The sequence below is a fragment of the Juglans microcarpa x Juglans regia genome, chromosome 5D (assembly GCF_004785595.1).
Source record: "Juglans microcarpa x Juglans regia isolate MS1-56 chromosome 5D, Jm3101_v1.0, whole genome shotgun sequence".
In the NCBI taxonomy this organism is placed as follows: Eukaryota; Viridiplantae; Streptophyta; class Magnoliopsida; order Fagales; family Juglandaceae; genus Juglans; species Juglans microcarpa x Juglans regia.
In genome coordinates this window covers 29,265,311-29,337,399 of record NC_054602.1, presented here as the reverse complement: position 1 = coordinate 29,337,399, position 72,089 = coordinate 29,265,311, and the positions used below count along the sequence as shown (strand labels likewise).

The following is a 72,089-nucleotide window of genomic DNA, read 5'->3' as shown; positions in this document are numbered from 1 at the left end:
GAAGCTGAGATCTCAAGAGAAAGAGAGAATGAGTTGAAAAACAATTGTCAGGTTGAGAGTTCAAAAAAAGATGAAGCAAAAGAGAGTGACAGAAAAAAAAAAAAAAAAAAAGAAAAAAAAAAAAAGAGTGAAAAGCAAAAAGAGAGTGAAACAGAAAAAGAGAGTGAAAAAGAAAAATAGTGTGGAAAGAAAAGAGAGAGTAAACAAAGTGAGAGAAAAACAAAGAGAAAAGTGAGAGTAAGTTTTTATGTTAAGGCGAGTCTTAATACTAACGAACTTGACGTATCTTTGCCTAGTGTTGTTGTCTTTTTGTTGCAGGGATATGAGGTCATGTTTCTTAGAGATGTGTTTAGTTGATTGCCACCTATTAGGGAGATAGAGCATTACATTGATTTTGTGCCAGGTGCGACAATTCCTAACCGACCTTTTTTTGAAGAACATGAGTCATTGACATACTTTAAGGGACAAGGTAAGTCGTTGACTATAATGCATGCTAAGTGGGAGAACTGTATTGAGACTTTTCCTCATGAAATCAATTACACACAAGGTAAGAAAAATTTTGTAGTTGAAACTTTACCAAGAAGGTATGTCCTTGTCTACATTTTATATGCAAAATTATTGAGATTTGAATATGATAAGGATTTGCATGTTAATGATGATGATTTTGCTAGTGTATATGGAGCGTATGAGAAGGCGTCGTTTGGTAAGTGCTATAGACTAGATTGGTATTTGTTTAGAGAGAGTAAACTTTGTGAGCATATTAGTGTTATGCGTGAGATGCTAGTGCATGGATGTGGTTTGTTGGGTCATTATGGTGTAAAATGGATTCTAGACGAGGTGCATGAACATTTGTGGGAATATCATTTCCCATTCAATGACGTGTTGCATGAACGTTTGTGGAAGTATCATTTGTCATTCATTGATATTTTGCATGAACGTTTGTGAGAGTATCATTTGTCATTCAATGACGTGTTGCATGAACGTTTGTGGATGTATCATTTGTTAATCATTGATGTGTTGCATGAACGTTTGTGGGAATATCATTTGCCATTCATTGAAGCGTTGCATGAACGTTTGTGGAAATATCATTTGTCATTGATTAACGTGTTGCATGAACATTTGTGGGAGTATTGCTTGCCATTTATTGAGTTTGCATATAATTGGAATGGTTATTTTGGTGTAAGGAAAACTTTAGGTGTGTTTTATGAACGTTTGTGTGAGTATCATTTGCCATATATTGACTTGTTGCATGAACATTTGCGGGAGTATCATTTGTGTTTCATTGTGTTTGCATATAATTGGAGTGGTCATTTTGGTGTGAGGAAAGCTTTAGATATGTTCCATGAACATTTGTGGGAGTATTGTTTGCCATTCATTGAGTTTAAATATAATTGGAGTATTCATACTACTACTCAAACTTCACCTTTTGAAATTGTTTATAGACTTAATCAATTTACTACTTTAGATTTAACACCTTTACCTGTTGATTACAGGAGTAGCTTGGATGGACTTTTCCAAATTCTTGAACAAATTAATGATAATGCACATCTAATGGATCCTCCAGGTAAGTATCTTGTTTCTGCAATTTTCAATGTTACTAACCATTTTCCCTTTGATCCAGGTAAAGATTCGAGGTCGAATCCTTTTGAGGAGAGGGGAAATGATGGGAACCAAAGTGAGCCCAGATTAAAGATCTTTTACATGTTCCAGATTGGCTAATTACAATATTAAGAGCTAAGAAGATCAAAGAATCAATGCAAGGATTGGTGCAATCCACTTGAGACGAGTCTTGCAAGAGCCAAATATTCAAGATGGACTTGAAGGATGAAGACAAAGTTTTGATTTCATTTGATAAGCTGTGGAAGAGGGCAACAACTTGACTTAAAGGCCTTGGGCACTTGAAGGGTTTCAACTTGTTTGATTCATTTAAAGGACTTATTTTATTAGTTTAGAATAATTGAGTTTATTATGGAAATAACCTAAGCGGGGCCTATGCGAGGGCATGTTGGGAAAGTTATTATTTTATTGAACTAGGGTTAGGGTTTTACTGTAACAAGTACTGTAGCGCGCTACAATAGCCGCGACAATGTTCATCAGGGGCATTTTTGGAAAAAGTGGCTTTATTTTGACTAGGGTTTAATTAGGTTTTCCTTTAAATACTCTTTGTTGCCTCATTTTAAGAACTTTATGAAATTTGATGAATTTATTCATTGTGAGCTGAGTTTTACTCCTCTTGTTTTTAATAGAACTTTTGAACTTATCAATGGTAAATCACAACTTTTGTCGCATTCCTCCTTTATAATCTGGGTTCTTGAGACGGGTTCTTCAACGGGTCTAAATTTTAATATAATCTAGGTTCTTGAAATGAATTCTCCTCGGGTCTAGGTTCTCCTTCTGTTGACTTGATTTTGGCTTTCTTGGAGAGTTTTCAAATTGACAGTGGGTTCAAGACATTTCATTCCCGCGGGTTCATATCATTTGGGGAGAACCAAAGTAGGCCCAGACTTAAAAATCTTTTGCATGTTCCAGATAGGCTAATTACAAGATCAAGAGCTAAGAAGATCAAAGAAGTAATGCAAGGATTGGTGCAATCCACTTGAGACGAGTCTTGCAAGAGCCAAATATTCAAGATGGACTTGAAGGATGAAAACAAAGTTTTGATTCATTTGATAAGCTGTGGAAGAGGGCAACAACATGACTTAAAGGCCTTGGGCACTTGAAGGGTTTCAACTTGTTTGATTCATTTAAAGGACTTATTTTATTAGTTTAAAATAATTGAGTTTATTATGGGAATAACCTAAGGGAGGCCTATGCAAGGACATGTTGGGAAAGTTATTATTTTATTGAACTCGGGTTAGAGTTTTACTGTAGCAAGTACTGTAGCGCGCTACAGTAGCCGCGGGACTATTCATCAGGGTCATTTTTGGGAAAAGTTGCTTTATTTTGGCTAGGGTTTAATTAGGTTTTCCTTTAAATACTCTTTGTTGCCTCATTTTAAGAAATTTATGAAATTTGATGAATTTATTCATTGTGAGTTGAGTTTTACTCCTCTTGTTCTTAATTGAACTTTTGAATTTATCAAAGAAAAATCACAACTTTTGTGGCGTTCCTCCTTTGTAATCTGGGTTCTTGATACGGGTTCTTCTGTGGGTCTAGATTTTATTATAATTTAGGTTCTTGAAACGAATTCTCATCGGGTCTAGGTTCTCCATCCATTGACTTGATTTTGGTTTTCTTGGAGAGTTTTCAAATTGACTGTGGGTTCAAGAGATTTCATTCCCGCAGGTTCATATCACGTTAGCTCCAACGAACAGTTGAGCTCCAATGAACAGAAGGTTAAATAGGTAACTAACAATGTTATACTTCCCTGAAATCATTTCTCATCCTTTGACCCAGTTTTTTTATCAAGGAAATAACATAAAGTTTTGAAGTAACTTGCATTTGTATTCTTATGCAGGCAAGAGCATTTACTGAGCAAACAGAATTCAAAGAAGGTATGTTTATGAAGAATTTATATACAACGTAAATTCTATTATATCAGCAGTGGTACATCAAGTTCTACTTTTGTATTACTGTCAATGGAGTAAAATGGAAACATGGAGATGAGATGGTGCCTCTAGGTCAATTACATGTGTAGTTCTAGTTCCATTTTGTTTTCTGTTTTAAATTTCTTATTTATTTTTAAGTTCTTACAGTGTTTATATCTTGAAATTTCAATTACATTATAATAAAGGGGTATTTGTGGATATGGAACCATTGTTTTTGTTGCCAATTGATGATATTGATGATAAAGCAATAATGTGATAATGATAACAATGAGATGGTGAAGGTTTGGTGATGGCAGCAATGACGATGTCATTCATGTTGTTGCAAAGCAACCTGTATTGTGGAAATACCTTACTATTCATCAAAGCAAGGGTGTAAAAGAATGGAAAAGAAATCTGTTCAATTTTATGCTGTGGAGTTTATACTTCCTAACTGAAAAAAATTATAATGTGCCTTAATTTTTCTATGTGCAGTGGGGAATTGGGATCGTGCAGTCAAGGGAGAAAATGATGAAACGAAGGGCAGGTTTTTAATAATTAGTTCAAAATTGCCCCAGAAATAGTTGCACAATGGGGCTTGTTTCAGTTATTAATGTTTTCCATATATAGGCCATTCGATAAGGAGAATGAAAATACTGATTAATCAGTTATTTATATATGCACTTCATTAATTCTTGAGGTATAATCTTAACATTTCAATTTGATGGAAGAAGGTCAAGAGCTGCATGGGTATGTGCCCCGATTCATTCTTGAGGTAATAAGCCAACTGATATCATGATCACTGCTACTAAGAAGTCTTTATCAAAAAGGAATTCAACGGAAATCATTACAGCTTTACAGGAATTGGAATGATATCCAACTTCTGCGACTATTGACTACAAAAAGAGCTATTTTCGACGTCTTCTATTTATTTTTCATCTTATTCTTTTTGGCGATTTTAGCAATTAACTTTTACACTACATTATCGTAACACACAATAGTGAAAAACGACACCCAATAAATATATAGAAAATGTTCCATGAAATGAAATTTCACAAGTCCTCATTTGATGAACAAGTTACAATGTTTAAGATAGAGCTAAATAGCAACAAGGTGAAGAGGTGTCTAGATGTGTGTTTCATGGCATGAAGAGGGGTGGTACTACATGCTCCTAACAAAATTGTAACGACTCGATTCAATATTATTAGGGATAAATTAAGGATAATTTTATTAGGCCTAAATTAAATTTAATAAGCCAATTGGAATAGCCTATGAGCTATTAAGATTCTTTTTAAAGACATAGTTTTAGTGGCTTAAATTAGATTTGATTAGTGATATTACATTTAAATATTAATTATGGACCAAGAGAACCCAAATTAATTGGAATTTTACAAAAGAAGGTTTCTGAAAAGTCCAAAGCTAACTTTTAGACGAGTTAGACGCATCATAAAATTTAAGATCAGCCGTTAGAATTTTTAGTCACTTTAAAATCATCACTTATTGACGTAATCTCAGTCAATCCCAGTCTCAGGTCAATTGAACTGCTGGATTACTATCACGACGATTACTAACCAAGTCCAAATTGAACTCACCCTCCCTATCTTCTCGGTGACTAAGACCGATCTTCTCTTACGTTGGTCACAAATAGAGTTACAGTCCAACACTCAAACGCCACCATCCTGTCTTTAAATCCTCTCACTTCTGCAATCTTGCTACAACAATCTATTTCTCACAAATTCGAGATCCTCCGCGCCGCTGCACCACGTACCCAGAACAGCCCCTGCTATCACCCCGCTGCCAACGACGGGACCTCCATCACCTTGCTGAAACTACACGGTAAGTCTATCTCTCTTTTATTTAAATTTCTGCCTTCCTCACGTTAGTTCCTCTCTATCCCAACGTCAAAATACACCACCGTAGCACAGCCACCGTAAACCAGCGAAAACAACCTCTGCTGAGTTGGTTCACGTCGTTTACTCCACCCACAGCACCCTTCGCTTTTGGTGTTTCACAAACCATTTCCCTCAGCCCGTCGAGCAGACCACCCACATGGCACCACCCACCATCCCTTCCTCCTTCCCAGCCCACGGCCAAATCACTAGCAACACACGAACAGCCCAAGACACCACACCGCTACCGCGCAGCTGCACCAAGAACCACCAAGACGAAGCCCAGCTGTGACCCAGCCACCGATACGCGAACATGCCCTGTTCTTCACACCAAAAACAGAGCACTTGGAGACCACGCAAACCAGGCTCTTTCACCGTTGGACGCCGCTAGTTGACGTCCAAACCACGTCCAACAGCTCCTCCACGCCTCCTTCCTCAGCCGCAGATAACGAAAACCACCACCGTGCCGAGACTACCCCGTATGCCTCTCTTTCCATGTTATCTCTCTGCCTCTGTTAGGTTCTCTTCCTCCCAATTACGTCAAACACTCTTACTTTAGACTCTCAATCAATCTTTCGGTTTCTCTCTCTATCTCTCTCCCTCCAACCAGCGCCAAGCCTCCAGCCACTACCCACCTTCGCTAGGAGTTGACAACCAAGCTCCACTGGCCACTGCCTCTCTAAGCGAGGTCATCTCCTCCCTTCAATGTCTAAAATCCCCTACCTAGAAACACATAACAGGTGAGGGTGTAGGTTAAATTACAAAAATACCTATGCCTATTTAGGATTAATGGATGGGAATATTTTTAGGAAGATTTTATGGAGTATAGGCTATTTAAGTATTTTAGATTATAAATAAAATCACATGTTTAATTAGAAATTTATACAAATTACGTGTTTATTTTTTATAGGCGACCGATTACTTGCCGAAAATAATGGATTAGCGCTGCAAGATAAGGAGCATGATCATACCCATACACGTATGTACGGTAAACGACATGTCTTTTATAAAAATTATACATCTACGCCTTCCATTAGAAGCCCCTTTTTACGTATTTAAGTCATGATAAAATTATGAAAGTTCATGATTTTATATAGGGGTGGGCTCCGACTCCGACGGAGTCGGAGTTGTCATTTCCGACCTCCGACTCCGACAAAAGTCAGAGTCGGATTTTCCCTCCGACTCCGACTCCGAACATAGTCGGAGTCCGATTCCGATCGGAGGTCGGAGCCCCGAACTCCGATCGGAACTCCGAACGGAGGTCGGAGCCCCGAACTCCGATCGGAGTTCCGAACGGATGTCGGAGCTCCGACTTTGAATAAAATTTCCGAACTCCGAACAAAATTTTGTTCTTTTTTTTATTATTATTTAAATTTTATTGTTCAATTTCGTTTCAGATAGTGAGCAACATATATATTTTTTTTAAAAGTGAAACGATCTACAAATATTTGGTTTATTCAAGAGTTTTCAATAATTTAAATATTCGTTCTGATTTTGTTACTGAATTTTGATTATATCTTTAATTTGTTTTATGTCCGCCTGAAATTTAGCATTAAAAGTGCTCATGACTCATGAGTTGAAAATTACATAAATTTAAAATTTTATAAAAAAGAATGATGATACGAATTTCTATAATTCGATTAATTTCAGTTGGATAATAAACTCTAAACGTTTGAGAGAGGATGAATAAGTACTAATAGAAATTATAGAATAAAGAGTACTCATCTCACGTCTTTGCTCGGGATATAACTACATAAATAAAAATAGTTTAAAAAGTAAATAACATGTATGATGTAGCCATAAGTTATAACAGTCTCATTTATAACGTAATAACAATATGACTATAATTTGAAATATAACTACAATTTGATTAAACACGGATTTCAGTCAAATACTTTTTGTTCCAATGGTCATGCCTGAAATGAAGATAGAAAGTAGCAATCAATAGATGAAAAAAAATTGATAATAAAAAATTGAATACGGTAAAAGAATAATTTTATTCTTACCAAGAAAGGAGGTTCTCCCAACTCCATCCCAACTCTCAAGTAGCGTCCGTTCCAGACTCTCAATCATCGGTAATTATGTTAGGGTTCACAATTAGATCTATAAAATCATAAAAATTAGAAGTTAGAAACATTAAAAATAATTAAATCATCATTTAAAAGCATATAAACTTACCCGATTCAAGCCTATAGCTCTCGGCATCAACGCCAACAGTATCTAGTCCAATAGGCGTTTCACTTATCCAATTCTGTGTGCAAACGAGGGCCTCCACGGTTGACGGTGACAATGAACTCCGATAAGCATCCAACACGCGACCTCCAGTGCTAAATGCCGACTCTGAGGCAACTGTAGTGACAGGAATGGCTAGCACATCTCGGGCCACACGGGAAAGGACTGGATACTTGGTGGAATTAACTTTCCACCAAGTAAATAACTGAAATACATCACTAGGTGCCTCGACAGCTTCCATAAAATATCGTTCAACCTCAGATATACAATGCATAATATTCCTTGTTGACATGAGTTGATGATACTGCTGTATAATACGATTGCCTCTAACCCCTACAGATGGGTCAGTATCACCTGAGGAAACTGTCAATCCTGTCGGCCTCGAATGTGAGGAGCTACCAACTGCGGATGAAGGCTGAGCACTAGTACTGTAATGATGATATAAGTCATCAACATCACTTTTTAGCAATTTAATAAACTCTGCAGCCTTCACTGCCCCGAGGACGGAATTTACCCAAAATTCTAGAACGGCCAACTTAACTCGGTGGTCAAGGATCACAGCCACAAATAGCAATCTATTTATCTTCTCAATATTCCCCCAATATTTATCATATTTGATCTTCATCCTCGTAGCCATAGCAGATAACAATCCAGCAGAGTCAGTACAACTATTTTCCAACTGGAAGTGAAGCTCCGAGAGCTCGTTGAAAAATGAGTTCGCAGTCGTATATTTGGATCCAGATAGCCGCATGGTTATCTCATAAAAAGTTCTTAAAAATTCAACAAAATAACTCACACTGGTCCAATCATGTGCGTTCGTCGCACCGAGCCCCTGTCCTGCTGGCTCCAACAAAGCATACCTCAGACCCCCATCCTCGACCTCCATCCGCTCGAATGCTTTTTGGTACTTCTGTGCCACATCCAACATCATGTATGTAGAATTCCATCGAGTCGGAACGTCCAAGCACAACATACTAGAACATTCAATCTTCAGATCTTCTGCTATTGCCTTAAACTTGGCAAGCCTTTGAGGGGAACCCCTCACATATCGTACAATGTTGCGGACTCGGGTTATGGAATCATGAACCTCTTTTAATCCCTCAACAACTATGAGGTTAATGATATGAGCACAACATCGAACGTGAATAAACTCGTGGGCCCGAATGACATCATCTCTCACCGTCGTGTTCCGCTTAAACCAATCAATTGCTGTTTCATTCGCACTGGCATTGTCAACTGTAATACACAGCACTTTTCGAATTCCCCAGTCCTTTAAACAATCATCCATCTTCGCCCCAATGGATGCACCTTTATGATCCACAATTTCTGTAAAACCAATAATTTTTTTATGCAAAATCCACTCACTGTCAATGTAGTGTGCTGTGATACACATGTAGCAGACGTTCTGTATGGAAGTCCATGTGTCAGTCGTAAAAGACACTCTCTGGCCAGTGGTAATAAACATCTTCCTCATCTCCTCCTTGTCCTTCGCATGCCTCTTCATACAATCTCGCATCACTGTATACCGTGATGGAATGGGAAATCGTGGCTCAACAAAATTTAGAAACTTTCGAAAGCCTCTTTTCTCGACTGTGGTAAATGGCATCTCATCAGTAATTATCATCTCTGCAAGCATGTCCCTCAACATCTTCTCACTGTATTGAGGGATGACCAATTTCTTAGTCTGTGTACCATCAGTGGCTATAGAAGTTTGGTAACTGAGGTTGGTCTGATCAGTGGCTTGCAATCCCTTCGCTATCTTATATCGTTGACAACCATTTAGATGTGCTATTAACACACTGGTACCTTGCTTCTTCGAATGGCATCCACAAAGTGATCCACAGTAATGGCATCTTGCTACTGGGTTCGCAATTTCACCAGGAATTTTGGTGAAATGCTCCCATGTCCACGACCTCTTTTTAGAAGGTCGTGGTGGTTGATCTTGCTCAATGGGCATCTCCTCCTCTTCGTTGAACATATCCTCATCCTCTATATCAACTGGGAGTGGGAGTCGACTACTTGCACAAGATGTAGCTGCTCTAGATGTAGCTACTCTAGATGTAGCTGCCCTAGATGTGGCTCTAGAGGTGGAAGTACCCACCGGTGTAGGAGTTGTAGCATTGGCATCCGCCACATTCCTTTGTGGACGATCATCTCCACTATGTCTAGGATCCATATCACAATCAATGAAGCTGAAAAAACTAAATTAGAAGCAAAAAATTAGTTTAAAAATAAACTAGGCTATTGTATTATACAATAGGACATGTATTATTGTATCATAATATATTATTGTATCGATGTATTATTACATCGAGGTTCGGTTGACTTACGCTCGACTCAGCGGAACACATCCAGAGAGATTCGCTCGACGTGCGCTCGACGTGCGCTCGAGCGGAAACCATCCAGAGAGGTTCGCTCGACGTGCGCTCGACGTGGCGCTCGAGCAGAATCCATCCAGAGAGGTTCGCTCGACTTGAGCTCGACATGGCGCTCGAGCAGAATCCATCCAGAGAGGTTCGCTCGACTTGCGCTCGACGTGGCGCTCGAGCAGAATCCATCCAGAGAGGTTTGCTCGACTTGCGCTCGACGTGGCGCTCGAGCCAATGTTCAATACAACGTGCCCTCGACTTGCGCTCGACACCTCGCTCGAGCAAAACCCATCCAGAGAGGTTCGCTCGACGTGCGCTCGACGTGACACTCGAGCAAAACCCATCCAGAGAGGTTCGCTCGAAATACGCTCGACATGGCGCTCGAGCAGAATCCATCCAGAGAGGTTCGCTCGATGTGCGCTCGACATGGCGCTCGAGCAGAATCCATCCAGAGAGGTTCGCTCGACTTGCGCTCGACGTGGCGCTCGAGCAGAATCCATCCAGAGAGGTTCGCTCGACTAGCGCTCGACGTGGCACTTGAGCCAATGTTCAATACAACGTGCGCTCGACTTGCGCTCGACACCTCGCTCGAGCGCAAGTCTGCAATACAATGTAAAATTCAGTGTTTTGAGCGCCGTGTTGGGACTATATTGAATATTCAATACAACCAATTCACAAGAATCACAACTGCAGGCTCCAATTCATAAGAGACGTGCTTGAATTAAATTTAGGGCTCATAAATTTAGGGCTCACCGTAGGTGGAAGCTGAGTAGAGGAGCAACGAGGAACGGCGGCACGGAGGAGCAACGACGAACGGCGGCAAGCTGGCACTAGGACGGAAGACGTGAGAGAGAAGGGATGGTTCAGTCACTGGGAGTCTGGGACGGGAGACGCGAGAGAGAAGGGAGAAGGAAGAAGAAAAAGAACTGGAGAAGGAAGAAGAAGGGGAGGAGAAGGCTTCCTTAGGAACTAGGAAGACATATGAAACGACGCCGTTCCATATTAAGTGGAACGGTGTCGTTCAATAATTTTTTTTTAAACCCAGTTGTAAAACGACGTCGTTTTACAGCTGGGTTGAAAAAAAAATTCGGAGTCGGAGTCGGAGCTACATGGAGCTCCGACTCCGACTCAGCTTCCGAATCACTAGTCGGAGTAGCTCCGAATTCCGACAACTCCGACTCCGTCGGAGTCGGCGTCGGAGCGGAGGTCGGACGGAGTCGGAATTCTCGGAATTTTGCACACCCCTAATTTTATATGAAGATTTATGCATAAAATTATTTATGAAAAGTCATGATTTTATGTGACTCTTATGAATTAAAATATTTGTAAAAGGTCATGCATGATTTTATGTGAGGATCGCCATGTATCACGAAAATTTATGAAAATGTAATTTCATTTGAAATCTATGATATAATATGACAAATATGCATGTGATTTCTTTTGAAATCTATGATATGACAAGTGTGTAGGTATGATTATGATAAAATATGAATGATAAGATATCTAACGGCCTATGTTATGATATGAAGACAGTACCTATGTTATGGGCATATTGCATTGCCAGGTCGTACATGTTGGTAGTGCACCCAGTATGTCTTTCATATGTATAGATTCCACAACCCGCGGCCACGGGCAGAATCAGAATCTACTAAGATTCACTAACCTTAACTCACAGGGGTCAACAGTGGGAATCAGCCTATGATAAGTATAAGATAAATTCATGTTCATGTTTATGTTATTTACGTATGTATTTGTGAGTATGCACATTTTTCAAAAAACCTTATGTTTATTATGTTTACTGTATGATGTGTTACTTATTGAATATTCGACTCATTTTTTGCATATTTTTTATGTTTTTAAACCACCCTAGGTGATGGCATTTATGAGGATGAGACCGCAGGACAGGACTTGACCTAGGGAGGCGAGGCGGAGGCCTATATAGTTTATATTATGTTCAGTTTATGATTTAAGGTTTAAATAAATTATTTTTATAAGCACATGAGATTTTAGTATTTTTTTTTAAAATAAGAACTTCCGTAGACTCTATTTTAGATTTTAAGTATTTAATAAAGTTGTTTTATTTATGAAAATCTTTCGCATTTGATGTGTCATTAAAAGAAAAGTTTTTAGTCAAGTTTAGTAGCATACTGGCTTCCCAAAAATTCTAAAATGTCTTTATTGGGGAGCAGGGTATTACAAAAATAAAAAGGGGTATCATAATAATCTAGGTCAAGATTTTATGACTTCAATTGATCCTTAGATTCTTTCTAATTTCGTGAGAATAAACAATCGAGTCTTTGAGGGGAAAAGAAAAGGAATGTATATTCTCACCTACCCATTCCGTTTACAAACTTTCAAATGTGGGAATGATCCCACCAAGCTAGTTAAACTCCCAAATAAGGGGACGAACGAGATATTACATATTTTTACTCTTTTTTTTTTTCTTTTTTATAAATCTCATTCCCCCTCCCAAATAAGGTGCAAGTAAGGCATAAAAATAGTCAGGCTCCATTTGTTTTGAGGTATAACTATTATGTTATGGATACTGTTTTCAACAAAATTCTTTGCAAGAAAACAACTGATTTTTTGGTGTTTGGTTGTCACTTGAAAATAGTTGTTTTTTTCTTTTTGTTGTTCAGTTAGCATAAATTTTTTATATAACATTTTGTTTTCAATTATAGAGTCTGTATTAATGCATCACATTGTACGGTATTTTGGAGCGGATTAATTATGACATATGCGGATGTCAACAGGTACCAAAACTTCAGTGGCGGGTGAAGATCATACTGCAAGTGTGCTGGACATGGTGAAAGTGTTCGATTTGAATGGAAACACAATCCCGATTTCTGATTTGTGGAAAGACAGAAAAGCTATAGTAGCACTCGCTCGCCATTTCGGGTCAGAGAATATATGAATATATATATTTGATTATTCTGAGCTGATTTCTGTCACAATGAATAGAAAATAGATAGTAGAGGCTAATGGAGGTAATATTTTCACTCAAGTAGTGCGCACTGATCATTCATTTTGCGCATGGCACTTGTCTTTGATTTTGCAAGTGTCTTTTGCAGCAAATGAGCTGATTATCTTGCCACCAAGAAGGTAAGTGTGTGGATGGACTATAGATGTCATGCATTCATTCATTGTGTTATAACATAAATTCTACCTGCGAAAAGAAACCAAATATTTGCTCCCCCATGATATTAACAACAAAGAAAGATTGTTGAGGAGCTGAAACTAGATGAAAACGCTGATGCTAATTAGAAATTGTTGGATCTGTGAAGAGGAAAAACTTTTATTTTATATCACTGACAGCTTCAAAGCAATTGAATGGACATTTCCAAGGAAGGGCAATACGTAGTTAGCTTTAGGATGAGTTCCTATAGCCTGTAGAAGACTTAATGACCTACAACCAAGGGTGGTGGCTCAATAGTTCTTGGATTACGCCTAAGTGGTTTGACATGTACTATATCATGAGCTCGAATCCGAATATGGATTCACCTTAGACGATTAATATTAGTTGCCAAATGATTCATTCAATTCCCTAGTAGGCTAGGGTCTAAGCTGTGGTTCAAACTCGACTTGCAGGAGTGCCTGAGGCTTCTCTTTGTCTAGGCCCCTCTTGTTCAGGTCCCAGTAGGTAGGGCGTTACTATGTTGACATCCAGATAGGGAAGCCACTTCTGGTCACCTTCGATAACCTTACAAGTAGCCAAAATAAAGACTTAATAACTTATGCGCATCTTCACCCTTAATTTTTGTTGGTTTAAAACGATAAGTGGGAAGTGCTTATGTCAACATAGTACTAATATATATGATATGTTGACAGGATATAATGGATGCATTAGGTGTGGCTTGGAATAAGGGTAATTATAAATATGTATAAATATGTATATAAGTTTCAAGTGGAAACCAATGGCACTCTTCACATGTTTTTTAAGGGTAAATATGTGACTAACAATGTTATGCTTCACTGAAATCATTTCTCACCCTTTGCCCCAATTTTTTATCCAGAAATTAACGTAAATTTTTGAAGTAATTGGCAACAGTAATTTTATGCAGGCAAGAGCATTTACTGAGCAAAAAAAATTCAAATGAGGTATGTTTCTAAAGAATTTGTATACTATATGAATTCTATTATATCAGTAGTGGTACATAAAGTTCTACTTTGGTTTTACTATCAATGGAGTAAAATGGAAACATGGAGATGAGATGGTGTCTCTGGGTCAATTACATGTGCACTTCTGGATCCCTTTTGTTTTCTATTTTAAATTTCGTGTTTATATTTAAGTTCTTACAGTGTTTGTATCTTGAAATTTCAATTAGTCTATAATAAAGTAGTCTGTGTGGATATGGAACCATTGTTTCTGTTGCTAATTGATGATGATGATAATGCAATAATGTGATAATGATAAGGATGAGATGGTGAAGGTTTGGTGATGGCAGCAATGACGATGTCATTCATGTTGTTGCAAAGCAGCCTGCATTGTGGAAAGACCTTACTACTCATCAAAGCAAGGGTGTAAAAGAATGAAAAAGAAATCTGTTCAATTTTATGCTGTGGAGTTTATACTTCCTAACTGAAAAAAAATTATAATGTGCCTTAATTTTGCAGCCTACTAATAAAACTTGATTTTTATTTGAGAAGTTTATGCCGACCCGACCCACTCGTTGTATGAGGCATTACAATTTGTCTCAGGGTTTCAACTACATTCACTCCCTTTTTGGTAACTCTACGAGTACTTGTGGCTTACATAAGGTGTTTGTGATTACATTTAGGAATTCTTAGTTTAGTTGTTTCAGTGACACTGTAGGCAGGTCTGAAGATAATACAGTTGTACGTGGAAGGTTATCGACAAGATTGGAAGCTTTCATTTGAAAAGGACATCATGACCAGAGGTGGCTAGGATGCAAAACATTTTGTTGCAACTATTGTGTCCATTTTTCTTTTTCATCATGAGATCAAAGTTTCCAACTATGTACTTTTCTTGAACTCCTAGCAAATATCAACAAAACCTGTATTTTGACTTGACTTAATGGTATTATCAATAGAACCTAGATCCATCACAACTAAATGCCCTTGGTGGCTTAAACAAGATCTCGAGGAAGGCACCAAAGAAATCTGGCAACAGTTGACTCTACACTAGTGGGTAAATTGAAAAAAAAAAAACAAAGTATTGAAGTGTATAGATTATAAGGCTTGCCTTCAATAAGATAGTTAGTTTAATGATCTTTATCTATTTTGGCTAAGCTTGTCAAATATGAGTTGCCTGCTGCAAGGGTAGAAAATAATTTTTTCTTAGTGATTGTATTTTTCCTGTTTTTAAAATTAACAAGTGGAATTTTGTTGTTTCTCAGGGAGCAAGGTGGAATTGTAGTTCCAAGTGCTGGCAAAACTAACATATCATTCGTTCACAAGGTAATTAAGATCCTCATCATAGCCCGTCCCCTTTCTCATTTGTCCCCATGCCCAGAACTCGGTTAATCATCAATATGACCATTGTTTGTCATATATTTGTTATTGATCAATGGTTTCCTTTTTTTTTTTTTTTTTTTTTGAACGCACAGACAAATCAACCTGTATATTTTTACAGTTTCTATAACATTATCTAAATATATTTTCTTATACAATTAAGATCGGAGAGGAGCATCGAAAGACTCCACTCAAGACTTTAAAGTTCTGAGCTGTTATGCTAGGTACTACTCTAACTAGATGTAAACTTTCTATCCATATATGTTTTGAATTAGGCTTTATTTGAATACCATCAACATCAGGAACCTTACCACCTTCAAACTCCAGATTGCATATAATTACATGTTCACATTCCTCCAGCCGCAAACCCTTCCCTATGAATTTAACCCTTGGCCCTGGCCATCAATGGTCTTATAAGATGACACAGCCAAGTAAGAAGAGAGACGAATGGTGCCCGAAACTTCAAAGACAATCCATATTGGCTATTTGCTACAACATCCTTGGTGAAGTGTTCCTGGCCCATCGTCTACACAAATGGAAAAATATGTTAAATTAGTAGAACACATCAAAAGAATATTATAGGGAAACTCTAGAAGGACCCTCATAGTGAAGACTTTCACAAGGCAGTGACCAGTAAATTTTGCAAATTGTGAATAATCTGGTTAGGGAATACCAAATCAAATGTACCTCAATTTCACTTGCCAAATTCAACATTTGCTAAAAACAAAAAATGTGCAATCAACTAATCACAAGCCTTTCATTATTTCCATGAGCAAAATCTCAAAACAATGCAATCAATTTGAAGAGCCAGCAAACTTTTGATCTTGATCAACCAATATGCATCATCAAGAACATACTAGTTACAAATTAAACAAGCAAGAAGAAACTTAGATAAAGCACACAAGATTACGTAATTATAAAAAATATCAGAAGTCTTAACAAATACCTAGCAGTTAAGCTTATCAAATCTAAAAACACCATCCTAGTGCCAGAGTTTGAATTTCATGCAAAAAAAATAAAAATAAAAGTAGGCATAACATGCATGATTAGACAAGTAAAGAGAGGGATGAATATGATCTACTAAGAAAGTAATGTGGTAAAGGGGACCACGCGAATTTGGGATGGGGTGGGTTAGATAAGAAGATAACGAGTTTTTCGGTACTTGCGCATTTTGCCATCAGAGGTGTGGTTGTGCAGCAGCACGTGTCAGCTTGATGTCCACACATGGACTAGGCCACTCTTGAGGCTCTTGCATTGGGGGTTTTGTAGCGACTCTTCTTTCTTTAAGCAAATCAGTGGTTGGGGAGAAGCATGGGGTGGGGCGTATCAGACTTTGCTCACCTAAAGTTAACAATTTAGAACATACCCAAGTAATAGTGAAGAAAACAAAACCAATAAACAACCTATAAACATGAGGAGTGGAAGAAGAAAGGGAACTGGTAAGAGCATTGACATTGGATTAGTCAAATGCCGGTGTTTGCAAATATATGCATCATTTATCTCAACAATGTCTACACTAGATTAGCCAAATGCATAATTTTATAATTTTGAGCTACAGTGATCTCCTCCCACCGGTCATATTTAGCCTAGCACTGTTCATAGACCAAATGAATATTTTACTCAAAAAAATACAATCCAACTGCCCTCTCTCCTCTTTGCCTCATACTGCCCGAGCTTCCCTCTTCTCTCCGATGTTCTCTTCATTTCTCTATCCAAAAAACCCTCTATTTTCTCTCCGGTGTCCCATAAGAGGAGATTATGAGTTTTTGGCAGAGAGATTTTTGAGGATTGAGAATTAAGAATTAAAAGAATGAAAGGAAGTTTCATCCTCCTTAACTGTTAGAAAGTATTAAGAACAGAAAATGAAGATAAGAAGAAACTAATTCTCATTGATACTTTTGATTACACAAGGGTCACATATATATATACACATTATAAAAAGCAGAAAAGTAAAAAGAAGCTACTGAAAAATTAACTTTTGATTATGTACACAATTACAAACATCAATTCAGAACTTTTATGGACAGTATGGTAGAGACAGCTTTATGCATCATGTCCCTCATACTTCTTTGTGTGCAACCATGCATTTCCTTAGCTGCGGTTCTTCATTTATGTGCCATCTCTTGTCCCCTTTTTGCTGCTGCTAGTGCCTTTTTCTTTCCATGTATTGCAGCATGCTTTATCAGCTTTATGCATTTCTTGAGTGTTGTAGTGTATTTCAGGTATGCTTTGGCTGCTGTCCTCGTGTAGAACCAGATTGCATTTTACTTTGTTACATTGTATTCTGTAAGACTCCCCCTCAAGATGGGCATAGATGTTAACAATTCTCATTTTGGATAGTAAGAACTGAAATGTAGAAGTTGGTAAGGCCTTAGTAAAAATATCTACCAAATGAAATTTTGAGGACACATGCATAGGTGTGATAATACCAACCAAGACTTTTTCTCTAACAAAATGGCAATCTAGCTCTATATGCTTGGTCATTTCATGAAAAATTGGATTCTTTGTAATGTGGATGGCTGCTTGGTTATCACACAAGAGGGAAGCAGATTGTGCATGGTCAAAACATTAAATTCCTTTAGCAAACCGAGAAGCCACATGATCTCACAACTTGTAGATGCTAGTGCCCTATATTCTGTCTCAGCTAAAGATCTAGAAATTGTTGCTTGCTTCTTAAATTTCCAGCTTATTAGTGAGTCTGTAATGAATATACAGAACCCTGTGACAGATCTTCTTGTCTCGTGGCAGGCAGCCCAATCTGAATCACTATAGGCCCTTAGATGTAAAGCTGATTTGGATGACAAGAAAATGCTTTGACCTATGGATCCTTTGAGGTACTTGAGAATCCTATAGAGTGCATATGAGATTGTGAGGGTCTGTCCATGAACTGGCTTAGAACAGTTACAGCATAGGTGATGTCGGGTCTGGTGATGGTTAAGTAAATTAACCTTCCAATGAGTCTTCTATAAGCTGTAGGATCTTGGAGGATTTCTTCTATGGTGTGGCTCAATTTATGGTTCAGTTCAATAGGTGTGGAAACTGTCTTTGTGCCAAGCAGACCTGAATCTTCTAATATCTCGAGGGTGTACTTCCTTTAACAAAGGTTAATTCCAAGTGAGGACCTAGCAACTTCCAATCCTAGGAAATACTTGAGGGGTCCAAGGTCCTTAATTTTGAACTTGTTGTGAAGGTAAGATTTGAGTGAATCAACTTCTTCTTGAGAGTCACTTCCAACTATGATGTCATCTACATAGACGAAGAGTGCTATAAATCCATTGTGACTCACCTTAGTGAACAAAGAATAGTCAGATTTTGATTGATGAAACCCAATGGCAGTAAGTGAATTTGAAAACTTTGAGAACCATTGCCTAAATGCTTGCATACCAAGTTCTCCCCCTCAATCCGCTTACTCTTGATGTGATAGCCTGGAGGTAATTGCATATAGATGTCCTCATCAAGGTCTCCATGAAGAAATGCATTGTGAACATCCATATGAGTGAGGGACCAGTTTTTAATGGCTGCTATGGCAAGGAAAACTCGAACTATGGTGAGCTTTGCAATTGGACTGAAGGTCTCTTGGAAGTCCAAACCTTCTTTTTGAGTGTAGCCTTTGGCCACAAGTTTGGCTTTGTGCCTTTCAAAAGATCCATCTGATTTCAGCTTGGTCTTATAAACATATCTACAACCAATTGCAGTTTTGATGGGGGGTAAGGTGGTGACAGGCCATGTGTTGTTTTCTTCTAGAGCATGAAGTTAAGTTTTCATAGCATCTTGCCAATGCTTAAACCTGACAGCTTCATTGTAGGACTGAGGTTCATGAAGTAATGAAAGTGAAATAGAAATTGACTGGTGAGATGGACAGAGATTTTTGTAAGTTATGTAATCATGAAGGGGGTGGATTGTGGAGGAGGAAATGAAGGGTTGAGATGCTGCAAGCTGGCAATGATATTGATGAAGATAAGCATGTTGGTTCCTATTTCTAGTGGACCTTTGAAGAGGGAAAGGGTCAATATGAGGTGAGGGGGCAGGTGAAGGAAGTATGGGAGCAGTAGGTGAGGGAAGGGTGGAGGGGTCAGCTGGTGAAGAAGGTTCTTCATCATTGTGTGACTGAGTGAGAGTTTGAGAAGTTTGGGGAAAGGAGAAGATGTCATCTGGTGGTGCAAGAGGAAGGACCAGGTTATTGGGGAAGGAGGACAGGTCATTGTTTGAAGGGGAACAAGATTTGAAGGGGAAAATGGATTCAGGAAAAATGACATTTTGAGAGATGAAGGTAGAGTGAGATTCAATATCATACAGCTTATAACCTTTGACATTGAGAAAAGCATCTCATATGGGGATTTATTAGAGAGGAGAGGTGTGGGGATTCTGTTAATGATATAGGCTGTTGTTAAGATAGCATCTCCCCAAAATTAGATTGGCAATTATGCTTGAAAGAGAAGGGCTCGGGCAACATTCAAGAGATGTTGGTGTTTTCTCTCAACATCACCATTTTGTTTAGGGGTATACACACATGATGTTTGATGAATGATGCCATATTTTTTGTAAAAATCAGTCATAGCAAATTCAAGTCCATTGTCAGTTCTGATTTGCTTAATGTTTTTGTTGAATTGGGTTTGTATGAGATGGAAGAAAGATTGCAGGAGAGATCTTGTGTCTGATTTTAGTCTCATTAGGAAAACCCAAGTAACTCTAGAATAATCATCCACAATTGTTAAAAAATAATAAAATCCTTGAAGGGAAGCATGGGAGTATGGACCCCATATATCACAATGGATTAAATCAAAAGGAAATGAACTACTTGAAACACTTGAAGGGAATGAAAGTTGTTTTTATTTAGTCAAATGACAAACTGTACAATGAGATTTTTCTTTGGACTTTACATTAGGTACATTAGAATGAATTGAATTCATTCTTTGAGAGGATGAATGTCCTAATCTGTAGTGCCATAAGTCAAAATCTTGATGTACAGCAGCTTGGTTGACTCGAGTTAGACTAGATGGGCTTGAAGATGGAATATTGGTGTTGTCTGGTGGTGGAGACAGTAGGTAATAGAGACCAGCATGGACTTTAGCAAGTCCAATCGTCATCCATGAAGAGAGGACCTGAATGAAACAAAGATTATTTAAGAAAAATAGACAAGTGTCTGGCCTTTGAGTGAGTTTACTGACTAAGATGAGATTGAAAGCAAATGAGGGAATACATAGTACATCAATAAGAAGGAGAGAGTCTGAAATTTTAACAGTGGCTATGTGTGTGACTTGAGCTTTTGTACCATTTGGAAGTTGTACAAAAGCTTGAATGCAGCATGAAGAATTAGTTAAAAATGAGGTGGAGCACACCATGTGATCAGTGGCTCCTGTGTCCATGATCCATGGTGTGTTATGAAAGGTACATGCTGATCTTGTGAAAGAGCAGTGAATTTATCATGACTTGTGACATTGAAAAGAGAGGGGTTATGAGATGCTATGACTGGAAAAATAGTGATGATTACCTGCTAGATTGGAGTGGGATGTTGTTGAAGAGGCAGGTTCTGAGATAATTGGTGAGGGATGCACAGGTTGTGGCATGAGTGGTTTATTGTATCCTGAGGTCAGCTGAGGGAATTAAGCATTGAAAAGAGTCACGAGGTGTTGTGCTTGTGCTTAAGAGAGGTTTAACTGAGAAGTACTTGGTGCAGGAGATGCATGGCATGCAGTAACAGTTTGATCCACAATGGAACCATCAAGAGCAACCTGGTTTGCAGAGTGAGCAGCAGGTTTTCCCAAACCATTTACAAACTTAGATTTTGTGAATTTGAAAGTGGGTGGAAACCATATGAGTTTGTAGCATTTCTCCTTTATGTGTCCCATCTTCCCACAATGTCCACAAACCAAATCTGCTTTCTCCTTTTTCTTCGAGAAATTTTGATAAGCAAGCAAGGTAGATGGTTCTGTGGTAGGAACAACTATGTTTCTTGCTTGCCTTTGCCTTTCTTCTTGTAAAATAAGTGAGAAGGTCTTATCTAGAGAAGGCAAGGGGCTTAGCAAGATAATTTTCCCTCTAACAGCATCATAACTATCATTTAAACCCATTAAAAATTTGAAAACATAGTCCCTTTGCTGAACTTCACCAATATTCTTTAAAGCATCACGTGTACATAAACCACAAGAGCAACAAGGAAATGGTCTATAGCTATGCAATTCTTCCCAAATGGCATAAAGTTGGGTGAAGTAGTCACTTACAGAATGATGCCCTTGAACTATGCCACTGAGTTTGTGTTGAAGGTGATATATCCTAACTTCATCAGGCTGTGCAAACCGTTCTTTGAGTTTATCCCATACCTGTTTAGCTGAAGTCATGAAGAACACATTAGAGGCTATGTCCTTGGAAACTGAATTTAAAATCCAAGCAAGTAGAATGTTGTTGCATCATAACCAAGATACATAAGAAGGATCTGCAAGGTCAGGAATGGAGATGGTGCCATCCAAGAAACCTGACTTATTCTTGATTGAAATGGAGAGAAGGAAAGATCTGCTCCAAGAAATGTAGTCGGAGCTAGTTAAGGGTGGTGAAACAATGACAGTGTTTGCATTGTCACTGTGATGCAAGAAAAAATGGCTATTTGGATCTTCTATAGGAGAAGAAGAAGAGGAAGATGAGGAGGCCATAGGTTTAATGAAAGATGATAAAAAAATGAGAAGGTATTGCAGGAAATTACTCTTGCTCTGATACCATGTTAGAAACTGTTAAGAACAGAAAGTGAAGATGAGAAGAAACTGATTCTCATTGATACTTTTGATTACACAAGGGTCATATATATATATATATATATATATATATATATATATACATTACAAAAAGCAGAAAAGTAAAAAGAAACTACTGAAAAATTAACTTTTGATTATGTACACAATTACAAACATCAATTCAGAACTTTGTATGGCAGAGGCAGCTTTATGCATCGTGTCCCTCATACTTATTTGTGTGCAACCATGCATTTCCTTAGCTACGGTTCTTCTTTTCTGTGCCATCTCTTGTCTCCTTTTTTCTGCTGCAACTGCCTTTTTCTTTCCATGTACTGCAGCATGCTTTATCAGCTTTATGCATTTCTTGAGTGCTACAGTGTATTTCAGGTATGCTTTGGCTGTTGTCCTCGTGTAGAACCAGATTGCATTTTACTTTGTTACATTGTATTTTGTAAGATTAACATCTAGATTATCTAAGTCATAAGAGATTGAAGCATTCATCCTCAATTTGGGGTTCTTGAGCTACTAAATCCGAAAGGGTCACGAGATGTAAACTCGTTCAGTTTTGCATTCATATCCAAGGCCTACTTTAGGAATACTACTGGCATAGTGAAGCCACACCTTCAATAAGAATCTCTACTTGAATATAACTTATAAACAGTTGGATTACAAAATCTTTGCAAACACCGCATCCAACAAAACCTCTGTGAAGTAAGAATCTGTACTTGCCACAACCCTTTTAAGTAACTTTAGCCACAAAAATTTTCTAAAATAATTCTTTATTTGACACGTCCTTAATTATCTCAATAGCAGCTAAAATCACTAATAATCTTAGAACTTGGTTTCTTTTACTCCAACCTCCCGTGGCTAAACTTGTCTCACATCACACGCATCTCTTTTATTAATGTGTTTTGTGTGGTTCTTGGCGAGCACTCCAAGAAAGATTTTTCTTTTGAAAGCTATAAAACTCTTTTCCTACCTTGGCGTACTCAACTCAGGTCTCAATCTCTAAATGGATAATTGTAGCAACCAATTTTTTGCTCTTTGAATAGTCCCTGAGTTGATCAAACACTTTTTGAATTTAAAATCATAATCTTGTGAAAATCTACACCCCCTATAATCTGAAAAGTTAGAAAATCTAAAAATCCGACTCGGAATCGACTCCGCTATAGCTTTGGAGTTGGTGATCGGAGTCGAACTCCAACAAAGTCGAAGTTAGAGTCGGAATTAGGGCATTTCGACTCCGATTGAGTGTTTGCTTAGCCCTAAGATATCATTACTTGATATCTCAAACTATTAAACGTTTTTGGTTAATATTTAATTTTATTTTAAGAAAATATTATTTTTCTTATAATATATTATTGATTTGCATATTGATAATAAGTTATTTTATCATAAATCCAATTGTAATTATGAATGGTTTATATAGTTATCTTTGTATTATATATTAAATTATATTAATTGGATTAGAAAATAAATATACGAGTTAGCTCAACCTATTTCTATGAAATGGGTTGAAACTAGTTAAATGGGTGATGTCCCAAGTTAACCCATTAAAAGTTCATTACTAAATGAGTTAAGCAGATCTTGTGGTGTCACCCGTTATTTATATGGGTCGTGTTAGAATTTTAGGGTATGACCCGTTTAATTAAATGGGTCATGTTTGGCTTCACCCATATAGTCTAATACTCATGGCTTGATACGACATAAACACTACTTGTGAGCACAAATTGCCGCCCCTATATGAGACTTGCTCTTGGCACAGCTTCTACCAAAATGTTTTGGGATCGTCATTTTGCCAATAAATGGTAAATTCAAAAAGATCACTTCTATTGTAAATGCATACATTAACTTGGTGGATGACCATATAGATTCCACCACTTAGAACTCTACCACTTTCATGTACCAATTCTTGGAATTTCTAAATTCATGAATATGTTTTATTAATTCATGTATCACACAATCATCCTATACCTATAAAAGGGTGTTGAGGATCATTTGTACAACACAAGAAATTTGAAGTGACTGATATTGAGCTCCTGAAGAGCTAAGTCTATATTGCAGTTCTCTCAATTCTCTTGCTACTTTTATTTAATTTTATACATCATTATCAACACGAGACTCTAACCATTCGTTGTGTTCATGAATGTATCTTATTAATTCATGGATTACTTTATCATTCTATACCTATAAAAGTGTGTCTTGAGGATCATTTGTACATTTTGAAGTGAATGATATTGAGCTCCTGAAGAGTTAAGTCTATATTGCAGTTCTTTCAATTCTCTTTCTAATCGTTGTGTTCTTTTGATATCTGGCAAGATACTTGCGTAACATTTTCCTACCAGTGTAAGTTTCTATTCTATAAATAATGAAATCTACTTATTGCAATATAAATCATTTTGTACAATATTGACATGACATTCTATAAAGTATAATGTTATATCATATCAATGCGATAAATCTTGTTTGCAATCATACTTTAATGGCAAATGTGAGCGAGTATGAAAGAATTTTGGGTGAGCAAATTTTTGCAAAATGCCAGCAAGGGAAGACATGCATGTTGTCACGTAGAACGCGCACGATAAGAAAATTGCTTATTTGAGACCAAGTATATCCATAGAAATGACTATTTTCAGCTAAAATGAATCTGTTTTCATTGCAAATAATCATTTTCGTCGCAAAAAAATGATCACAAATACCCTTTTTTTGTAGTGACGTGAAAGTCATAGGTGTTGAAAATAGAAACCCATGTCGCGTACAAAACAAGGTCGCTCCATATAGTATATGTGCCAACATTTAAGACTAGTAATAAAGATAAGGCCTTTGATTTTAAAGACAGATAACTTATTTTTAAATATAAAGAATAAAATCTCATTAAAAAATTGATCAACATTTTTTAGATGCAAAATGATTGACCAAACTTTTATATTTAATTGAAGTTCTTTTGCTCAATTAATAATATTGTTAATCTATAATATTTTGTTACTTATAAGTCAGTCATGTGTGTGAACACACCAGCCAGTTATTATGAGATTCATTATAATTGTAAAATATTCAAAACAATAATATTTCTTATATTAGCTTATATGAAAGATTTTCACCTTAACCGTGTTAGATGTGTCAAAATTAGAAGCTGAAACTCTTGATGAATTAACATGACTAAGTAAGTAAATAGCAAGATTAGGATTGATTGAAATAAAAGAAGAGAAAAATCACTTCTAATATAATAAGGGCAGCGAGCTGCAGGCAACCCAATTCCGAGTTAGTACGCAGCATTGCTGGCAAGATTATAATGCAAGCATACGAGAAACCAACAGCACTACTGTATTTTGTGCCATGTTTTCTCAAAGGGGAGGCACTCTATGCATATACATAGAATTTTTCAGAAAGATGTTTATGTTATGATTTTCTTGAAAAATGTAATTTAAAAAAAAAAAAAAAAAAACCTTCACCATTTTCACCATCGTTCAATTTGATGCTTACCAACCATCATTTAAAGTTGTTGAGTTTGGCTTGATTTCTCATTGAAAATGCCATTTTTTAGGCTTAGCTTAATTGTTGCTTGACCCTGGCTCGACCCTAACTCAAGCAACGTTGGCTCAACACTTCGCTCGAGCAAAACTTCAGACAGTGAACTCGCTCGACACTACACTTGAGCCGGATGACAACCCTAACGTTCGCACGAGTGAATGTTCGAAATCTAGGGTATGTCGTTCCAGTATAAATATGAAATGACGCTTCACATTTTGGTTACCCTCTTAATTTTTTAATTTGAGTAGCAGCCCGTGAGAGAGAGAGAGAGAGAGAGAGAGAGAGGCAAGTGAGGGAGAGATAATTCTTTGTAAAGAATTTTTTGTGATCTTCTCTTATACTCCATCTTTGTTGATAATGAAATCCTTTGATATCGATCCCGCTAGTAGACATAGGCTCACATTGAGCTGAACCACTTAAATCTTTGTGTTCTTTGTATGCTTGTTGTTTCTTTGTTTGCTTCCGCTGTTATTTTTGCTTCAACTTTGTCGTTTGTTATAAGGTCTATTCCCAACAAACTGGTATCAGAGTACCAGGCTCTGTGCAAAGTCTTATGGAATGGCTATGGCAAAGTTTGAAGTGGAGAAATTTGACAGTCAAAATAGCTTTACCTTATGGCGCATCAAGATGAGAGCTTTGTTATGACAATAAGGTTTAACGAAAGTGTTGGATGAGAAGGTATCCGAAGATTCTCCTGCACTGTCAAGAGAAGAAGATGAGAAAGCACATAGTGCTATCCTGTTGTCACTATCAAATGGAGTTTTGAGGGAAGTTGCTGATGAGGAGACCGCTGCTGTTCTTTGGAAGAAACTTGAGAGCTTGTATATGAAGAAGTCGCTCACCAACCGTTTGTATTTGAAGCAATGATTATACACTCTCAAGATGAGAGAAGGTACTCCTATTTCTGATCATCTAGATGAATTTAATAAATCATTACGGATCTAAGGAATATTGATATTAAGCTTGATGATGAGGATCAAGCCTTAATTTTGTGATGTTCGTTGTCTTTGCGTTTGATAATTTTGTAAACTCGATGTTGTATGATAGAGATACTGTCTCCTTGGTAGATGTAAAATCTGCTTTGAATTCTAAGGAATTGAGAACTAAATTTGGTGTACAAGGGACGGATAATCAAGCCAATGGCTTGTTTGTGAAATATTCCTCTGGTGGTAGATCTGGTGGTAGAGATTTGAATCAGGGTGGCAGTAGTTCAAGTGGTAGCTCTAAATTTAATAAGAAAAATGTTAAATGTCACTACTGTCATATGTTTGGTCATTACAAGAGTGAGTGTCCCAGACTGAAAAACAAGGAGGAAGGTAAAAATTCCTCCAATGTTGTTAGCGTTGAAGAATAGTCTAACAATTATGATATTATCCTAGCAGTCAGCGGTCCTAGCATTGAAGAATAGTCTAACAATTATGATATTGTCAGGATATTGTCTAACGTCCGACACGTCCCAGATTTGAAGAAAAATCTTATTTCCTTTGGGCACTCTTGATTGTTTGGGTTTCCGGAACACCGGTGAAGTTGGAGTCAGTCAAGTCTATATGGGATCTTCGGCGGTAATGAAAGGGAAGAAGACAGATGGTCTTTAATTTCTTCAGGGCAGTACAGTGATTGGTGGAGCTGCATTTTTAGATGTTCTAGATTCAAGTGTTACTCGTTTATGGCACATGCAATTGGGCCATTTGGGTGAACGAGTGTGGTCATTTGTGAGTGGGCAATTTTTGCTTTGTGTGATCAAAATACACAGAAACTTTATTTTGTGTTGGTATTGTATTCTTTGTGAAGCAATGTAGAATCAATTTTACTGCAGGTTATTGTTCTGATATTTAGGGTACATCTAGTGCAAGGTGGTGCTCTGCTTGTACTCATGTTGTTTTGATGACCATTTTGTTAAAAAATTGGACTTGTTTTTCTGAAGCAATTTGTGACGTGTTTGATGTGTTCAAGCACTTGAGAAGGCTAGTGATCTACAGACAAGAAGGTAGAGTGTTCTTCAGACCATACAGTTGGGTCCACTCCACAGAAATTGGGTAGCTGAATGGAATGAATCGGACTCTTGTGTGAGAGCCCGTAGTATGCTTTTGGGTTTTCCAGGCTTGTCTACAGATTTAGTTGAAGTGGTCAACACAGCTTGCTATTGGGTGAACCTTCTTCTTTTACAGTTTTTCTATTGTTGTTTCCACAGGAAAGGAGAGCAGGGTTATAGGAAGAAGATGGGGTTGCTAGGAGAGCTTCACAATGGAGTGTAGGTGGTAATATAGATCATGCTATTGGTAGGAGCATGATTTTGATTTTGATTTTAATTCTAGCATTGGAGCAGTGAGAGCAAGCCTAAGTTTCATCTAGTAGATAGAGGAGGCACTTTTGGCCACCTTTGGGATATGCTCATGCAGACTTTGTGGTGTTCTTATTTTGGCAAAGAATATTTGTTGTTAGTCTTCATATGTATTCTAAAGCTGTTTGTTCAAAGTAAGCAGCATGTATTGTGGTACGTGTGCTTTTGTGTTAAGAGGAGATTCTTCACTAGGACAAAGCTTGTGATTTGGTCAAGTCATTTATGGAATTGAAGACTTTTGGGTGGAAATTGAGTTATTCAAGGATAGACATTGTGTTCGGGATTTGTGATTCCTTTTGAAGATTTGTTGGAAGGGGGTCGGTTATCTGGTTAATGGATTTTGTTTAGGCTCGACGGAATTCAAGCTAAGGTGGAGATTTGTTGAGTTTGGCTTGATTTCCTATTGAAAATGTCATTTTTGAGACTTGGCTTGACTGTTGCTTGACCCTGGCTCGACTGTGGGTTGACCCTGATTCAAGCAACGTTGGCTCGACAGTCCACTCGAGCAAAGCCTCAGACAGCGAGTTTGCTCGACAACTGCTCGACACTCCGCTTGAGCGGTATGACATCCAGATAGTTTGCTCAACACCCGCTAGACACGCAGCTCGAGTGGGATGACAACCCTAACGTTCGCTAGAGAGGGAGATTGTTTAACCCTCTTAGTTTTTGATTTTAAGCAGCAGCCCATGTGAGAGAGAGAGGCAAGTGAGGAAGAGATAATTATTTGTAAGGAATTTTTTGTGATTCTTCTCATGTACTCTATCTTTGTTAATAGTGAAATCCTTTGATACCGACCTCGCCAATGGACGAAGACTCGTATTGAGCTGAACCATTTAAATTTTGGTATTCTTTGTGTGCTTATTGTTTCTTTGTTTGCTTCCGTTATTATTTTTACTTCAACATTGTCGTTTGTTATACGGTCTATTCCCAACAAAAGCTCTATGTCCGAATTACAAAATTTAAAATAAGAGTGACGGATATTTTTATAAGATTTATTGTACGAAAAAATGGCATAAATAATAAAAGATGTTATAAATTGGGTCTATAATGTTTATGAAGCATTTAATATTATATAAAAAAATATTCACAAATAATAATAAATATTATAAAATAATTTTATGTGCCAATCTCTCTTCTACTTAAACTCTCAACTTCAGACAAAAATTAAAAAACTTTATCATTTTATGCGTATAATATTTCTCATTTTAAAAATTTAGAGAAAAATTAAAGAGTAAAAAAAAAAAAATCTTCATCCTACTTGTATATTTCCTATTCTACTAAACATTAAAAATAATTATATATATCTTGAATAAGTTTAATTGAATTGAATATTCCTAACCGCAAGCTAGGGTCCGTTTTCTTTCCTTCTAGATGGAGAATGGAGAATTTTTCTTAATAATCTGGGTTCTTATTTTCCAACCTAAACAAGAACCCACGTTTAAGGCGCTTAGGATTCGATACGCCTGTCACTTGTAGATAATATAGCCGCCTCATCAATGATCATTAACGCCCAATAATGTGTCTTTCTTCTTCTTCTTTTTTCCCCTTTTTCCAAACAGTAATCAATGCTCTTAGAAAAAAAAAAATCAAATAGAATTTAAGCAATGTTGGAATATTGCATTGGATATTTGATTTTTTTTTTTTTTTTGTTAAAAAATCCTTTTATGACCTCGAAAATATCTTGGTGTATAATCTTGGGTTAAATAATACCTCATCCTTTGTAAAATAAAAAAAAAAAAAATTATATTTACAAAAATTGATAGATAAAATTTTTTATTTATCAATACATTAATATATTGAAATTTTTCATATCAATCAATTTAAAAAAACGTAATATATTTTTACATTTTTTTATAATTTTAACGAATCTCATAACAAATATGATGATACACGTCAATTTGTACCACTTTAATACCGCTACATCCTTAGTTAGGAAAAAAAAAAAATCAATGAAAACTATCATTCATGGAAATATGAATATACTATTATATCAACCTACATATAAATATTTCATGATTGTCCGCTAACTCCTCATTTTTTTCTCCATTTTTATTCAAAAATATTAAATCCGAGAAAATGGATGGAGCATGATAAATATAACTTTAACCTCGTCTCAAAACATTTATTCCCTCCGATATACAAAAATATTAAAGGAAAGTATAAAATTGAAATTATTTTTTAATAAAGTGACATAATTATATTGAATGTTTAAAATAAATTATAAAATAATTATAAAAAAGTTATAAGAGTATCATCCGCGTCCTAAAATTTAATATTATGTGTATCTCTTTTGAATGCTAAAATATAATCGGAGGAAGATAGCGTAGATAAGAGGAAGATTGTGACAAGTCGCGAGTACATAGAAGTATATTAGTAGATGTAGTTTAGCATTCCCAAATGGTATATCGATATGCACGAGGCTTATGGTATACCTAATCGGATGCATGCGGCTTTTGTAGTTGGGCTGCCCTGGGCTTTTGTAACACATTCCAGGTGTTTGAAAAAAATACTAAAAGACTTGCTAGAGGAGCACCTTCAGAAGAAAAAGAGAGAAGATAGAAAAGAGAAATAAACTTTTGATTCAGATTTTTGCATGCCATTACAAAAGTCCAATTCGCCTGACCAAACCATTAACTAACTAATGGGTCAAAGACCAGTATAACTAAAACAAAAGGAAATAACATAAGCATAACAAGCCTAATAAAGTAAGAACTGGGCCATTGCCAAGCCCACTCATCCAGACATTAACACTCAAAGCCATGGGCCAAGTCCAGCAACTACCCAAGCCCTCATTGTAATTCTAAGTGTGAAAAACCCTCCCCCTTCAAAACACCTTGTCCACAAGGTGCGATTAGGCTTCCAACCTTCTCTTGGCTTTAGATTCTTCTCTTGGAGGATAATTTGTGAAAAATTATTGCTCGACGTATTGTTTGGTCTTTATTTTTTAGTTCTTATCACTTGTCGATGAGAAAAGACTTCCACACTTACCCCGTCAAAGATCACTTCGATGGACGTGGAGACTTTTCTCACCCAACCCCACGTTTGGGGCGGATGAGAAAAATGCCCAAATTTATCAATACAAATAGAAATTGAAAGCATGCATTTCATCTAAAAAAAAGGAAAGAAATATATATTAAAAGGAATAGTATTAAGAAAGTAAATGAAAGTAAGATATATTAAAAGGAGTAGTGTTAAGAAAGTAAATAAAAGAAAATAACAAGATTGCGGAGACTCTTATCTGCTTCATACGATCTCATGAGCCGAGGAATCTTCCTCCTTTCATTTCCTCCTCAGAGAATAAGTCGTTCACACAGACGGCGCCCATAATTTTAAAACTTGGTTTCTTTTACTCCAACCTCTTTTGGCTGAACTTGTCTCAAATCACACGGATAATCTGTATTATTGTGTTTTGTGTGGTTCTTGGCGTACTCAACTCAGATAGGCTGTCATTACAGGTTGCTGACTCGGCGAGATTTCTACTTCAAAATTCCTAATAACGTGGTCTCATCCAATATTCAAATTCTAAACTTCAAATTTCCAGGTTCATCAAATATTCTAATTTATATGGTCAAATAGCACATTTATGGATATATTTAATTTCTTATCAAACTTTACCCATATCCTTATAGATAAATTTGATATATTTTCCAAATATCAACCAAACTCAAATAACAAACATAACTCGTTGTTTTGAAACCGAATTTACCCAACACTAAAAATCCCAACAATATGAAATTATGGGTGACAATATATGATACGACCCGTGAATTCGACAAAAGCATAATACAAAATAAGCAGATATGACACGACCTGAGAATCCGACAAAACCATGACATGAAATAAACGTGCTTGATTTTTATATAAATGCATGGGTTTGAGTCAATACACGATGACTCAATAAGACATAATTAATAAACAGGTTAATTGTGGATCAACCCGTGAAACTCACAATCAACTCGTATAACATGAATAAATTCTATTTTAAAATTTATAAATGTTTAGTCTTATAAAGTACTCTTTTTGTTGTTGTTGAGAATATGTAATATTAATATCAGTATTTGACTGATACTTAATATCTCAAACTATAAAACTTCTTTTGTTAATATGTAATTTTATTTTATGAAAATATTAATTTTCTTATATATTATTGCTTTGCATATGGATAATAAATTATTGTACCATAAATTTATTTATAATTGTGAATGATCTATATAGTTATTTTTGTATTTTATGAAATTACATTAATTGGGTTAAAAAATAAATATAAGAGTTAGTTGAGAACCTTTTTATATGAAACGAGTTGAAATTGGTTAAATGGGTCGTCATGTTCAGATTAATTACCCAATAAAATGTAATAATTACTAAATAGGTCGCGTTAGAATTTTAACGTCTAATCCGTTTAAGTAACGAGACGTGTTCGGATTGATCCATATTGTACTCTAAAAGATTGTTCTCTTCATTTCTTCTCTCCAAAATTGTTTAATTCCACTTTAGTAGGCGGAAATGGAATCGTTTGGAAGAGATTGAGATATGTAATTCGATCGGAAATTAATATATTTAAAATATTTGGTTAAGTTCGCATGGCCTACAGATAGAGAAATTTTTATCTCTGAAACTTTTACTGAACTTGGCTCTAGAAGAAGTGGAATTCCATCTTCCTAATTGAGTAGTGCTTTCATGAATTATTTTCGACCAACGGTAGCAAATTTGAGTAATGCTACACGTACAACCATATTTTAAATTAAGAGTATTCTTGAAAAAATGTTATTTTTATAAATTATTTTATAAAAATATCATTCATTTACAAAATGAATGTGCAAAGATATATCATTTTCCGTTCTGCATATTTTATCTACTTCACAATTAGAAAAAAATTGACTAAATTAGAGTTGTCTAAATTTAGTAAATAATTATTTATTGTTCTCTTTATATAAGAAAAATTTAATGAAAGAATAAATTTCATCGTTTAGAGTAGAAAAGACTTCCACGTTGACCCGATGATGATCAATTACTAATTTGGAGACTTTTCTCATCCAACCCTACGTTTGTAGACCCAAATTTATCCATACAATTAAATAGAAACTGGAAAACAAATTTCTAGCTAGATTAACAAGGGATTTGGAGCCACCAATATTGACCAATCCAAGTGGATTTGGAAATGAAGGCGCTGTTCTTTATTAAATGCATATGATTTGAGTCCAAGGGGTGAAAATCAACGCGGAAATATAACTCCCAGCAGCGTTGAGGTCCATGCACTGAACAATATATATTCAAAGTCTTTCACGCGTTAATGTCTCCTTGTTCAAGTAGTATTTTGCAAGCTACTACGGAGCTTGCGATGGGTAGACATTTAGGCCCCACTTTGTGATAGAAAATAAAATATAATGGAAAATAAAAAGAAATTAACTCCCGTTTAGATTCAAAGATAAGTTGAGATAAATTGAGATAGTTTTAGATGAGTTGAATAAAATATTGTTAGAATATTATTTTTAATATTCTTACTATTTTAAAATTTGAAAAATTAAATTGTTTATTATATTTTATGTGAAAATTTGAAAAAACTGTAATAATAATATGAGATGAGTTGATGTGAGTTTCGAATACAGAGAGAATTTAAAGGCTATATTTTTACTATTTTCAATTGTGATTGAATACAAAAGAAGAATGAGATGCTGGTTTGTGTTCCCAAACTGGAAGTGAGATCCTCTCAAAATTTTTCATAATTTCATTTTCAAATATCAGTCAAACATAAATAATTTTCAATTGCAAATTTTCAATTTTTTCATTTAATTATTACCCAACAGTTACAACTCTGCTAAACTTTCAAAAACTAAAAACAATACAAAATTTTCAAATTTCAAAATAAAAGTTAGATTAAAAAATTATAATAAAACAATATTTTAATATTTTTATTCAACTTTTTCTTTCTTATTTTCCAAAACCTAATAAAAACTTTTAACTCAAACTATTTCACTACTATTTACAAATCATTTCACTATTATTCACAGAATTCTAATCTCATCTCATTCCCTAAACAAGCCGTTTAGGAACTTCTCCCATAGGTATATGGATTTTACTTGAAAAGAAACTTACGTATATGGATTTTCAAACTTTTTCACTCTGACATATTTATGACATAAAATTCATAATTTACTCCCATAGGTTGCAATAATATTTATCGTTAACATGAAAGACACACCACATTGAAAATAAGATAATGAAAAGTTCTATTTGCAATCCGTTGTGTGGGAGAAACCCCTAAAAGCACATGATCATATATATGTCAGAGTGATCGAATTGCTATTTCAACAGCTACTTTTCTTTTCGGCAGAGATATAAAGTTCAAAACAGACCAAGCATTCCGGAACATTTACTGACAAAAAAATTAAGGAACAGCGAAATTTAAGACCTGATGAACCATAGCGAACTTCAAGATCTAGATTACACATTATACATGTAAATTAGGCTGCTTAGCTACTAACCCATCACTCCTGCATGCAACTCAGAATCCATCACTCCATGTGGCCCATCATCTACAAAAATGGGAAAATATGTTAAATTAGCAGAACACATCAAATGAATATTATAGGAAAACTCTAGAAGGACCCTCATATATAGTGAAGACTTTCACAAGGCAATGACCAGTAAATTTTGCAAATTGTGAATAATCTGGTTAGGGAATACCAAATCGAATGTACCTCAATTTCACTTGCCACGCGAATTCAACATTTGCTAAAATAAAACAATGTGCAGACAACTAACAAGCATTTCGTTATTTCCATGAGCAAGATCTCAAAACAATGCAATCAATTTGAAGAACCCACAAACTTTTGATCTTCAACCAATTTGCATCATCAGGAACGAACTAGTTACAAATTAAACAAGCAAGAAGAAACTTAGATAAAGCACAAAAGATTACGTAATTATAAAAAATATCAGAAGATCCTAATAATTACCCTAAGTGGTTTGACATGTACTAGATCATGAGCTCGAATCCGAATATGGATTTACCTTAGACTATTAGTATTAGTTGTCAAATGATTCATTCAATTCCCTAGTAGGGCTAGGGTCTGAGCTGTGATTCAAACTCGACTTGAAGGAGCGCCTGAGGCTTCTCTTTGTCTAGGCCCCTCATGTTCGGTTCCCAATAGATAAGATGCTACTATGTTCAAATCCAAGTAGGGAAGCCATTTCTAGTCACCCCCCGCACCCTTACAAGTAGCCAAAGAAAAAAAAAAAAGACTTAATAACTTATTGGCATCTTCCCCTTAATTTTTGTAGGTTTTAAAATGATTAGTGGAAAGTGCTTATGTCAACATAAGCTCTTTGTCTAGGCCCCTCATGTTCGGTTCCCAACAGGTAAGGTGCTACTATGTTCAAATCCAAGTAGGGAAGCCATTTCTAGTCACCCCCTACACCCTAACAGGTAGCCAAAGAAAAAAAAAAGACTTAATAACTTATTGGCATCTTCCCCTTAATTTTTGTAGGTTTTAAAATGATTAGTGGAAAGTGCTTATGTCAACATAGTACTGATATATGATATGTTGACAGGATGTAATGGATGCATCAGGTGTGGCTTTGGTTGTAATTGGACCTGGTAGTATTGATCATGTATGTACTGATGATTAATTGAACTGTTGATACTTGCTTCAGTAAGACTTAATAGATGAATGAAGTATACAATAATAAGTTGCTTGTGTATTTGTTGGGTTTCAATATGCCATCCTTGGAATAAGGGTAATTGTAAATATGTATGAAGTTTCATGAGGAAACCAATGGCACTCTTCACATGCTTTTTAAGGTTAAATATGTGACTAACAATGTTATGCTTCACTAAAATCATTTCTCACCCTTTGCCCTAGTTTTTTATCAAGGAAAAACATAATTTTTTTAATAACTTGCAGCAATAATTTTATGCAGGCAAGAGCATTTACTGAGCAAACAAAATTCAAAGGAGGTATGTTTCTAAAGAATTTGTATACTACATGAATTATATTATATTAGATGTGGTACATCAAGTTCTACTTTGATTTTACTGTCAATGGAGTAAAATGGAAACATGGAGATGAGATGGTGTCTCTGGGTCAATTACATGTGCACTTCTAGTTCCATTTTGTTTTCTGTTTTAAATTTCTTGTTTATATTTAAGTTCTTACAGTGTTTACATCTTGAAATTTCAATTACTCTATAATAAAGGGGTCTGTGTGGATATGAAACCATTGTTTCTGTTGCTGATTGATTATGATGATAACGCAATAATGTGATAATGATAAGGATGAGATGGTGAAGGTTTGGTGATGACAACGATGATGTTGTCATTCTCGTTGTTGCAAAGCAGCATGTATTCTGAAAAGATCCTACTAGTCATCAAAGCAGGGGTGTAAAAGAATGACAGAGAAATCTATTCAATTTTATGTTGTAGAAATCTGTGTGGATATGGAACCATTGTTTCCATTGCCAATTGATGATGATGATAACAACAATAATATGATAATGATGAGGATGAGATGGTGAAGGTTTGGTGATGGCAGCAATGACGGTGTCATTCATGTTGTTGCAAAGCAGCCTGCATTGTGGAAAGACCTTACTACTCATCAAAGCGAGGGTGTAAAAGAATGGAAATGAAATCTCTTCAATTTTATGTTGTGGAGTCTATACTTCCTAACAGAAAAAATTGTAATGTGTCTTAATTTTGCAGCCTGCTAATAAAACTTGTTATTTGTTTAAGAAGTTTATGCCAACCTGACTCATTCGTCGTATAAGGCTTTACAAATTGTCTCAGGGGTTTCATCTACATGAGGTGCTTGTGAAAATTAGCACTTTGTGATTGCATCTTGGAATTCTTAGTTTAGTTGTTTCTGTGACACTACAAGCAGGTCTTAAGATAATACAGTTATACATGGAAGGTTATCGACAAGACTGGAAGCTTTCATTTGAAAAGGTCACCGTGACTAGAGGTGGTATGCAAAACATCTTGTTGCAACTACTGTGTCCATTTTTTTTTATGATGAGATCAAAGTATCCAGTTATGTACTTTTCTTGAACTCCTAGCAACTATAAAAAAAAAACGTGCATCCTGACTTGACTTAATGGTATTATCAACAGAACCTAGATCCATCACTACTGAAAGCCTGTTGTTCATTTAGAAGAAATGACGAGTCTGCTGAAATTCTCTATCAGATTTTACTTAATTCACTTCTACTTTCTATTTGCACACTTATCTCATACAAACACACCGGCCCCATTTTATTTCAGCTGCTTCCAACCTTGAAAAGTGAGTAGTTTTGGTTTATGGGGTGATTTAAAATGCTTACAAATAATATTTTTCTTGAAAAAAGACAGATAAATGTAAACAACACATTTACATCACACAAAACACCCTAACAAAAAGCAAATCCTAATCCAACCACATATTTTGCTTGTTTCCTTAGTTGCAGGAGTGAGACTGTAGTCAAGGGAATGACATTCAAGTTCCTGTGAGAGAGCAATTCTTGTGACACACATTTCATTATAGGCCGAGACTTTGGCTGAGTGTGCAGGCATGCAAATGCTATTGTAGCAACAAGCAAAATCTCTTGTCCAATTAGACGATTGGGAGGTGGCAGGCGTTGGTCTAATATTTCATTTAGCATCATATTTTGAGATAATGATGATGATGATGATGATAATGAGGACAAGAGTTCTCCCGGATGCCTTCCCATTAATACTTCTAGTGCCACCACTCCAAAGCTATATACATCGCATTTTTCAGTAACTGTCATCGTGTAGGCAAACTCTATAGAGAAAAAAAATACTGAGAACGACTAAATATAGTTAATGAAAAGCAATACATCTAATTAATTTGATAATTTTAATTTAACAGTAAAATTATTGAATGGATCGAAGAATAATATTTATTCAAGTTATCGATAATAATCTTTAGCTTTCAAAATAGAAGTCTTTTCAAAAGAGAATATAAAGACTTGACAACTTCATTATATGATATTCTAAAAAATAAACAAACTTCACAAAAATAGGTTCAAGCTTCACAAAAATAGGTTCTATTTATTTTTTTATTTTTTTGCCGTAGAGGATATAATTTGAATCTAAAAATTTTTATAAATTTTGAACAAAAATTTAAAATTATTTGAAATATCTTAAAATAAAATATTTAGAAATTATATATGATATTCTTAATTGATATCTTAGATTTTTCAGCTCGCACATTATTCAAATCTAGGACTAGTATTATATGAATTCTAAATCATGAAACTTTGACTATAGGAAGGTACTATGATAGGGTTACTACCCTATTACTACTCATCTACTACTTTTTTTGTATTTAAATTTTTTTGAATTTCTTATCTTACTTAATGATTAAGGAAGTAAGTATTAGTAAAATTATATCTTTTTTTAATTTTTTTCTTAGTGATTAAGGATGTTAAAAAAATACTTAAAAGAAAATGATAAAAAAATAAAAAAAATTTGTAATGCATTTGGGTAGTAGATTGGTAGTAATAAAATAGTAACTCTATCACTACCCACATTATTATATTATTGCTAATTGCAAACTATTCCTATATAGTCTCATTATCGACTCTCCAAATATATTATTATTAAATAATATTTGCAATTATGCTAAACATGTAATTAAATGAAGAACAAATATATCTAATTAAATTTATAATTTTAGATTATTGGGATTTTAGATTATATTACATGTCTTTTTAGTTTTGTCAACTTAATATCCTTTTAGCTTAATTGGTGATAACGATTCATAAATTGTAAATCTGACCCAAAAAAAACAAAACAATAACAAAAAATCTTGTAAAATTTTTAGATACATGACTAATGGAATAATTATATTCAATATTCTTAATTAAATAATTCAAATGACATTGTTGTGGTAGAAATAACCAATTAACAATTTACCTGGTGCAATGTAACCATAAGTGCCAGCAATCAATGTTTGATTGGAGGAGTTAGGATCAAGGAGTTTAGCAGTTCCAAAGTCAGATATAAAACCTTGGAATTCAGAGTTCAGCAAAATGTTGTTGGCTGATATATCTCTATGAACAATTACTGGGATGCATTCATGATGCATGTAAGATAAGGCGTGTGTTGTGCCTTTGATGATGTTTACCCTCTTGCTCCAATCCAGTTGCATAGCTTCATCAACATTTCTTAGGACACAAAATAGGCTTCCCCTTTCCATGTACTCATAAATTAAAAATCTGTGCACTCTTTATGTACACAGAATCCATGCAGCTTCACAATATTTCGATGTCGAATCTCTGTTAACACCCTCACCTCATTTATAAAACTCCTATAGAAAATTGGATTCTCAGCCTCTCTCTGATGAAGTTTCTTTAGGGCAACCACATTTCCGCTTGGTAATTCTGCTTTGTAAACACTACCATAACCACCGGTTCCAATGCAATATTTGATGTGAAAATCCTCAATTGCTTCAATAATGTCTTCATATGTAATATGTCCGTCATAATTCCATATTGAGAATATGTTTCCATTCTTTGATCCCCTAGACTCAATCTGATTTTTCTTGAACACACAACAGGACAAGAGAATACCCCCGCCCCCAATAAACAGGAATCCGAGGAAAAGGCTGATGGGTACAAAAGTTTCTATTTCAGTTATGATTGATTTTTTATCTTTTGGACATGGTGGGAAAATGATTTTGAACTGACCGCATAAGTGCTTATTGCCATTTAATGTGTGGGAGGTATGATACAGAGCATAACCGTCTGGAATTTGACCCTCCAAAGAATTATGTGATAAGCCGAGTCTATATATACCAGTAAGAGAAAAGGGAATGTTGCCCGTAAGATTATTGTAGCTAAGATCCAAGGTCAATAGAGGGGCAATAGTCCCAAGTGCGCTAGGTATTTCTCCACTAATAAAGTTATGGCTAAGGTTAACGTAGCTCAAATCTTTAAGCATCTCTATTTCAGGGGGGATGGATACATTGATTTTATTCCGAGAAAGGTCCAAATGTTTCAAATTAGTGAAATGACCTGGGGTGAAAGGGATTGGACCAATGAGCATGTTCGAACTAATGCCTAAGATGGTCAAATTCTTCAGCATCCCAATTTCGAGGGGAATGAATCCATTGATTTCATTCCGACTAAGGCCTAAAATATTCAAATTAGTTAAATGACCCAGAGTGGAAGGGATTGGACCGACGAGCATGTTTGAAGAAAGGTATAAAGAGGTCAGATTTTGTAGCATCCCTATTTCGGAGGGAATGGATCCATTGATTTTATTCTGACTAAGGTTTAAAGATTCCAAATTAGTCAAATGACCCAAAGTGGAAGGGATTGGACCAACGAGCATGTTCGAATAAAGGTATAAAGTGATCAGATTTTTCAGCATCCCTATTTCGGGAGGAATGGATCCATTGATGTTGTTCCCACCAAGGCTTAAAGATTCCAAATTAGTTAAATGACCTAGAGTGGAAGGGATTGGACCGACGAACATGTTCCAGAAAAGTTTTAAATAGACTAAGTTCTTTAGCGTCCCTATCTCAAGTGGGATACACCCATGAAGGTAGTTGACACTAAGATTAAGACTTACTAAATTTGGGAAGAAAGAGAAGTTGAGTTTCAACTGACCTCCCAAACTTTGATCAAATCTATCGATGGTTGTGATGCTTCCCCCAGCATTGCAAGTAATACCATCCCAGTGGCAAGCACTTGAATAATTACTATTGGCTTGGGCAATAGTGGACGGCCACCACCCAGTCTCCTGCAAAGCTTTGGCTTGTTTAAGTTGAAGGGCAGATGATCTAGATGCAGCAACAACAAGCTGATGAAGTGTATTATCCAAACATTTTCCGCATAACAAGATCCAGATAGCCCATGCTACTCTCGGTATGGAAATGGAAAGGGATTCTACTGCCATTTTTATGAGTAAGTAATGACCGATTAGTAATAGGCTAGACTTTTATATATAAGAAAAGATACTCTCGATCTCAAGCTAGGCATGTGAAATAATTGAATGAATCATCTTGAAAATTTCCAAGGAATGAATATTCATCCTGCATTGAAATTTCCTTTTGAAAGCCAATACATTTATTCCTTGAAATCGACCCTCAAGACTTGTCCTACATGCATGCGACGACTCATTGACTATATTCATGTACGTATTAATTATATATAGGTCCCATTTGGGGAATTGATCTTATATATATATAGTTTCGACATTTTTATCCATACAATTAAATAGAAACTGGAAAAAAAAAAGATGAGAAAGAAACGAAACCAAAGGTCTAGAACACGTATGCGGTAGTGATGCTTTCCTTTGAACTGCTTTCAGCCTTTTCCTCCTTAACAATTTTACTCTTTTCCTATAAATAGAGGATTTTCAATGTTTTTTTATATAGCTCGTTTGATGGATCTATATTAGTTTTCAAATTTAACTCCAATTAAGATTTAATTATTTGAAATGATACAAAATTCGATTGGAAAAATTATTATTTTTCTCACCCAACTCTACGTTTGTAAAAAGGGTCTTGCTACGTGTACTTTGGTCCAGATCGGCAGTGACTAACACACACAATAGTGAAAAAGGACACCCAATAAATATAGAAAATGTTCCATGAAATGATCAAATTTCACAAGTTGTCATTTGATAACATAAGTTACAATATTGTTTATAACAGAGCTAAATAGCAATAAGGTGAATGAGGTGTCTAGATGCATGTGTGTTTCAAGGCAGGAAGAGGAGTGGCAGAGGCTTCTAACAAAATAAAAAGGGGTATCCTCCTAAGATAGGCGATCATTACATGTTGCTGACAGGGCGCGATTTCTACTTTAAAATTCCAAATAATGTGGTCTTCATCAAATACTTGAATTCTAACATCTTCAAATTTCCAGGTTCACCCAATATTGTAATTTATATGGTCAAATAACACATTTGTGGATATATTTAGGTGTGATTTAGATAGTGAGTTGAGATGAGATGAGTTGATATGAAAGTTGAATAAAATATTGTTAAAATATTATTGTTTAATATTATTATTATTTTGAGATTTGAAAAAGTTTAATTTTTTATGAGATTTTGTGTGAAAATTTAGAAAAGTTGTAATAATGAGATGAGTTGAAATGAAATACTTTTACTATCCAAACGGGACGTAATTTCTTATTAAACTCTTATAGATAAATCTTATATATTTTTCAAATATCAACCACAACTCAAATAACAAACATAACTCTTTGTTTTGAAACTGAATTAAGCTAACACTAAAAACCCCAACAATAAGAAATTATGGATAGCAATATATAACACGACCTGTGAACCCAACAAAAATATAATACCAAATAAACGGATTTGGGTCAAAACAGATTAAATCGTAAGATACAATTAATAAACCCGCAATAAACCTGATAACACAAATAAATTATATATTTAAATTTTATAAATGTATAGTCATATATATCTTTTTGTTGTTATTAAGAATATGTAATATTAAATTAGTATATATTAATATTAATATTTGACTACTTAATATCTCAAACTATTAAACTTTTTTATGTTAATATGAAATTTTATTTGATGAAAATATTAATATCTCAAACTCAAATTTAAAGTCACGTTTTTTGGAAAGTAATTAAACGATCTTTTGTGTATTGAAGAGTCAGAAAGTAATTTAAAGTAGAAAAGACTTCCACATTGACCCAATGATGATCAATTACTAATTCGATGGACGCGAAGACTTTTCTCATCCAACCCTACATCGTAGACCCAAATTTATCCATACAATTAAATAGAAACTGAAAAAAAAAAAAAAAAAAAAAAAAAAGAAGAGAAAGACTATGTGATAGTGATGCTTCCTTTCGCTTTTCCTTTGAACTTCTTTCAGCATTTTTCCTCCTTAACAATTTATTCTTTTCTTATAAATAGGAGATTTTCAATATTTTTTTATATAGCTCGTTTTCAAATTTAACTCCAATTAAATTGATTAAGTAGTACTAATATTATTTTGTTAATATTTTTGTGTCAATAATTTATTCATACAGTCAATAATAAAATTTAATTAGTTGAAAAGATTGAATTAATTAATTTAATTAATTATAATAAAATGAAGCTCGGTTGGAAAAATTATTGCTCGACGTATTGTTTTGGTCTTTACTTTTTAGTTCTGATTACTTGTCGACGAGAAAAGACTTCGCACTGATCCCGTCAAAGACTTTGATGGACGTGGAGACTTTTCTCACCCTACCCCATGTTTGGGGCAGATGAGAAAAAGGTCAAGAACGGGTGGTAATGATGCTTCCTTTTGCTTTTTCTTGAATAATGCTTTCAGCCTTTTCTTTTTCTTTTTCTTTTTTTTCCGTCTAAGCAAGCACATATTTCATTGATAAAATAGAAATTGAGATATATTAAAAGGAGTAGTACTGTTAAGAAAGTAAACAAAAGAGAATAACAAGGTTCATTTGCTTATTAAAAATTTTGAAAAACCTAATCAAATACCCCAAAAAATATGAAACTCTCAAACTTGATCCATTTTTTTGAAGTTAAAAGGTAATTAAAATCTGTCATTCTTATATCCTCCCCCTAAGCCTTTTTAATCAGTTTTTCTTTTCTTTTTCCTCCAAAAAAAAAATACACAAACAATATATATGATGCGATTTCCTCATTTTATTCAAATTGAAAATATTAGTATGACCACTGACCAGTTGTCAAGTTTTATTTTAGAGAAAAGTATTTGGTTGATCTCTAAAAAATCAAAAATCAAAGGGCCCAAGAAGAATAATAACAATTGAGTAATGTTAAATACAAGTTTTAAATAGACAAGTCTCATATAAATTTTTTATAAAACAATAGATTCTACTAATAAATAATATTTTATTTTATACTTTTTTAAGATGGAGTCTAATTTTTTATAAAAATTTATATAAAATTTATTTATTTAAAACTTATACAAATCGTTTATCATAACAATATTTACTTGGGCCAAGGGGCTTAGGGCTGGTATTTCTCTGTCGACTCCATCAACTCTACAACAATCCCCATGCGGTGGTTGATAGAAATAAGGAACTTATTGGTAAAATATGGTTAGTCAGATCAATAGCCACTAATTGAGCAGAATTCACGAGAAGCATCATCGAGTCTCCTGAACATCTACAAAGGAGTTGCTGGAACTATACTCATTTGTTTTTACCGATGGAATGAAAAGAAATAAAAAAATTAAAATTAAAATTAAAATTAAAATTAAAATTAAAAATTTAATAAAATATTATTAAAATATATTTTTTAATATTATTTTTATTTTAAAATTTAAAAAAATTAATTAATTTATTTTATTTTATATAAAAATTTGATAAAATTGTAATAATTAATTGAGATGATATGAGATAAATTATAAAAACAAACGAAATGGAACAAATGAAATAAAAATTATAATAAATATCTCTTTTTGTGACATTTTTTATAAGAAAAAAAATCCAAAAACCAATTATTTGTTCAATAATTTATTCAATAAGATTTAATTAGTTGAAAAGATTGCAAAAAAACAAAACTCCATGGAAAATATTATTGGTCGACGTATTGTTTGGTCTGGAAGTAGGGAATCAAAATTTCCACGTCATAAATTGCTGAGGTCAAGGTTTAGTCTTTAGTCTTTACTTTTTAGTTCTAATCACATGTCGACGAGCTTTTGTTCCTGGCTAGCAAGTATAAAAGACTTCTGCATTGACCCATCAAAGACTTCGGACGTGGAGACTTCTCTCACCCAACCCTACGTTTGGGGCGGATGATAAAAAGGCCCAAATTCATCAATACAAATAGAAATTGGAAAAAAAAAATGAGAAAGAAAAAAATGAAAGGTCAAGAACAGGTGGTAGACTGGTAGTGAGGCTTGCTTTTGCTTCTTCCATTTCCTCCGCAGAGAATAAGGAGATGTTTGGAGAATGAAATGGGATTAAAAATCTGTAAATAGTAATGAAATGATTTGTAATTAGCAGTAAAATTATTTGAGTTATGATGTTTTATGAAATTTTGAAAAAAATATTATAAAGTTAAAATATTTTAGAATATAATTTTTTAATATTATATTAATTATTTTTGAGATTTGAAAAAAGTTGAATTCTTTTTTATATTTTGTTTGAAAGTTTGGAAAAATTGTAATAATTATTTTGAAAAAATTGTAACGATTAGTTTAAAAGTGTTCGTATTTTAATGACATTTGGGAAGGAAATGATATGAGATGAGATGAGATAGAAAACATCACCAAACATCCGGCCACTAAGTTGTTCCCACAAAGGCGCCAACCATTAATGTATAAATTTGAACAATAGGCTAGAACAAGAGGAAAAGGATCTCGACCCACGATAGTAGTTTGAGGCTTCAATGGTGCAGTCAAAAAATTCACAATGGTGGTTTGGGTGTCGATACAGCGTTTAAACATTCATCCATAGGGAATAAACAGTAGCTAAATATATAAATATATATATATGAATGAGAGAGAGAGAGAGAGAGAGAAAGAAGGATTTATGTGGTCCGGTATAAAGGCCTACATCTATGGGCTGTTTTGGGGGCAAAATCAATTAAACTTGATGTTTGTAGAATCTCTCACGGCCTCACCTATTTCTCAATACAATATATAAAATTAGAGTTTCTAGAGATTGAAGAAGATGTCATCCTCCTGAAGGGTGAATATTTTAGGGATCTCTGTGCATAGCCCCATCTCTCTCAAATATGAGCAGATGCCCTCCCTTTATAGAGGTCCATTTCCTTCTTTGTAGTAATTGAGTTAGACTTGCTTTATGAAATCCTTTCCTTTTAGTGAGACTCTCAATGGGTTAGACCCAGCTCATTTTATATCCAACACATGGCTTTGTCAGTGTGTGGGACCCATGCACAATGGCTATTGGGATGGGGTGGGTTAGATAAGAAGATATCGAGATTTTCGATACTACGCATTTTGCCATCAGAAGTGTGGTTGTGCAATAGTGCGTGTCAGTGTGATGTGCACATGACACGTTTTCACATTGGCATCCCATAAGAGGAGATTTAGGAGTTTTGGGCAGAGAGAGTTTTGAGGATTGAGAATGAAAAGAATGAAAGGAAGTTTCATCCTCCTTAACATTGGGATTATCTAAGCCATAAGAGATTGAAGTATTCATCCTTAATTTGGGGTTCTTGAGCTACTAAATCCGAGAGGGTAGCAAGAAGTAAACTCGTTCAGTTCTGCATTCATATCCAGGGCCCACTCTAGGAATACAACTGTCATAGTAAAGCCACACCTGCAATAAGAATCTCTACTCGAATATAACTTACAAACAGTTGGATTATAAAATCTTTGCAGACATCCCATACAACAAAACCTCTGTGAAGTAAGAATCCCTACTTGTCACAACCCTGTAAGTAACTTTAGTCACAAAAATTTTGTAACATAATTCTTTATTTGACACGTCCTTAATTATCTCAATAGCAGCTAAAACCTTTAATAATTTTAGAACTTGGTTTCTTTTACTCCAACCTCCCGTTGCTGAACTTGTCTCGCATCGCATAGATCTCTATTATTGTGTTTTGTGTTGTTCTTGGCGAACACTCCAAGAAAGGTTTTTCTTCTTAAAGCTACAAAAACTTTTTTCCTCCCTTGGCGTACTCAACTCAGGTCTCAATCTCTGAATGGATAACTGTAGCAACCAATTTTTTGTTCTTTGAATAGTCCCTACGTTGATCAAGCACTTTTTGAAATTTAAAATCACAATCCTGTGAAAATCTGCACCCGGCCTATATAATCCAAAAAGTTAAAAAAATCCAAAAATCTGACTACGAACCGATTCCACTCTAGCTTTGGTGTCGGATTTCTTTTCCCTTAAAAAGTTGGATTCGGACTTAACTTCACTTTGACTCCGACTCAGACTTCGATATTGTACATATGTTATAAAAAACATATATGTATTTTTCTATATATTCATCATTATAACTTATATAGTTAGTTAAATTCATTAATAGTATGAGCTAATTATTATAAAATAATATATTTATACTATAATATAGACTAAATTGACTAATAGTAGTTTAGTATATGACATATGTACACATCATACTAATGTATAACAAACTAATGTAATAACTTGTAATATTAATGTATAAAGTTGTAATACTAATATATAATAACACTAGTATAATAACATATAATACTAAGCACAAGTCTATAATAGGAATTAGTTAGACATTAGTATAAAATATTAAAATGACCTAATAACATATAATAGGATAGTACAAAAACATGTAATTAGACACTAGTTAAATAGTAATGGTTAATAATCAATTCTAACAATTAAACTTAGTGCTAAAACATTATAAAACCCATAAATAAAACAATTTATGGCTAAAAAAGGATTAAAATTGGTTTAGAGTTTGATTTAGGGTTTAGAAGCCCAAAACCCTCGCAGCTGACTCTGTAAACCTCACCACAGCCACGCTATTATGTAAAATGATGTCATTTTTACAAGTTTATGAACTTGTAAAACGACGACGTTTCATATGTTTAGGAACTTAACACATTTTCCCCCGTTTGACCTCATCACTTCCAGATCAGTTCAGCCCCCTCTCCATATCTCTTCTAAGAAACCCTAGGTCACCCAACCAATCGCTACCGTTCACCCAGCCAATCACTGCCCCTCTCTCTTTCTCTCTCTCCTCTTGGTAGTGCCTCTTCCGTTCATGACCTCACTCTCACGCCATTGTCTATGTGTTTCCCTGCTTTTCTTCGTCGTCGCTGCCACAATTGCCCCTTGCCATCGGATCCTTCTCTTAAGTCCCTCTCCCTCTGCCTATCGGTCTCTGCCTCTCCTAAGTCCCTTACTCTTGATCTCCATCTCATGCTCGATCTCCATCTCTCGCTCGACTTTGTCAATTTGTTGATTTTAATTTGAGTGTACATATGCATTTTGGGTTGGTTTTTGGGTGATTTTACTTCCGGATTTTGGGGTTTGTGATTTCAACGATTTTGCTTGTGATTTGGGTAAATTAGTGATTCTGCTTTTAGATTTTGCTTGTTGTGATTTTGTAGATTTTTGGATTGTTGTGGCTCCAACTCCACTCCGATCCTGCTCTGACTTCGGTGGTTGGAGTTGAAGCAAAGTCTATGGTGATTGGAGTCAGAGTCGGAATTAGGGCATTCCAACTCCGATTGAGTGTTTGCTTAGCCCTAAGATAGGTGATCATTACATCCAGAAGAAGCATAGGTTTGAGAATTAGTTGAGGTTTGGGCATTTGGAAAGTTAAGTTGGGGGAATGGGGAGGTGATGGGAACACGTGGGACTCTTTCCTCCAACTTCCCAAAATCCAACCTAAAATTCTACGGCCCCTCACTCTATGACCGATAGGTGCGATGCTCTAGCCACGTCACACACATGTGTCAATGGAATTTTTATTTTTATTTTTAATATTTTGGTGAATACGTGCCAATGGAATTACTCCGACTCCTATAGGTCCTTTGTCATTTTTCTACCTTCTTTCATTCACTAAATAATTAGCCTAGGATTAAGATACTAAAGTTCAATCAAATAAATAAATGGATAGAAATATAAAATAGATTGTAGGTATTATATAATTTATTGATATTTATGCGACTGTTTCAATAAGTTTTAAATCTTTAATAAATATTAAATGAGTTATTCTATTCTTAAGTCAGTGTGTAGAACATATCATTCATATTATTTAAATAATAATATTTGATTTGTAAGATTCACATTCATATTATGTGTACTCTACACATCGGCTTGAGAATATAATTTCTTCATATTAAATAAGATAAGCATATAAAATCAATTAATGAATTTTTCAACATTTGTTTTTCTTAAAGTTTACTAATTTAATTTGATACAATATTCTTTTTAATTTTATTCATCTATTACTCATAAGTACTGTAATGCCCCAGTCCCGGATGGGTCGGAGAGTTACTACTTGTCACTCAAAAATCACAAATCACAGTTCGGATATAAACTATAACTTCTCAATTACACATGAATCTCAATGTTTAAAACACTTACTCACAAAATAAATAATTATGAACGCCACTAGGTCTCAAAATAAACATCAACCTTTCAAAATACCCAATCGAGAAAGCAAAACAAAACTATTGAAATAAAAAATACTAAAATAACCAAAGTACCCTCTTTGTACTTATTCCACTATGCTCATGTAGCCTTATACATGATTTTTAGTCTTGATTCCCAGTTGTACCATCAAAATTATCTGAAAAATGTTATGAAGATAATAAGGGGTGAATTATCAACAACTCAGTAAGTAGAGAACATATACTAGCATGTAAACATAAGCCTTTTCAGAATCGGTATGCAAAAACAAAATATTTCATTTTTCATATGCAGACCTCAGAAACATGTCATCGGAAAATCAAAGCAACTTTTTATTCTTTTCACACTCAAAAACTAACTATTCATATTCAAATATTCTTTTTATATTTAAAAACCCTTTTCATATTAAGAAACGCTTTGATATAACATAGCTGAACATCTTCATCTTATCATATCGTATCATATCATATCATATCATATAATATATTATGTTTAACCCCCGTGGTAAGATTGTACTATCCCCGATGGCCAAACTAGGCAGAATCATAATGTAAAACTTTTCCTTTTTCAATCTTGGAACCCCGAGTGTGCACACAGGAAATAACACATAAAAGACCACTTTGTTTCCAATGTGGGTGCACTCATATTATATCATATCATGTTAGTACCAACCACATTACGTAAACCAGTATCATCATATCAGAACCATATTCAGGATTAGAATAAAAATATATAAGTATGCCAAAGGTTTTTCATATCCATATCATATCAAATCACGTGTTGAACATATTCATATCATTTCCATTTGATAAAAAACATATTCAAATCATTTTCATATCATATGTACAAAAATTCACAGATATCATATTCGCTCTTTTGCACATTTCAGAAACATGTCAAAAATTGCTCATGTCTACACTATTCATGTCGAAAGCATTTCTGTTTTCTTTCATACATATCTTATGAGTGAATCCAAAACATATACTGAGTTTTTTTTTCACCTTTTCTTTTTAAAACAATATGCACATTTTTACAAACCAACCTCAGTTCATTTCTTTTTATGCAAATTTAGCATAGGAACCCCGCTTATCTAGATTTCTTAACTTTTCAGAAATTCTTTTCAACAATGCTGAACAAATATAAATCGTCATTTATAAAATAATCACATAATTTCTGTAAATTTCCGATCAAATACATATCTCAATATTTAAACTTGAAATACTAAAAATTAACCTATTTAATACTTCAGCACCTAAAATTCTCATAACCCTAAAATACCATCAATATCCACTTAATTTACTTAAGCTAATTTCAACTCAATCACTAGTCTATTTAAGAAAATCAAACCCAACCCAATTAAAATAATGAAACAGTCGTAGTAGTAAAAATAATACACGACCCAAAATAATTTAGATCCCTAGTCCAACCCAATAACATACAGGTCTAACTTCATAATAATATAACATAACCCACTCCGAAAAGAAACCAGTACGTAAACAGGCCATGATCTAAGATAAACTCAGCCCAAATAATTTTACAAAGCAATATACATTTCTGGAGAGAGAAGAAAACTAGAGAAGATCTAGACGTCGGGGGGAAAAATATTTTTACCGAGAGAGAGCGAGAGGCAGCAAAGCAACAGCGACACGGTGGCTGGGAGCGGCTGCAGGGCACCGTGGAGGGGAGAGAAAAATTAATGAGAGAGAGAGGGAGAGCACGGAGACGGAGAGAGAAATAACGTGAGAGAGGAAGCTTGACGTCGGCACGTCCATGTGGCTACCGAGTGTGGAGCGTGGAGGTGAGGGGCTACGGTGATTCGTCTGTGTGTATCCTTGAAACACTTAGCAATGTGGGAACCTTCCAATGGTGGTGCCGCGACAGTGCACGGTGGGGGGCTGAGTAAGAAAACTTGCTCTGTTTTTGTTGTATAAACACAGGGGGCCTTTCGCATGGGTTGCGTCGATTTTGCATGGTGATTCTCGGTTTTGTGTGGGGCAAGAACGGAGGTTGGATTGGGTGAAGGTGGTTGGGCACGGTGGCTAGGAAACAGTGTTCGTGTGTGGGTTGACAGTGGTTGGGTGGTGACGTCCGATGGGCTGCCTTGCGAGGAACTCAAGAGGGTCATGCATACGTGATCGGCTCGGTTTGATATTGTTGTGGTGTAACTCTGCTTGCTGTAAGGGACGACCAACACTTACGGCGGTCTCCATGGTGGTGCAACTAGCGCCATGGTGGTGCAGTGGGCTTGAGGATCTGTCATGGATGGTTTAACTCCCGGTGTGGATGAGGGTGGTTGTCCGAAAATGGAGGTTTGTTGCTCTGTTTTGAGTTGTCTACTACCAAGGTTTGTGCTTGACTTGGCCGTGCGCCTGGACTGTTTCCATGGTGTTCAACGGCGGAGAAGCATGCGGTGGGGGGGTTGTGTTAGATGGAGGCTGGCGGTTTGGGGAGAGTAAAGAGGACGTGAAAATAAAAATTGAGAAAGAGAGACCAAGAGGAAGAAAACAGAGGAGAGGGAGTTGAGAGTTTTTTTTTTCACATTTTCTTTTTAAAACAATATGTACATTTTTACAAACCAACCTCAGTTCATTTCTTTTTATACAAATCTAGCATAGGAACCCCGCTTATCTGGATTTCTTAACTTTTCAACAATGTCGAACAAATATAAATCGTCACCTATAAAATAATCATATAATTTCTGTAAATTTCCGATTAAACACATATCTCGATATTTAAACTTGAAGTGCTAAAAATTAACCTATTTAATTCCTCAGTACCTAAAATTCTCATAACCCTAAAATACCAACAATATCCACTTAATTTACTTAAGCTAATTTCAACTCAGTCACTAGTCTATTTAAGAAAATCAAACCCAATCCAATTAAAATAATGAAATAGTCGTCGTAATAAAAATAATACACGACCCAAAATAATTTAGATCCCTAGTCCAACCCAATAACATACAGGTCTAACTTCATAATAATATAACATATCCCACTCCAAAAAAGAAACCAGTATGTAAACAGGCCATTATCTAAGATAAACTCAGCCCAAATAATTTTACAAAGCAATATACATTTCTGGAGAGAGAAGAAAACTAGAGAAGAGCGAGAGGCAGCAACGCATCAGCAACACGGTGGCTGGGAGCGGCTGCAGGGCACCGGGGAGGGGAGAGAAAAATTGATGAGAGAGAGAGGGAGAGCACGGAGACGGAGAGAGAAATAACGTGAGAGAGGAAGCTTGACGTCGGCACGTCCATACGTGATCGGCTCGGTTTGATATTGGTGTGGTGTAACTTGGCTTGCTGTAAGGGACGACCAAGACTTACGGCGGTCTCCATGGTGGTGTAACCAGCGCCATGGTGGTGCAGTGGGCTTGAGGATCTGTCATGGGTGGTTTTACTCCCGGTGTGGATGAGGGTGGTTGTCCGAAAATGGAGGTTTGTTGCTCTGTTTTGAAGTTGTCTAAAACCGAGGTTTGTGCTTGAGTTGGCCGTGCGCCTGGACTATTTCCATGGTGTTCAACGGCGGAGAAGCATGCGGTGGGGGGGGGGGGGGGGGGGTTGTGTTAGATGGAGGCTGGCGGTTTGGGGAGAGTAAAGAGGATGTGAAAATAAAAATTGAGAAAGAGAGACCAAGAGGAAGAAAACAGAGGAGAGGGAGTTGAGATTTGGGATGGAAATTAGCGTGGGGGCTTTACTCGGTGTTGTGGCTGCGTGAAACTTAATTCAAATATGCTACTTCATTAAAAATAGATTTCGATCGGTTTTACAAAACTACTCTCGATTTTCTAAGACAGCGTTGTAAGTAGATATTTTCCCAAACATCTTTTTTTAAAGGTATACAATGAGAAACTTAAGGTACTCTAGCTGGTTTGATAAAATTCATCCGACAAGAAGACTATATTCTTTTCCCAAGCACAAGGATCGTCCAAATATTCAAATTCATTGATAAGTCTTGGAAAAATTAATATTCACTTGTAGGGATTCTTACCAAGTGAATATTAATAAATCCGGAATCTTATCCGGAATTATCCGAAATCTTACCAAGCTTCAATAGAATTAATATTCACTTGTAAGGGGACATCATCCCCGCCCCATCATGCATATATATTGCAGGTGTCGTGTTCTCTTTGGTAGTTTGAGCGATATCTTTGAGAGAAACAAAAGATATGTGGCCTTTGAATCCACTGCCCACCCATGCCCTGTTAGCGGTGAACCAACTCAACAACCCTCTTGTCACCCATGGATAACCCTCATACAAAGCCAAGAATTTTCATTCAACCCATTACGTGCTTGAGCAGACTAGGACAAGGAGACCCATGGCTCGAAGACTCCATTTCTTCATACCTAACCTCCGCTTGGATGGCTAGACCATTAGACACTATCTAGATAGCTGACTATAACACATAGCACACACATTAAGTAAAGTTATTCTTCATATTAGACACTATCGACATGGGGATGTTCCTTGATTGGTATTAGATGAGTTGCAGCAAAAATAGAGAACATCTAGGCTTCGTAGTAGCAAGCAAAATTCTGTTGTCCCATACTACCACAACAGCTTTTTCTTCTCTTTCGATTGAAATACAAGAAGATAATCAGGGTCATAATCTTCCCAGTTTAAAAAATCCATTCCTTTTTACTTCATTGAATAAAACTTAATATTTAATAGATTGTAAGGCATAACAATCTCTCTTGACCACAAGGAAATTGCTCATAGCTTGATTTATTGTTAGAGGAAAACCATCAAGAATAGATCATGATTCAGCTTACGATAAGTATTTTTATTTTTTTATTATTTTCTTTTAAGTATTTTTTTAACATCTTTAATCATTAAGAAAAAATTAAAAAAAATATACAACTTCACTAATAGTCACTTCTTTAATCATTAAATAAAAAAAATAAAAGGAATAGTAAATGCGTAGTAGGAGGGTAGTAAGTCTATCATTACCCTTAAATAATAACCATTTTCAGTTTTCCTTGAAAATTCAAAGAACAATCAATTGATTTTTGATACTATATAAAAATAAAACAGTTCAGAGTCACTATAAAAGAGAAAGGAAGAAATAAAACCCCTACTTCATATACCAGTGAAAGGTTTCATCTATCTGCAATGGGGAGGAAAAAGAAAACTTCTCTCTTTATAGAAACCACTAATTCATGGCAAGCCCGACAGCTCATAGTTCAAATAGAGTGATTATTAGCTACTTGTCACAAATCAAACAATTAAATCATCACAAATATCGAATAGAAACATATATGATGAGGAAATCTATAATTTTGAGTTAAAACTCGATCTACTTCAAGGAATATTCTAGCATAGTCATGTATATTAATTGGCAAGAACTCCCAAATATATCAACAAATGATACGAGCATGACATACGTAACTTAATTATATATGAACTAATAATATTGAAACATTAGCGGATATAGATTTTTTTTTAGCGTCCAACCAACTAAAAACCATTTTGCTAAATAGTACGCAAGAATGAGAGATTTTAGAACAGAAAAACAAAAAAAACAGATAAAAAAGGGATAAAATTAGCTCACTTCTAAAGCTAGCCTGCCTGTGTGAAAAATAATATGAATCCAAAGTAATATGAGCTCCAACGAACAGATCAAGCACTAGACAGAAAAATCAATTGAGAGAGGGGGCCAGAGGAGATGAGATCATCGTTAGCGACGCGGGGTACACCGAGAATGTTAGATAGCTAGGCAGCTGGTGAAGGTTCCCCCATTCCCAAGCTGAGGAGCCCAGTAATACGCACTGGAAATTACTGTCTACAACAATTTCGACCAACAATCTTTACTCCAAATATTTTATTATTATTTTTCTTCAAATATGCATAAGCCAATGTGAGAGTTTTGCTTGAATGGCAAAATGGATATCGAAAAGAGGTGATTTTACATATGCATATGCATAAACCAATGTGAATGCTCTTAACAACAAAACTAGCTACTAGCTACTCGGATAGGATTGTTGAGGAGCATAAAATAGATAAAAACGTCGATACTAGCTAAAAATTGCTAGATCTGTGAAGATGAAAAACTCTTATTTTACATCATTGCTAGCTTCAAGTCAATTGAATAGATGTCTCCAAGAGAGTGCAATACAAAGGTAGCTTTAGGATGAGTTCCTGTAGCCTATAGAAGACTTAATTACCTACCACCAAGGGTGGTGGCTCAATAGTTTTTGGGTTATGCTTAAGTGGTTTGACATGTACTAGATCTTGAACTCGAATCCGAATATAAATTAACGTTAGACTATTAGTATTTGCTATCTATGGTTTCATTGAATTCCCTAGGAGGGCTAGGGTCCAAGTTGTGGTTCAAACTCGACTTGAAGGAGTGTCTGAGGCTTCTCTCCATCTAGGCCACTCCTGTCTGAATCCCAGCTGGTAGGGTTCTACTATGTTCACATCTAGGTAGAGAAGCCACTTCTGGTCCCCCCTCGTACCCTTACAAGTAGTAAAAATGAAAGATTTAATAACTTATTGGCATTTTCCCCCTTAATTTTTGTTGGTTTAAAACGATAAGTGGGAAATGCTTATGTCAATGTAGTACTGATATATATGATATGTTGAAAAGATATAATGGATGCATCAGATGTGGCTTTGGTTGTAATTGGACCTGGTAGTATTGATCAGGTATGTACTGATGATTAATTGAACTGTTGATACTTGCTTCAGTAAGACTTAATAGATGAATTAAGTATACAATAATTAGGTGCTCGTGTATTTGTTGGGTGTCAATATGCCATCCTTGGAATAAGGATGATTATAAATATGTATGGAAGTTTCATGAGGAAACCAATGGCACTTTTCATATGTTTTTTAAGGGTAAATATGTGATTAAGAATGCTATGCTTCATTGAAATCATTTCTCACCCTTTGTCCCAATTTTCTTATCAAGGAAATAACATAAATTTTTGAAGTAACTAGTAGCAGTAATTTTATGCAGTCAAGAGCACTTACTGTTGAGGAAGATACTCTCATTTTAGCTTGGTTTAACGTTAGTATAGATTCTATATGGGGGGCTGACCAAACCTCCACACAACTGTGGAGTAGAATTTATGATTATTACTCCGCCTATAAAAAACCTAATGGTCAAGAATGATCTGTACCCTCTTTGACCAATTGGTGGTCAACTATTCAAAAATGTGTCAATATATTTTGTGGTTCCATGGTCCATGTTGAAGGAATGCTTCCAAGCTAGGGAAAGAGAAGATAATGAATTTAGTGACGCCTTAAGGGAAATGACACATGATAGGAAGATTCATATGTTGGAGAGAAAAGAATCAATAATGAGGTTAGACAATCACAATTCTGAGTTACTGGTTGTTAAGAAGAAAAAGGTTGAAATCAAAATTAAGTCTCAAGAAGAAAGATCTATAATATTAGCTTAAAAGAAGAGGAAAACTGATATAGAAATTATGAAATTAGATATTGGTTCCATGAATTCTGTGCAACAAGAGTATTCTCATAATTTTCAAATGGAAATAATTGAGGAACAAATGAATAAGGCAATATCTCGTACATAGTTGTATGTTTTGTTTTGTGCAGTTTTTGATAATTTTTTTTTACTGTAGTGACATGTTTTGGGTATTGTTGTATTGCTAGTTGCTATAAAATAGAAATAATTTTTTGTACCTCTATATGAAACTGTATTTTGTTGGTGGTTGGTGGTGGGTGGGTGTGAATTTTGTTGTTGGTGGGGTTTGCTTTTTCTTGCCGCTTGCTGGTGGTGGAGCCGCTGGAGGAGTTGTTGGTGGTTACTGGTTTTTGTTGCTGCTTGCTGGTGGTGGAGTTACTGGAGGATTTGTTGTTGGTTATTGGATATTGTCGTTGATTTACTCCTTCGTGGCCTCATCATTAAGCCAAAGGTCCTTGGTAGCTACTTTGGTGTATTCTAGACTATTTTCATTCTCTACTGTTGCTGAAAATTTATATTGTAATGATCGTGGGAAAATTTGTATTGTAATGAATTTGTATCAAAATCAACTTTTTAGAACTTGTATCAAATTGATTTTGATACATGGAATTTGTATTAAGTTGACATTACAAACTTTTTTTAAGCACATAATTATGAAGTTGATATTATTCACATGTAAGTTTTGAGTACATGTTAACATGTGCTGTTTATGAGCACATGGGATTCATTTTTTGTGTATATAAATTTGATGTATTTTATTATATATGGAATTGCTAAATTTGGATGTATGAAATTGTTTTAATACATGTACTTGGTGCTAATACATGTACAGGTTCTGAGTATAGGTTAATACATGTACTTGGTGCTAATGGAATTTCTTTGGGTGCTAATTGCATGTATTAAAACAATACATGTATTAACCCAGTACGTGCAAATTGCAAACTCTATAAAAAAATTAGGCAAAAAATTAATAATAATATTTTATTATTATTTTACTCCAAATATGCATAAGTCAATGTGTGAGTTTTGCTTGAATGGCAAAGTGGATCTCTAAAAGAGGTGCTTTTGCATATGCATATGCATAAATCAATGTGAATGCTCTTAACAACAAAACTAGCTACTAGCTACTAGGATAGGATTGTTGAGGAGCATAAAATAGATGAAAACGTCGATACTAATTAAAAATTGCTGGGTCTGTGAAGATGAAAAACTTTTATTTTACATCACTACCAGCTTCAAGTCAATTGAATGGATGTCTCCAAGGGAGGGCAATACATAGTTAGCTTTAGGATGAGTTCATGTAGCCTATAGAAGACTTAATTACCTACCAATAGTTATTGGGTTATGCTTAAGTAGTTTGACATGTACTAGATCCTAAGCTCGAATCCGAATACGGATTAACCTTAGACTATTAGTATTAGCTATCTAAGGTTTCATTGAATTCCCTAGGAGGGTTAGGGTCCAAGTTGTGGTTCAAACTCGACTTGAAGGAGCGTCTCAGGCTTCTCTCCATCTAGGCCACTTTTGTTCAGTTCCCAGCTAGTAGGGTTCTACTATGTTCACATCTAGGTAGGGAAGCAACTTCTGGTCCACCCTCGTACCCCTACAGGTAGTAAAAAGGAAAGACTTAATAACTTATTGGCATCTTCCCCCTTAATTTTTGTTGGTTTAAAATGATAAGTAAAAAGTGCTTATGTCAATGTAGTACTGATATATATGATATGTTGACAGGATATAATGGATGCATCAAGTGTGACTTTGGTTGTAATTGGACTTTTTTTTTTTCATCAATAGACGAGGTCAAATGTCCACGAGTGACTCCCTCCCAATTTTATTAAAAAACCCCCACTTATGGTAGAGGAATACCGTGGTAACAGCCAAGTCCCAAGGGATTAACAAATAAACAATAATCAAAACTATCCCTATTTTCCATACCAACAAAAAATAAAAAACTGCACCTATACAAAGCTGAGACCCAAAAACAGCAGCACTGCTACAAGCAAATTAATTCTCCCACAAACAAGTCATTCCCAATTTTTCCGATCTATACCAACCTCTTAAGACTTTGGGAAGTTGCCCATCCATTCGGAACATCTTATTCTCCCCCTTAACACCACTTTTTGCCAAATAATCAGCAACATTAGTCGCTTCTCTAAAACAATGATGAATAGTGAAATCAAACTCCTCTAAAAGCACCAACAGTTTTTCCCAAAAATCCCAAAGATACCAAATTGTACACCTTTTAGACAAAACCCAGTTCACAACTATCAAGGAATCACATTCAATATCTACTGCTAAACACTCCATCTGCTTGCATAATATCAAACCCTCCCATACCGCCCTCAATTCAGCTTCATTATTAGAACAATAATCAAAAGATTTAGAGAAAGCAAACCCCATCTTGCCTGTACTATCTCTTAAAACACCTCCCCCACCACAACTACCTGGATTTCCCAAACTACTCCCATCAAAATTTAATTTAAATCTGCCTGGACTAGGCTTAGACCAATGTACAACTCAAGTTTTAACTCGACATTTCTCTACAATCTGAATGTCTAAACAGTTCAGTAGAGCGACATCTGAACTAGACAGACGATTAACCTTAGAAACTTTCTCAACCACTACACAAACCCAATATTTAATTGAGTTCCAAACCACACCCAACCTCTCAAGTTTCCCTTCCATCTGGGCTACACACCACCTCCTCCACAACTTCCAAACCACAATAATAGGAATAATGCCAATAATAGTACCAACCTGTGATTGCTGCGAGGCTATGTTGAACCATGCTTGAATTATTTCACGCCATCTTTGCTGGGGCATAAACGGAATGGACATTTCAGCCGAGACTTTGCACACAAACCTCTTGCAAACTGACCACTACCCAGCACATGCTCTAAGTCTTCCACTATGCCCCTGTCACAATAGTTACAACAAGAAACTAAAGGAATGCCAAGTTTTTGTACCTGATCATCAACGCTTAAGCAACCAAAAACCGCCTTCCACATACATAGAGACATCTTCTTTGGAAGCAACTTATTCCATACCCATGAAGCCCACTCAAATCTCGACATTCTGATTCGAAGAAGATCCCAGGCCGACTTTGTTGTGAAGACTCCATTTCTATCCGGCAACCATAGCAGCAAATCTTTATTTTCCTTCAAAGACCCTACAGTTACCATCACATTTGTTGCCAACTGATCACCTAACATGTCTTGCAACCTGTCCACATCCCAAGCATCTCTAATGACCAGCTCTCTTATTTTAATTAGGTGCATGTGTATTTGTTGGGTGTCAATATGCCATCCTTGGAATAAGGGTGATTGTAAATATGTATTGAAGTTTCATGAGGAAACCAATGGCACTTTTCATATGTTTTTTAAGGGTAAATATGTGACTAACAATGTTATGATTCACTGAAATCATTTCTCACCCTTTGTCCCAATTGTTTATCAAGGAAATAACATAAATTTTTGAAGTAATTGGTAGCAGTAATTTTATTCAGGCAAGAGCATTTACTAAGCAAACAAAATTCAAAGGAGGTATGTTTTTGAAGAATTTGTATGCTACATCAATTCTATTATATCAGTAGTGGTACATCAAGTTTTATTTTGGTTTTATTGTCAATGGAGTAAAATGGAAACATGGAGATGAGATGGTGTCCATGGGTCAAGTACATGGGCACTTTTGATTCCATTTTGTCTTCTATTTAAATTTCTTGTTTATATTTAAGTTCTTATAGTGTTTATATCTTGATATTTCAATTACTCTATAATAAAGGAGCCTGTGTGGATATGAAACCATTGTTTATGTTGCCAATTAATGATGATGATAATGCAATAATGTGATAATGATGAGGAAGAGAAGGTGAAGGTTTGGTGATGGCAGCAATGCCAGTGTCATTCTTGTTGTTGCAAAGCACCCTATAGTGTGAAAATGCCTTATTACTCATCAAAGCAGGGGTGTAAAAGAATGAAAGTGAAATCTGTTCAATTTTATGCTGTAGAAATCTGTGTGGATATTGAACCATTGTTTCCATTGCGAATTGATGATGATGATAACAACAATAATGTGATCATGATGAGTATGAGATGGTGAAGGTTTTGGGATGGCAGTAATGACAGTGTCATTTATGTTGTTAAAAAGTAACATGCATTATGGAAAGACCTTACTGCTCATCAAAGCGGGGTGTAAAAGTGTGAAAGAGAAATCTGTTCAATTTTATGTTGTGGAGTCTATACTTCCCAACATCAAAAATTGTAATGTGTCTTAAATTTGCAGCCTGCTAATAAAACTTGTTGTTCGTTTTAGAAGTTTATGTCGACCTGACCCACTTGTTGTATGAGGCTTTACACTTTATCTCAGGGGTTTCAACTACATTTACTCCTAAGTATGTGAAAATCCCTTTTTGGTAACTCTACTTGTACTTGTGGCTTACATAAGTTGCTTGTGAAAATTAGCACTTTGTGATTGCATCGAAGAATTCTTAGTTTAGCTGTTTCTATGACACTACAGGCAAGTCTTAAGATAATAAGTTATACATGGAAGGTTATCAACAAGACTGGAAGCTTTCATTTGAAAAGGACACCGTGACTAGAGGTGTTTGGTTTGCAAAAATATCTTGTTGCAACTACTGTGTCCAATTTTTTTTTTTATGATGAGATCAGAAACCCTGCTTATGTGCTTTTCTTGAACTCCTAGCAACTATCAACAAACCCTGCATCCTGACTTGACTTAATGGTATTATCAATAGAACCTAGATCTATCACAACTAAATCCCCTTGGTGGCTTAAACAAGATCCAGAGGAAGCCACCAAAGAAATCTGGCAACAATTGACTCTACACTAATGGGTAAATTGAAAAAGAAAAAGTATGAAAGTGTATAGTTTATAAGGCTTGCCTTCAATAAGACAGTCGGTTTAATGATCTTTATCTATTTTTGCTAAGCTTGTCAAATATGAGTTGTCTGCTGTAAGGGTAGAAAATACTTTTTTCTTACTCATGATTCTTTTTCCTTTTTTAAAATTAACAAGTGGTAGTTTGTTGTTTCTTAAGCAACAAGGTGGAATTATAGTTGTAGGTCCTAGCAAAACTAACATCTCATACGTTCATAAGGTAATTAAGTTCCTCATCATAGCCTGTCACCTTTCTCTTTTGTCTTCATGCCCAGAACATGGTTAATCATCAATATAACCATTGTGATATATTTGTTTTTGATCAACGATTTCCTTTTGTTCCTAAACCACAGATAAATTAACTTGTATATTTTTACACTTCCTATAACCTTATCTAAATATAATTTCTTGTAAAATGAAGATTAGAGTGGAGTATCGAAAGACTCCACTCAAGACTTTAAAGTTCTGAGCTCTTATGTTAGGTACTACTCTAACTAGATGTAAAATTTGTTTATTTCTTTTTTAGTAGGACAAAGAAGCTGGGGATTATCTCGACATTAGAGATATTTTGAAAGCTTGTTATTCACCATGAAGAATAAATGATGAATTTGCTGAAATTCTCTATTAGATTTTACTTAATTCATTTCTACTTTCTATTTGCACACTTAACTCATACAAACACACCAACACTATTTTGTTCCAGCTGCTTCCTACCTTGAACAGTGAGTACTTCAGGTTTATGGGGTGATTTAGAATGCTTACAAATAATATTTTTCTTGAAAAAAGATCGAGAAATGTAAACAACACCTTGACAGCACACAAAACACCCTAACAATAAACAAATCCTGATCCTGCCATATATGCTGTGTGTTTCCTCAGTTGTGGGAGTAAAACTGTAGTCAAGGGTATGACATTCAGCTTCCTGCGAGAGAGAAATTCTTGTGACACGCATTTCATTGTAGGCCGAGACTTTGGCTGAGTGTGCAGGCATGCAAATGCTATTGTAGCGATAAGCAAAATCTCTTGTCCAATTAGACGATTTGGAGGTGGTAGGCATTGGTCTAATATTTCATTTAGCATCATATTTTGAGATGATGATGATGATGATGATGATGATAATGAGAACAAGAGTTCTCACGGATGACTTCCCATTAATACTTCTAATGCCACCACTCCAAAGCTATATACATCGCATTTTTCAATAACTGTCATCGTGTAGGCAAACTCTATAGAAAAAGAAAAAAACATTGAGAATGACTAAATACGATCAATGAACAGTAATACATCTAATTAATTTGATAATCTTAATCTAAGAGTAAAATTATTGAATGAAGAATAATATTTAATCAAGTTATTGATAATAATCTTTAGTTTTCAAAATACAAGTCTTTTAAAGAGGGAATATAAAGACATGACAAGTTCATTATATAATATTCCAAAAAATAAACAAAGTTCACAAAAATAGGTTCTAGCTTCAACTATTTATTTTTTTAATTTTTTTTGCGGTAGAGGATATAATTTGATTATAGGAAGCTACTATATTACTATATTATTGCTAATTGCAAACTATTCCAATATAGTTTCATTACTCACTCTCCAAATGTATTATTATTAAATAATATATGTGATTTTGCTAAACATATAATTAAATGAAGGAAAAATATATATAATTAAATTTATAATTTAAGATTATTGGGATATTAGATTTTATTACATGTCTTTTTAGTTTTATCAACTTAATATCTTTTTAGCTTAATTGGTGATAACGATTCATAAATTGTAAATTTGACAAAAAAAACAAAAACAAAAAGGTAATGAAAAATAATCTTAAAAAATATTTAGATACATGACTAATGGAATAATTGTATTTAATATTTTTAATTAAAAATAATTTAAATGACATTGATGTGGTAGAAATAACCAATTAATAATTTACCTGGAGCAATATAACCATAAGTGCCAGCAACCAATGTTTGATTGGAGGAGTCAGGGTCAAGGAGTTTAGCAATTCCAAAGTCAGATATAAAACCTTGAAATTCAGAGTTTAGCAAAATGTTGTTGGATGATATATCTCTATAAACAATTGTCGGGATGCATTCATGATGCATGTAAGATAAAGCGTGTGCTGTGCCTTTGCTGATGTTTACCCTCTTGCTCCAATCCAGTTCCATAGCTTCATCAACGTTTCTTAGGACACAAAATGGGCTTCCCCTTTCCATGTACTCATAAATTAAAAATCTGCATCTTTTATGCACACAGAACCCATGCAGCTTCACAATATTTCGATGTCGAATCTTAGTTAATACCCTTACCTCATTTATAAAACTCTTATAGAAAACTGGATTCTCAGCCTCTCTCTGATGAAGTTTCTTTAAGGCAACCACATTTCCACTTGGTAACTCTGCTCTATAAACGCTGTCATACCCACTGGTTCCAATGCAATATCTGATGTCAAAATCTTTAGTTGCTTCAATGATGTCTTCATATGCAATATGTCCGTCATAATTCCATATCGAGAATAAGTTTCCATTCTTGGATTCTCTTAACTCAAATTGATTTTTCTTGAACACACAACGAGACAAGAGAATACCTCCAATAACTAGGAATCTGAGGAAAGTGGTGATGGGAGCAAAAATTTTTATTTTGGTTACAATTGATTTTTTGCTTTTGGGACATGGAGGAAAAATATTGAACTGACCGCATAAATCCTTATTGCCAGTTAATGTGTGGGATTTATGATGCCGATCAAAACCGTCTGGAATTTGACCCTTCAAAGAATTGTGTGACAAGTCAATTGCTTTTATATAAATGAGAGAAGGGGGGATATGACCCGTAAGGTTATTGTAGCTAAGATCCAAAATCAAGAGACGGGCTACTACAACACTCCCAAATGCAACGGGTATTTCTCCTTTAATAAAGTTATGACTAAGGTTAACATATTTCACCCAATAAAGGTTATCCTCGTGATGGGGAATGCTTCCAGTTAAGTAGTTTACACTAAGGTCTAAATATTCTAAATAAGTTAAATTATCCTAGATGAGATGGATTGGACCGACGAGCATGTTCGACCCAAGGTCTAAATAGGTTAGATTTTTCAGCATCCTTATTTCGAAGAAAATGGATCCATTGATTTTATTATGATTGAGGGTTAAATATATCAAATTAGTTAAATGACCCAGAGTGGAAGGGATTGGACCGACGAGCATAATCGAACCAAGGTCTAAATAGGTTAGATTTTTTAGCATCCCTATTTCGAAGGGAATGGATGTATTGATTTTGTTCTGATCAAGGACTAAATATCTCAAATTAGTTAAATGGCCCAGCGTGAAAGGGATTGGACCGACAAGGTTGTTCGAAGAAAGGTATAAAGTGATTAGATTTTTCAACATTTCTATTTCTGGAGGAATGGATCCATTGATCTGATTCTGACGAAGGTCTAAAAATCTCAAATTAGTTAAATGGCTCAGAGTGGTAGGGATTGGACCGATGAGCAAGTTCCAACTAAGGTTTAAATCGGTTAGATTTTTTAACATCCCTATCTCAAGTGGGATGAGCCCTGCAAGGTTGTTCTCATGAAGATCAAGACTGACTAAATTTGGGAAAAAAGAGAAGTTAAGTTTGATCAACTAACCTCCCAAACTTTCAAAAGATCTATCGATAATTGTGACGCTTCCACCAACATTGCAAGTGATACCATTCCAGTGGCAAGCACTTGAATAATTACTACTGGCTTGGGCAGTAGTGGACGGCCACCACCCAGTCTCCTGCAAAGTTTTGGCTTGTTTAAGTTGAAGGGCAGATGATCTAGATGTAGCAACAACAAGTTGATGAAGTGCATTATCCAAATACTTTCCGCATAATAAGATCTAGATAGTCCATGCTACTATCGACATGGAAAAAGAAAGGGAGACTGCTGTCATTTTTATGAGTAAGTAATGACCGATTAGTATTAGACTAGACTTTTATATATAAGAAAAGATACTCTCAAGCTAGGCCTATGAAATAATCGAATGAATCATCTCAAAAATTTTCATGGAATGAATACAATTATTCCTTGAAATCGACCCTCTAGACTTTTCCTTCAGCTCCGGTGGTTTCGAAACAGTGAGAGAGAGAGAATGCTTTCGAAACTTGATGAAAACAGTTCAATAGTTTGAAACAAATAAAAGTTACAGCAGAATTATATTTTATGGCCAGTTAACTGTCTCCCTGCTCCCCATGTTTTGACTCTCTCTGCGCGTGGAACGCACTCGAATTTCCCTCGTATCAGTTAAAAGGTTAAAAAAAGAAAGGTAGAAACCCATCCATCAGCTGGACAGATACCAAAGCGCACAGCCGAAATCTGACACTCTTAATTAATTGTCGCTTTTAATTAATTAAAGGCACTTAAAGTGATTTTTTTTTTTTGTTAAAACAATCCTTTTATGACCTCGAAAATATCTTGGTGTAGAATTTTGGATTAAATAATATCTCATCTCTTGTAAAATAAAAAAAATTTATATTTACAAAAGTTGATAGATAAAACTTTTTATTTATCAATACATTATTGATATAGAAATTTGTCATATCAATCAATTTAAAAAAACGTAATATATTTTGACCTTTTTTTATCATTATAACGAATCTCATAACATATATGATTATACACGTCAATTTGTACCACTTTAATAACGCTACATCCTTAGTTAGAAAACAAAATCAATGAAAAATATCATTCATGGAAATATGAATATACTATTATATCAACCTACATATAATTTTTTTTTTCTATTTTTTTTTGGTACTTTCTTCTAAGAAACCTGAGCTCCGATATACAAAAATATCAAAAGAAAGTATAAAATATAAATAATATCTAAAAAATTTATAGTCTATAGTTATCACAATTTTTAAATATATAAAGAAATTATATAAAAATAAATTTATAAATTATCACAATTTATAAATTATCACAAAATTGTGATAATTTATAAATTTATTTTTATATAATTATTTTAATTATATCTAAAATATTTATGGAGGTTTGTGACGTAGCATAGGTTTCAGAATTAGTTGAGGTTTGGGACATTTGGAAAGTTAGTGGGGGAATGGGAACACGTGGGACTCTCTCCTCCAACTTCCCAAAATCCAGGCTGAAATTCTACGGCCCCTCACTCTATGACTGCTAGTTAAGATTCTGTTGCCACGACACACACACGTCAATGGAATTTGTTTTTTCTAATATTTTGCTGAATACGTGCCAATGGAATTGCTCCGACTCCTATAGATCCTTCGTCATTTTTGTACCTTCTTTCACTCACTAAATAATTAGCCTAGGATTAAGATACTAAAGTTCAATCAAATAAATAAATACATAGAAATATAAAATAGATGGTAGGTATTATATAATTTGTTGATATTTACACGACTGTTTCAATAAGTTTCAAATCTTTAATAAATATTAAATAAGTTATTTTATTCTCAAATAAGTTATTTTACATGACTGTAGAATATACTATCCATATTACTTAAATAATAATATTTAATTTATAATATTCACATTTTAAAATATATATTTTAAATTAAATCATGTTATATAATCATTTTATTATATATGCTTTATACATCGGCTTGAAAATAGAATTCTTCTTCTTAAATAAGATAAGCATATAAAATTAGATGAATTTTTCAACATTTATTTTTTTAATAGTTTACTAATTTAATTTGATACAAAAGAATGAGTAATTCTTTTTTATTTTTTTTATTTTTTTTATATATATATATAAAGGGGTTGGGGGTTTCAAACTCAGATTTTCCATTTAGAGAACTGGGTCATATGTCATCAGGCCATCAGGCTCTTGACAAAGAATGAGTAATTTTATATATAACTGTAAAGTGCGTAAACGCCATGTAATTGTTTTGAAAAAGAATACGGTATACTATTAAAAAATTAATTTTCTTCATATAGATCTTATGTTTTATTCATTATTTTCAAAACGATTATACAGCAGTTATACAATTCACAATTGTAAATATATTTTCTTATTAATTTTTACTTGAAAAAGAAGTTAACGAAACAATTTAACTATGCATTATGGTAACAGTATAATTTTACCATTCATAAAAAAAAAATAATAAAGATATCAAAGTAATTGAAAAGTTGTTCTTAAATGCCCTTACAAATTACTCTCGAAGTCGTTGCGAAGAAAAGGAATTGGCATGGCCTACAAATAGAGAAATTTCGAGTCTCGAACTTTGACTCAACACGATTCTTGAATTTTATACTTTATAGCACAAAGAGGCTGTACAAATCTACATTTTCCAGAATATGTCGGTGCTGAGATATCTTTAGTAATAATGAAATAAAAAATAAATAAGAAATGTTAAGCATACAAAGAAAATTACAATTAAAAAACTCGCATATAATTATGGTTGGATTTGATCTATCATATAAACTTTACGATTCAAAAACAGTATGTACGATATAATGTATTATATTTGTTAAGAGAAAAATTAGTTGATCGACATATTTTTTTGTAAATCTGTATAAAATTGAGTTGTAATAAGTGTTGAAGTGGTGTAACATGAAAAAGATTAAAGTATGCTCAACATGGCTCAACTGGTGCTTGATTGGCACTCGAGCGGAACCTTCCAGAGAGGTTCGCTCAATATGCGCTCGACTCAACGCTCGAGTGGAACCCATCCAGAGAGGTTCACTCAATGTACGCTCGACGTGGCGCTCAAGCAGAACCCATCTAGAGAGGTTCGCTCAATGTGCGCTCGACATGTCGTTCGAGCGGTTTTTGAAAGACAGCATGTGCTCAACTTGCGCTCGATACCTTGCTTGAGCCAATGTTCAAGACAACTTAAAATTCAGGATTTTGAGCGCCGTGATCTGTTGAGACTATAAATAGAACAACTTATTTTTGTTCTTTGGTGTGGAGAAACAGAGTAAAAACCTTAGTTGCTTCAAGAGCCATAGAGAGAAACATTTCCTCACATTGTGAATCTCTCTTGGACAAACACATCTCCACCACACCACACTCAAGATCAAATCTTATTCAAAATCCATTGAAGTGGACGTTTTGATTGGCCAGAAGAGTCTGGAGCTGCTGTTGATACAGAAATCGAGAGGTTCTCGTGGGAAGCTATAGAAGGTCGGAGTTCCGGCTCTACATGCTTGTAGATATAGAGTGGGTCACTTGTGATATTGCAAGCCAAGTTTAACCACTACAAAGGTTTTGTGAGTGTCTCTAAATTGGTTATAATAAATTTTTTCTATAGTGGATTTTAGGTGGTGTCTTATACCCGGAGTGATTTTAGAATTTGAAGAAATTTTTCAAATGAGTTTCTACTTCGTGACCAAAATCATTGTGTGAATTATTTGTATTAATTGATTAACTATTTGTTTGTCTCGATTTTTGAAAAGACCATCAAAACTGGATTACACCTATTCAGCCCCCTCTAGGTGTAGTGATTGGTAGAACTATTGCTTTTTCAATATTAAACCACTAAATTTATAGAGTTAGTTGTTGATAATTGAGTAATAATATACTTAGATTATTTTACAACGAATTAATACAAATACGCTACGAGGATGAAGAGTGAGTCTCTTGGGTGAGTGAGTTTTTCTCTCGTAAAAAGAGTGAGTCTCTTGGGTTAGCTTGTTCTGGTCTAAGAGAAAAGTGATCATGGAAGAAGAACTGTCTAAGCAATGGGAAAGACTAAGTCTTACAGAAAGGGAGAAGGAGGGTGTGGACCTTCAACAAAAAACAATAGGAACACCAGTGGAATCAAAACACCTTTGCTTATTGGTTATGATTGTGGCGGAAAAAACAGTCAACAGGGAAGCATTTAAGAGCACCATGTCAAAAATCTGGAAATGTGAGAGTTGGTTACAATTCACAGAAGTTGGAGCTAACAAGTTCCTCATTGAGTTCCATCGCAAGAAGGATATGGAGAGGGTGATCTTAGGTAGGCCATGGTCCTTTGACAGATGGCTACTTTGTTTCCAAACTTTTAGTGGCACTATGTCCATAAATGAAGTGCAGTTCAGGAAAGAGGACTTCTGGATACAAGTCTATAATTTGCCTTTTAATTGTATGAATCAAGAAGTGGGTTATCAGATTGGAAGCAGCCTTGGAAAATTCATTAAAGTACACGTAGATGAAAGAGGCATTGGATGGGGAAAGTTTCTGAGAATAAGAGTTGAGATTGATATCTCTAAAGCACTGCTGAGAGGCATGTTCATCACGGTGGAGGGGAAGAAATCCTGGGTGTATTTTAAGTATGAGAGGCTGCCCTCCCTTTGCTTCAAGTGTGGGATCATCAAACACTCTTTCTCCTTGTGTACTAATGGAAGGAATGGGGAGGGGCAGGACCAATATGGTTCCTGGCTAAGAGCTCCCAATGTTAGGGAGAGTGAGTTGCAGCAGAAAAGGTATGGGGAAGGCATTGCTCAGGAAGACTAGTCTGATTCTCGTCTATGGAGGAAGAAAGGTGAAGACAGGGAGGATACTGTTGCTGACAAAGAAGATGACAGGAAGAAGGATTAGAAGACAAAAAAGGACACTAACTTTCCCAAGACAAAAGTAGATGGCATTGGAAAGGGGTCTGAGCAAGGGGAGAGGTCAGAGTCAAAAACCAAAGTTAGAAGGGGTAGGCAAGGGTAGTCTGAATGAGACAGCAAATGTACCTTTGTTTCTTGTTGAGGAGGCAAGTGACATGGCTGGAGTTCTAGGCACAGTCTTTAGTGTTGGGAATACAAATGATACAGAGAACAGACTTGACCCTGGACCAAACAACAAGATCCCAAAAGGAAATGAGAACTCAACTGATCTGGTCAACTAGATCCACTCTCTTGACCAGTTCATTTCAAACCAAGTTAATTTCCTTGAACAAGCCAAGAGAATTGCAAGTTGGAAGAGGAGAGCCCGAGACATATGCTTTGAGAATTTCTCTTTGGGGCTGGGAGGAAATTCAAGCAGACCTACTAGTAACAAAAGAGAAAGATCCCATAACTTGGCCATTGAGAGATTGATCCCTAGCAAGAAAATTAAAATTGAGGAGGATGGCACCAATGAATCATCTCAAGTTGGTTTGATCCCACCAAACCAAATGAGTTGTCTAAGTTGGAACTGTCGGGGCTTGGGAACCCCCAGACAGTTCATGATCTGCACCAAATGGTGACTAAAAAGCTCACATCTTTTGTTTTCTTGATGGAAACAAAGAGTAGAAGAGAAAGGATTGAAGCCATAAAAAAACGTTTGGGATTTGAAAACAGTTTTGTCATTGACTGTATAGGTATGAGTGGTGGACTTGCTTTTCTGTGGAAAGAGGAGATTGAAGCAGTGGTGCACACCTTCACCAAACATCATATTTCTCTTTTGGTGAAAGGGGTGGAGGATGGGAAGGAATGGTTGTTGACTGGGTTCTATGGACACCCCATCACCAATAAGAGGAAGGACAGTTGGTTGATTGAGGCCTTCAGAACAACTTTGGAAGATTGTGAGCTTTGTGATATGGGTTCTATAGGCAATAAATTTACCTGAACTAATGGGAGAAAAGGAGGAGCTTTTACAAAAGAAAGACTCGACAGAGCCCTTTGTAACTATAAATGGGCTGACTCTTTTCCAATTTCAAAGGTTTATATCCTTCTTGCATTAAGCTCAGATCATTGCCCCTTATTTGTCACTTGGGAGGAGAGCCAGGTTGATGGAACCAGCAGGAAAAGACCTTTTAGACTGGAAGCAAGCTGGTTTCAAAGGGACGATTATCAGAAGCTGGTGGAGGAAACATGGTCTGGTACCAAGGAAGATGAGTACAACCTGCAAAATATTAATATGGGCCTTAACCTGTGTAAACAGAAACTCATGCAATGGAATGGAAGAGTAGGAGGTAATTCCAAACAACAAATGACTGAGCTACTGGCCTTGTTAAATGAACTACAAAAAGACAACAAAGGCCACCTATCTGATCATGTTAAGCATATTCAAAAGAAAATTAGCAGACTATTAGAAGAAGACAACCTCAGATGGCAGCAGAGAGCAAAGCAAAGATGGTTGAGAGAGGGTGATAGGAACACCAAGTTTTTCCACCAATGTGCCTCTCTTAGAAGGAAAAATAACTCGATAAAGAAGCTAGTGAATGAAGATGGGGTGGAAGTGCACTCAAAAAAGGGATTAAGTTCTCTTTTCCAAAACTATTTCAAAGATCTTTTCAGTACCTCTTTTCCTAATAACATTTCTGGCTGTTTGAATGCAATGAAACCATCCGTAACAGAGGCACAAAATGCTGCTCTTTCAAGACCCTTTACCCATCAAGAAATAGAAGAGGCTTTGTTTCATATGGAGGGCCTCAGCTCTCCTGGTCCAGATGGCTTCCCAGCAGCCTTTTATCAGAATCACTGGCCCCTTGTTGGTAATCAAGTCAGTGCAGCCATACTAAAGGTACTTAATTCGAATGGCAGTCTATCTAACATTAATGACACGTTTATTGCCTTAATTCCCAAGAAAAAGAATCCCTCTAAAGTCACAGAATTCAGGCCCATATCTCTGTGCAATGTTATGTACAAGCTCATATCTAAAGTAGTGGCCAACAGACTCAAGAATGTACTGCCTTCTATCATTTCAAATTCACAGTCTGCTTTTGT

General features: G+C 35.3%; 2 protein-coding genes, 1 long non-coding RNA gene and 1 pseudogene across 3 annotated transcripts; 2 read left to right on the top strand and 2 right to left on the bottom strand.

Annotated features, from left to right (window-relative positions):
* The first annotated feature begins 12,751 nt into the window (after positions 1 to 12,751).
* On the top strand, positions 12,752 to 62,054 carry LOC121265880 (annotated as a pseudogene).
* LOC121264687 (probable leucine-rich repeat receptor-like protein kinase At1g35710) lies at positions 37,241 to 41,038 on the bottom strand. Its single transcript, XM_041167977.1, is given in 4 exon segments — positions 37,241 to 37,858; positions 38,995 to 39,301; positions 39,304 to 39,731; positions 39,786 to 41,038. Coding segments are annotated over 4 exon segments (2,325 nt in total). The 5' UTR covers positions 40,981 to 41,038; the 3' UTR covers positions 37,241 to 37,463.
* On the top strand, positions 55,718 to 60,921 carry LOC121264689. Its single transcript, XR_005940546.1, has 3 exons — positions 55,718 to 55,783; positions 60,073 to 60,109; positions 60,879 to 60,921. It is a non-coding gene; the product is annotated as an uncharacterized LOC121264689 (long non-coding RNA).
* Positions 62,055 to 62,192: 138 nt separating the features above from the next.
* On the bottom strand, positions 62,193 to 64,491 carry LOC121265879 (MDIS1-interacting receptor like kinase 2-like; the record flags this gene model as incomplete). Its single annotated transcript, XM_041169547.1, has 2 exons — positions 62,193 to 62,688; positions 63,399 to 64,491. Coding segments are annotated over 2 exons (1,185 nt in total), but the record flags the coding sequence as incomplete, so codon positions are not given.
* Between the last annotated feature and the right edge of the window lie 7,598 nt (positions 64,492 to 72,089).